This window comes from Cricetulus griseus (assembly GCF_003668045.3).
Source record: "Cricetulus griseus strain 17A/GY chromosome 1 unlocalized genomic scaffold, alternate assembly CriGri-PICRH-1.0 chr1_1, whole genome shotgun sequence".
Lineage (NCBI taxonomy): Eukaryota > Metazoa > Chordata > Mammalia > Rodentia > Cricetidae > Cricetulus > Cricetulus griseus.
In genome coordinates, this window is record NW_023276807.1 from 252250715 (window position 1) to 252322803 (window position 72089).

Genomic DNA, 72089 nt, shown 5'->3' on the forward strand with positions numbered 1-72089 from the left:
CTATAGCTGAGTACACCATTGCTCACTGTCTTCAGGGTCTGGTGAGAGGTTATCTGGATGGTACAAAACTGTGATTTTCATCTTCAACACCACCCCTACACTTAAAGCTCAGGGAATACCACAGAGGACCATGGCATCTTCTTTGAAATTGTGTCTTCTAGGTATGCCTGGGAAGCTGTAACTATGAAATCACAAATATATGTTATGCACAAGCAGGAACATCAGTTGACAGTCAGAGATGTATGGGGAACTTGCCCAAATTCCGCCCTTAGATAAGGGTTACTAATGACTACTGGGAGAGGTAGAGTCGGTCTTCTCTAGGGACAAACCTCCTCATAGGCTGTTCTAGCTCATGTGGCCAGTCCTAAACACATACACATACACATAGGAGTAAACTAAATGGATGCAGACTGAGTTCACACACACACACACACACACACACACACACACACACACACACACACACACACACACACACACACAGCAACAAAGAAAAAGCCATGCATTTGAGAAAGATTTGTGGGGGATCAGGGGAGGTGGTTGGTAGAAGGAGGGAGGAAGAAGGGAGGAAATGATATAAATACAGTTCTCATGTATGTTATCATTAATTTTTTATACCATAAATAAACTCAGGTATGAACATTACATATTTATTGAGTTCCTTACTCTGGCAAGAGTATGGAAAGTAATGAAACACTGAATTTTCTTCAGGACTTTTCTCATGAAGTTATGCTGGATTTCTTCAAACACCTTTCTTCATGTATTGTTGAAATGGTCATATAATTTCTGTCCTTAAATCTACTTATATAATGCATTACAATTATTCATTTGCATGTGTTAGGCCAACCTTGCATATCTGTGATGAAATTGACTTGGTCATGAGCATAATTTTCCTTTCTTCCTTCCTTCCTTCCTTCCTTCCTTCCTTCCTTCCTTCCTTCCTTCCTTCTTTCTTTCTTTCTTTCTTCCTTCCTTCCTTCCTTCCTTTCTTTTTTTTTGACATGATATCTACCTATGTAGCCATGTCTAGCATAGAACTAACTATTCACCTGCATCTTCTTCCCCAGTGTTGGCATGCCAGGTAAATATGATTTTCTTAATATGTTCTTGAACTCAGTCTGTACACATTTTGTTGAGAAACTTGCATTTATCAGAGAAATTTCTCTGTAAATTTGGGCGTGTTTTGATGTACACAATCTTTACTTTTTTCTTCATAGAATGTTTGGTAGCGTTCTTTTTTTTTTTTTTTTTTTTTTTTTCAGAGACAGGGTTTCTCTGTGTAGCTTTGGAGCTTATCCTGGCACTCGCTCTGGAGACCAGGTTGGCCTTGAACTCACAGAGATCCGCCTGCCTGTGCCTCCCGAGTGCTGGGATTAAAGGTGTGCGCCACTAAGGCCCAGCCATTCCTTTTTTACTTAATCAGTTAATTTGTGGAACAGTTTGAGAAGAATGAAATTAGTGCCCCCCCTTTTTATGAGACAATGGAATGAAATGGTAGCCACCAACTGGGTTTTTTTCTAGCCCTGTTACTTTCCTTTTCTTTCTTTCTTTCTTTCTTTCTTTCTTTCTTTCTTTCTTTCTTTCTTTCTTCCTTTTGAATTACAAACAAGGTTGAATTACATAACAATCCCAGTTCCCTTCTCCCTCCCTTCCTCTATCACCCCCTCAACTAAAACCCTACCTATCACATATCCTTTCTTCTAATCTACACCTGACTCAACCTTTCTGCTCCCTCATGACCTCTGCATCCTTCCTCTTCTCCCCTTCTCATTCTCGTAGCTCCCTCCCTCCTCTTCCCATGTTCTCAATTTGCTCAGTGGATGGTGACCCTTTCTCCTTCTCCAGGGGACAAAGTTTGTCTCTTTTAGGGTCCTCCTTGTTTACTAGTTTCTCAGGCAGTGTGGATTGTAGGCTGGTAATCCCTTACTCTATGTCTAAAATCTACATATGAGTGAGTACATACCATGTTTGTCTTTTTGTGATTGGGTTACCTCACTCAGAATGGTTTCTTCTAGTTCCATCCATTTTCCTGCAAATTTCAAGATTCCATTTTTTTTTTTCTGCTGAGTAGTACTCCATTGTGTAAATGTACCACATTTTCTCTATCCATTCTTCAGTTGAGGGGCATCTAGGCTGCTTCCAGTTTCTGGCTATTACAAATAGTGCTGCTATGAACATAGTTGAACAGATGTCTTTGTTGTATGAATGTGCTTCTTTTGGAAGCCTAGGAGTTGAATTGCTGGATCTTGAGGTAGACTCATTCCCATTTTCCTGAGAAACTGCCATACTGATTTCCAAAGTGGCTGTACAAGTTGGCACTCCCATCAGCAGTGGAGGAGTGTTCCTCTTTCTCCACATCCTCTTCAGCATAAACTGTCATTGGCGTTTTTGATTTTAGCCATTCTGACAGGAGTAAGATGCTATCTCAGAGTTGTTTTGATTTGCATTTCCCTGATTAATGCCCTCTTTTTATTCTCACAAAAATCAATTCATCAAACTCATGAATTTAAACCTGAAACAAGGGAGTTGGGTAAAGAAGGAATCGAGTACAAGGAGGCTGGAGGGAGAGAATGCAGGGAGAGACAGCTGGAACTGGGGGTCATTTCAGGGATAAGCTAGAAACCCAGTGCAAAGGAAACTCCCAGGAATCTACAAGGATGACTCCAGCTATGACACCTAGAAATGGGGGATATGGAGCCTGAACTGGCCATTTCTTGTAACTAGGCAAGACTTCCTATGGAGGGATTGGGGCAACAACCCAGCCACATAACCTTCAACATACAACTTGTCCTTCCTACAAGATGTGCTGGGGTAAAGGTGGTGTAGAAATTGTGAAACTAAATAATTAATGACTGGTTCAGTTGAGACTCAAAGACACAAGAAGAGGTCTATCCTGACACTCCCTGGAATGCCAGGGTCTAGAGGTTGGACAGTCCACAAACGTAGGATAGAACAAAACATCATGACTGGCAAACAGAGTCAATATAATGATTCCTAATGATTTTTGCTAGACTCATAGATTGGTGTCTAGCCCTGTTGTCATCAGAGGAGTTTTATCCAGCAACTAGTAGAGGCAGATGCTAACCCACTGCCAAATATTAGGTGGAGCTCCGGAAATCCTATGGAAGAATGGGAAGGAGTGTAGGAGCCAGAGGGGTCAAGGACATAAAAAAAACCCATACAATAAACTAACTTGGGCTCACAGGGGCTCACAGAGACTGAACCTACAACCAGGGAGCCTGCATGTGTCTGACCAAGGCCCTCGGCATATATCTGAAGTTGTGTAGCTTGGTCTTCTTGTAGGATTCTTAACATGGGAGCAGTGGCTGTCTCTGACTTCTTTGATGGCTTTAGGTACCCTACTCCTTGTACTGGGCTGTCTTGTCCAGCCTTAATATAATGGGAAATGCTTAGTCTTACTGCAACATGATACGCCATTTTTTTTTTTTTTAATCCAAGGGAGGCCTGCCCATTTCTGAAGACAAAGGAGTGAGGAGCAGAAAGAAGTTAGGCAGGTGACTAGGAAGAGATAAGGGAGGGGAAACTGGCTAAGGTATAAAATAATACAATATTAATAATAAATAAAGTCTGAAACATTAGAACTGGAGGAGGAAAACACCCCGCCCCACATAACCACAGGACATGTGATAGTATACCAAATAGCTCCAGGATTGATGAATGAGATTATAGGAAATTAAAAACCTCTGCACAGACTGTAGAGTGGGGAAAATCTTTGTCAGGTATATTTCAGACAAGGGGGTTAATATCTAGAACACATAAAGAACGGCAAAAATTACACACACACACACACACACACACACACACACACACACACACACAAACACCAATTAATAAATGAGCTAATGAACAAACTAGAGCATTCTCAAAAGAAGAAATAACTCTTTAAAAACATATTCGACATCTATAGTCACAGAGAAAATACTAATGATAACTACTCACCAACATGACTAAGGTAAACAAGACACAATTGACCACAAATGATGGTGAGGATATGGGTAAAGAGGAGCATTTACATACTGCTACTGAGATGATGATGATGCAGCCATTATGGAACCCAGTACGGTGATTCCTCAGAAAACTGGGAATAGAACTACCATGTGACCCAGCTCTTCCACTCTTAGGACATACCCAAAGGTCTCTACATCCCCCAGTAGACATATTTACAGCCATGCTTGTCACTGCTGTATTCACTGGAGCCAGAAAGCAGTTTTAACTCAGATTCCCAATCTAATTCTCTCAGTACTCTTCTATGTGAGTATTTTTTTTTTTATCATCTTCTGAGGAACTTGAAGCTCAGAGAGGTTCACTACCATGCCCAAGTTCACAGCTGCTAAATACTGTGAACCTGGACATTGTATACACATGGAATACACAGACATGTGACTTGTTTTAGTGAGAAACAAAAGTGAAATTATTAAACTTACAGAGAAATGGATGTATCTGGGTATTATTATAATAAGCAAGATAACTCAGATTCAGAAAGACAATTACTTCATGTTGTCTGCTTCTCATATTCAGGTACTAGCTTCTAATTTTTGCATATGTGTTTATCCAGGAATGATAGTACATGTCTTTAATCCCATAACTTTGGAACCAGAGGCAGGTAGATGGATCTCTATGAGGTTAAGGCCAGACTGGTCTATATTTCACGTTCCAAGTCAGCCAAGGCTACATAGAGATATCCCATCTCAAAAACCAAAGACCAACCAAACAACAACAAAAGGAATATAAATATGAATATATGAATATGTGTGGATATGACTTTGGATACAGCCCATGAAACTGGGGTGGGGAGAGGAATAGATTATGTGTGATATGAAGGTGGAGAAGAGGTGGGAGTGTACACATGAGGGGGTTAGAGGTGGGAGACATGGATGGGGAAAGCAGATCTAATCAAAACAAACTTCATAAGAAAATGCCTTGACAGCATCTATGCCCCTGCAGACTGCAAATAAACATGTAAAATGATTTTGAAAATTGTGAATTCTAACTTTTGGTAAAGAGTGGAGAATAAAATTCTGCCCTTCTGTTAAATTTAGAAGTCCCTGGAACGTCACAGTATTTTTGCCATCAATGTATGTGTACATTCTTATATGAGAGATTTACCTGCAGTAACAGCATGGAAGTGAATATGATAGCCTCGTCCGAGACAGATTTGCATTCATATCCCACGTCCAGCATTTAGCAGCTGTGAACTTGGCCATGGCAGTGAAACTCTCCGAGCTTCAAGTTTCTCAGAAGATGATCCTAATACTTACATGTAAGAGTACTGAGAGAATTAGATTGTGTAAATTTCATTTCTGTAGCACCTGTCTTGGTAAATAGAAGATTTATTTGTTGATTCTGGCCCCCACTGAGTGCAGAGGTAAGCTGCTTTGGCCCCTGCCCTGGACCAAACTTATGCCTGCCGACTCTGGGAACTCCTGCCCAGGGGTCTGCAGGCAAGTTGACTCGGCCCCTGAGGACCAAGCAACCCAGAGTGTGCTGACATCTCTGTGCCAGTCCTGCTGTCACCCATCTGGAGAGCGAGTGCCTCAGACCTGCCTGGACCCACCTTGAGATCCATCAGAGTATCAGAGCCAATTGTAGCGAACTGAAGAGAACCCTGGATCCATACACACCATGAAAGTAAATGACACTATCTGCACCCACTGGAAGAAGAGATGGGAAGACAAGAATATGAGAAAACATCCAACAACAGGAAAACCAATATGACACCATGAGTGTCTAGGGACTCTACACCAGCAAGACATGAACATACCAACACAGAAGAAGCAGAAAAGAGCAACCTTAAAAACAACTTCATGCAGATGATAGAGACCCTAAGAGAGGAAATCAGAAAATCCTTCACAAAAATGGAAGAAAAGATGAACCAAAAGATGCAAGACATCAAGTAAAGCCAAGAGAGCCAAGAAAATACAATTAAGCAGCTGAAGGTAAAAGTTCAGGACCTGAAAACTGAAATAGAGATAATAAAGAAAACACAAACTGAGGGAATGCTGGCAGTGGAAAAGCTGAGTAAACAATCAGGAACCACAGATGCAAGCATAACCAACAGAATACAAGAGATGGAATACAGAATCTCAGACGCTGAAGATAAACTAGAGGAAATAAATTCATCAAGCAAAGAAAATCTTAAGTCCAACAAATCTTTAACACAAAATATCCAGGAAATATGGGACACTGTGAAAAGACCAAACCTAAGGATAATAGGTATAGAAGAAGGTGAAGAAACCCAAATCAAAGGTGCAGAAAACATATTCAACAAAATCATAGAAGAAAACTTTCCCAACCTAAAGAAAGACATGCCAATGAAAGTACAAGAAGCCTACAGAATGCCAAGTAGAGTGGACCACAAAAGAAAGTCCTCTTGTCACATAATAATTAAAATACCAAATGTATAGAATAAAGAAAGAATATTAAGAGCAGCAAAGGAAAATGGCCAAGTAACAGATCAAGGTAAACCTATCAGAATTACACGGGACTTATCCATGGAAATGCTGAAAGCTAGGAGGACCTGGATAGATATTCTACCAACTCTGAGAGAACAGGGATGCCAGCCCAGACTACTATACCCAGCAAAGCTTTTAATCACCATAAATGGAGAAAACAAATATTCCATGACAAAACCAGATTTAAACAATATGTAACCACTAATCCAGCCCTACAGAAAGTACTTGAAGGAAAACTCCAACCTAAGGAAGTTAACTACACTTACAAAAGCATAGGCAATAGATAATTCCAAATGAAAAAGCAAGGTAAATCCACATACAATACTACTACCAACAGCAAATCAAAAACAAACAAGAATAAACACTCAATGGACCTTAATTTCCCTCAATATTGATGGTCTTAACTTGCCTATAAAAAGACACAGGCTAACAGATTGGATACAAAGACAAAAATCCATCCTTCTGCTACATACAAGAAACACACCTCAAATTCAAAGGCAGACATTACCTCAGAGTAAAGGGTTGGGATAAGATACTCCAATCAAATGGACCCAAGAAACCCGCTGGGGTAGCTATCCTAGTATCTAACAAGTTCAACTTCAAACTAAAATCAGTCAAAAGAGATGAAGAAGGTCATTTCATATTCATCACAGGAAAAATCCACCAGGAAGAAATCTCAATTCTAAACATCTATGCCCCAAATACAAAGGCACCAACATTCATAAAAGAAACTTTATTAAAACTCAAATCACAAATAAGACCTCACACAGTTATAGTGGGAGACTTCAACACCCTGCTGTCACCACTGGACAGGACCACCAGACAGAAACTTAACATGAGACAAAGGAACCAACAGAAGTTATGACCCAATTGGGATTAACAGACATCTATAGAAACTTTCCATCCAAACACAAAAGAATATGCCTTCTTTTTAGCATCACATGGAACTTTCTCAAAAATCGACCACATACTTGGCAACATAGCAAACCTCAACAGGTACAAAAAAATTGGAATAATCCCCTGTGTCTTATCAGACCACCATGCTTTAAAGTTAGAATTCAAAAACAAAACAAATTAAAAAAAAAACTACCAAATCATGGAAATAGAACAACAAGCAAATGCACCATTCCTGGGTCAAGGAAGAAATAAATTAAAGACCTCCTAGAATTCATTGAAAATGAAGACATAACATACCCAGACTTATGGGACACTTTGAAAGCAGAACTAAGAGGAAAGTTCATAGCTCTAAGTGCTCACATGAAGAAACTAGAGAATACTCACACCAGAGAGTTGACATCACATCTGAAAGCTCTAGAACAAATGGAAGCAAATTCAGCCTGGAGGAGTAGACGCCAGGAAATAATCAAACTTAGGGCAGAAATCACTAAAGTCTAAATAAAGAAAACAATTCAAAGAATCGATGTAACAAAGAGCTGGTTCTTCAAGAAAATCAACAAGATAGACAAACCTTTATCCAAACTAATGAAAAGGCAGAGAGAGAACATGCAAATTAACAAAATCAGAAATGAAAATGGGGACATAACAACGGACACTGAGGAAATCCAGAGAATCTTCAGGTCATACTTTGAAAACCTGTACTCCACAGAATTTGAAAATTTAAAAGAAATGGGCAATTTTCTGGACAGATATCACTTACCCAAATTGAATAAAGAACAGATACGCAACTTAAACAAACCTATAACCTCTAAGGAAATAGAAGCAGTCATTAAAAGTCTCCCAACCAAAAAAAGCCCAGGGCCAGATGGCTACAGAGCAGAATTCTACCAGAAATTCATAGAAGAGCTAATAACAATACTGCTCAAATTGTTCCACACAATAGAAGCAGAAGGTTCATTGCCAAACTCGTTTTACGAGGCTACAATTACCTTGGTACCCAAGACACACAAAGACACAACTAAGAAAGAGAACTATAGACCAATATCCCTCATAAACATAGATGCAAAAATACTCATTAAAATACTGGCACTCTCTCCTTATCTCTTCAATATTGTCCTTGAAGTTCTATCTAGAGCAATAAGACAAGAAAGGGAGATCAAGGGAATACAAATTGGAAAGGAAGAAGTCAAGCTTTCACTGTTTGCAGATGATATGATAGTCTACACAAGTGAACCAAAAAACTCTACAAGGGAACTCCTACAGCTGGTAAACACCTTCAGCAAAGTGGCAGGATACAAGATTAACTAAAAATAACAGTATCCCTAAATATATATGGATGATAAATGTGCTGAGAAAGATATCAGAGAAACATCACCCTTGACAATTGCCACAAACAACATAAAATACCTTGGGGTAATTAATGCTAACCAAAAAAGTGAAAAACCTGTATCATAGGAATTTTGAGTCTTTAAAGAAAGAAATTAAAGAAGATACCATAAAATGGAAGGATCTCCCATGTTCTTGGATAGGTAGGGTCAACTTAGTAAAAATGGCAATCTTGCCAAAAGCAAATTACAGATTCAAAGCAATCCCCAGCAAAATTCTTCACAGAACTTCAAAAAACAATTCTCAACTTTATATGGAAAAACAAAAGGCCCTGGTTAGCCAAAACAACCCTGTACAATAAAAGAACTTCAGGAGGCATCACCATCCCTGACTTCAAGCTCTATTACAGAGCTATAGTCCTGAAAACAGCTTGGTATTGGCACAAAAATATACAGGTAGACCAACAGAATCGAGTTGAAAACTCAGATATTAACCAGCACACCTATGAATGCCTGATTTTGATAAAGAAGCCAAAGCTATGCACAACACCTAAGTCAAAATGGATCAAAGATTTCAACATAAACCCAGTCACACTGAATGTATTAGAAGAGAAAGTGGGAAGTACCCTTGAATGAATTGGTACAGGAGACAGCTTCCTGAACATAACACCAGTAGCACAGACACTGAGATCCACAATTAATAAATGGGACCTCCTGAAACTGAGAAGCTTCTGTAAGGCAAAGGACACAGTCAACAAGACAAAATGACAGCCCACATATTGGGGAAAAGATATTCACCAACCCCACATCCAACAGAGGGCTGATGTCCAAAATTTACAAAGAACTCAAGAAGCTAATGTCCAAACACCAAATATTACAATTAAAAAGTGGGTTACAGAACTAAATAGACAATTCTCAATAGAGGAATCTAAAATGGCTGAAAGACACATAAGAAAGTGTTCAACATCCTTAGCCCTCAGGGAAATGCAAATCAAAACAACTCTGAGATACCATCTTACACCTGTCAGAATGGCTAAAATAAAAAACACCAATGACAGTTTATGCTGGAGAGGTTGTGGAGATAAAGGAACACTCTTCCACTGCTGGTGGGAGTGCAAACTTGTACAGCCACTTTGGAAATCTGTATGGCGTTTCCTCAGGAAAATGGGAATCAGTCTACCACAAGATCCAGCAATTCCACTCTTAGGTATATACCCAAAACAAGCACATTCCTACAGCAAGGACATATGTTCAACTATGTTCCTAGCAGCGATATTTGTAATAGCCAGAACCTGGAAACAACCTAGATGCCTCTCAACTGAAGAATGGATAGAAAAAATGTGGTACATTTACACAATGGAGTACTACTCAGCAGAAAAAAAGGCAATAGAATCTTGAACTTTGCAGGAAAATGGATGAAACTAGAAGAAACCATTCTAAGCAAGGTGACCCAGTGACAAAAAGACAGGATTTTTTGTACTCACTCATATGTGGATTTTAGACACATAGTTAAGGATTGCCAGCCTGCAGCCCAGGCTGCCTGAGAGGCTGGTAAACAAGGAGGACCCTAAGAAAGACATACATGGTCCCCTGGAGAAGAGGAAAGGGACAAGATCTCCTGAGAAAATTGGGAGCATCAGTGGAGGAGGGAGGGAACTAGGAGAATGAGAAGGGTAGAAGAGGTGGGTGAGGAGGACATGATGGGGCAGAGTGGTTGAGTTGGGGGAAGAACAGAAGAGTGCAAGATAAGAGATAATATAATAGAGGGGGACATTATAATTTTAAAGCGAAATGAGGCACTAGGGAAATGTCTGGAGAGCTACAAAGATGACACCAACTAACAATCTAAGCAACAGAGGAGAGGCTACTTTAAATGCCCTCTCCTGATAATGAGATTGATGACTAACTCATATGCCATCACATAGCCCTCATCCAGCAGCTGATGGAAGTAGAAGCAGAAACCCACAGCTAACCCTTGAACTGAACTGAAATCCAGATGCAGAGTAGGAGGACTGATGAGCAAAGGGGTCCAGACCCCCTGATTGTGGATGTCAGTGAAGAGACCTTAACATCTATGGGGCCTCTTGTAGTGGATCAGTACTTAACTTTACCCTAGGAATGGACTTTAGGAGCCCATCCCACATGGAGGGATATTCCCTGAGCCTAGACACAAGGGGCTTGGCCTAGGCCCTATCCCAGAGGATATGACAGACTTTGAAGAGCCACTATGCAAGGCCTCACCCTTTCTGGGAGCAGAAAGTGAATGGGATGGGTAGGGTGTTTGTTGGGGGGGGGCAGGGGAGGAGGAGAGGGAGAGAGACCTGGGATTGACATGTAAAATAATTTTCTTGCTAATAAAAAAGAAAAAAAGATTTATTACCTTAACATTATGACCCAGAGGATTTTTAAGGACTTTTGTGATTTGCCTTCAGCCCAGCCGTTTTCTCTGTATCCCTCTTATTCTTGCTTCCCAACTAGCCTTCTTGATCCTTCCCCAACATGTCTGTTGTCCTCATGCCCAAGAACTTGGTCTTGCCAGTTACTTTTGTCTGAAGTTCTTTGTCTACTAACAGTTCTTTCATTACTTCATTCACTTTTCATTTCAAATATCAATACTATGGACTAACCTGACTTAACACCTGTTGAAAATTTGCTCCTGGTGCTTTTCTTTCTCATAAATCTCTATTCTGCTTCTTTATTGCCACTCCTCACTACTTGACATTTCTTTATGGCTACATATTTTAATTTGTTTATTTTCTGTGGTAACACATGCATGTAATACAATGACTAACAAGGGGATCTCAATTCTCCTGCCTTGTTCTTAGAGGTCAACAATTTTTACATCTTGATATAAATCTTTGTCTTCAAAGATAAGGATCAAATTACAGGGCCATGCATCTATATAGTCCCAATATTCTTTCCACAAAGGGATCCAGTGTTCCTCAGAGTAGATGAGGAAGGGAAACTGGACCAGTGATCTACAAGGGGTTGTAGGGCCATTCCTGGGTGGAAACCATTATCTGGTATGGCCTTTCTGAGGCCTTCTTTTTTTTGTTTTTCCTCCCTTCTCTGCAAAACATAGTTCTCGGGAATGGAAGGGTTTTATCTAGGGACTCTAAGTCAATAGGAGGGAAAGAGAGTAAATCCAGGAAGTGATAGTAAGTTCAAGAATGATAGGCATTCTCAACACACCTACACATTCAAATTTGATAAATAGAAGAATACAAGTTCAAGAAGTTAAGATTCCGATTCTGCTCCTTTCTGAGTCAATTGTTAAGATAAAATGGACTCCCATATTTTTATTTCCCTAGTAAATGAGGGTCAACATGAGGTCTGTACAGCTCAAGCCTTATCTCTGTTGACATTCCAAATGGACAGTTCAAATGCTGAATCAGCTTGAACTTCTCTCTCTCTTCCTTAAAATACCAAATTTGAAGGAGCATCTTTCCTTTATCTCAGCTATGTTAGTACCTATGATTGCCCATTTTAGGATACCCCACTTCAGCGTCCAGCATTGGAGACTGAATCCAGGGCCTTGTGTCTGCCAGGCAAGTGTTCTATCACTGAGCTAAGTGTCCTGCCCTAGAAATTTCTTATTATATTAATAAAATCATGACCAATCTGTGAAAGCTTAGATATTTGTGGTTCAAAATTAATTAGTGATATTCTGAAACCCACCCCTGCATGATGCTCAATTTTAGTTTTATTGGGTAAGTTCTGGTTAAACTATATATGGAGTGTATATAATCATCCAGAAGTCAAAGGGAGTTTTTTTTTTTTTTTAAATGGATTGTTTTAGGATATCTGAAGTGGGAAGAGTGGAGTTTCCAACAGTGTTCAGTTAAAGCCATGCACTGGGCTGTCTGCCGTGGTCAGAACAGTAGGAATTTAGAATTTAGATGACATAACACCGTATTGGATCTGCTGTTTCAAATCTGCAGGAAGATTTTGAATATAGCTCTTATGATCTTCTCCACCCTTCTCATTGTATCTGGGATCAGAGATTCTACTCTAAGTGATGTTCATTTCTAATTGCCAAGCAAGCCTTTGAGAGTGCCTCTTAGACACACTCTCATTGTACGAGCTGACCCCTCTTTACAGGAGCTGCTTTAACTGAGAACTCACTGACCTTTCCCTGCAAAATTACAATGACCTTCACCTCATAACCCAAGCCGTGTCCGTGTCTCCCTGTACTTTATCATCTTATATCCTGTTGCCTTTTTTTTTTTTTAAGAAAATACTTTTGATGAGGTCATTCCTTTGATTAAAGCCCCCTGCTGGTTCCCTTGCTTAAAATAGAAGTTTGTTTGGCAGTTAGGCCGGGTGACCTGACACAGTTGGGCTGGAATCCAAACAGCTTCAATTTCTTGGTATGCGACCTTGGACAAGCTGCTTAGCTTGTGCAAGGCACACTTTCCTTATACATAAGACAGAGGTAGTGCTGCCACTCATTTGAGAGTGCTGCCATATATAGAGATGAAAAAATTAAAATACCTAGTGCTATTCCAGCCACAGCACATGTTTAAAACTTATCTACCTTGTCATGTATGGTAGGTTTTGCTTTTCTATATTATATGGCCCCTCTTGAAACTCTCCTTTCTTTTATAGGAATGGAGAACACTGCTACTTTGAATGTCTCATTTCTTGATTGATCTAATTCAAAGACCCTTCCTATCCTCAATCCAATCAATTTCCTTGAATCTGTCTCCTTCTACCACCATAAAAAGTGCACATTTGTACTGGGGAACATTTATCATTCTTGTTTTTCTTTCCTTAGTTAATAGTCCTCCCTGACCACTGTGATAATGGATCTCCATATTACACTTGTTGTGATGTGTTCTTATGGCATTGCATGATGTACACTCATAAGGCTTGGAGATATGAGTACAGAAGTAACAGGTAACTCAGAACTGTATGATTCTAAACTCTAGACACCCAGTAAATCCTTTCATTTTGACTCATTGTTTGTTTGCAAGACACTTCAAAGCAGCAATCATGCCTCTGAGGAAAACTGTTTTACAGGTGCGTTTTACTTCTAAATTTCCTTTTCACTTTCATTAGACAATCGTTTCATAGGAGATCCTGACACAGACAAGTTTCTGGACAAAACCATACAGAAGAGCTCATTCCTCTAGACTGAGAGAAAGAAATCAAGCTAAAGGCAGGACAAATCCTGTAAACGTCTCTGTGTTGTCACATTGTGGGAATTAACATGTTGCATAATTCCTTTCAATTGGGAACCTTGGTCTGCAAGTGCCTACAGCTACAGGGGATAATTTTGTACCCGACTGAATCTGTAGTTGACATATTTGCAGCTGGTTAAGAACCTGGCATTTAAAAAAATGTTTCATACCTCTTAGTAAGTTAACTCAAACTTTTAGAAAAAATTTTATGTGAGACTCTGGAAAAATATGATGGAATTAATTTATTCATTTTTTTCATCCATCCATTTTTGGTGGAGTTAAATTTTATTTTATGAGAACTTTGTACATGAGTAAACTGTAATCTATGTCACTCCCAATCCCTCCCCTAAACTCCTCCCATGCCCCTCTCCCTAAACCATGGTCTCTTCTTTAATTATTATATATACATATGTTATTTATATGCACATATGTATATATAGCCTACTGAGTACATTTAGCTTTGCTAATATGTATGCACATTTGTACAGGATTAATTACCTGGTGTTAAGCATCCTTTGTGGGAGCTTGTCCCTAGAGGAAACTAACTCTCCCTCTCTCAGTAGCCATTGGTTACTTGTAGCTCTTCACCCAGGGGTGGGATCATATGCAATTTCCCTGTCATGTTTGCATGTCAACTGGTGTCACCATTGTATTGATATTATTTAGGATATCATATTTCTAGATTTCATGGGTACATGTTCCCTGCCATACCTAGGACATATTATCTAGAAACAGATTTTCTGGTCTCTGGTTCTTACAGTATCCCCCATAGAAAAACTCAAATTATCTCCCTTTACTGATAATATAGTAGTATACAGCTCATAGATTGGAAGAATTAATATCGTAAAGATGACCATCCTACCTCAAGCAAATTATAGATTCAATTTAACAACCCCAAATCCCCATCACATTCTTTACATAAATAAAAAAGGTCATATATTTCTTACTAATATCTTGGAACCCTCTCAAACCCAAAAGTATCCAGCATTCCAATGGAGCTATAGGATTTACACAGATGATGATGAGATCTGGAATATGCTAGACTATTTGAAATTGGACATTATTTCCTAGGGATAGCTTAAGGTCCAGACAGGAGCACATACTCTTCAGATAAACACTGAGTTTAAAAAGCAATCAGTGTCTTTGCTACTAGAGTCTGGATCCTGTCTCTCCAGGGAGAGTGGGGTTGCTGTATTTTCAATTTGTTTTGTAAAAGAATCCTACAGTATCTGCAGGTACAAATGCAAATTTGTACAGATGTAAAACAGACATGTCTGTGCAGAAGCTGCATGGCTGTGGCTCATCCCTTGGGCTTCCCCTAGGTTGTGTCTAGGTGGAGGCTAATATCCTACTCACTGGTATAAACTATTGTAGCATCTATGTGCAGACTGGATATGCAGAGCAGTAAAGAAAGAATTCTATATCAAAATACAAAGAATCAAAGATAAATAAAACTTTGATATGACTCACTAAGCAGACAGACTCCTATAAACATAAAGAAAAAAATTAAAACTAAAACATTCTACATAGCATATTCTAAAATTTAAGCTGAGTGAATTTTCTTGAGTAAGTTTGACATTTTATATTTTATTCACAGTTAACATGGCTAATTTTCAGGTAATATAAAATTATCACAAGTAATAACAGTGATAGAATTGGGAAATTTAAATTTTATATACTCAGACATTTGTGGTATTTCAGCAATCAGGTTATCAAGGGTCCTGTGCCACTGTGTGGAAATCATGTATTTTAAGTACTTCTGCATTTGGTCAATTTGGGTTAAATTAACCATGGTCTATTACCGTAGCATCAGAAGCACTATGGAAGGCTGTATGCTAGCATGTTCTGGTTCTGTGGTATTTTTGACAAACCTGTCTCTTCTTCCTACACATCTAAGGCTTGGATGTCACACTATTTTTTTTGCAGTATCTGAATGCTTTCTGAGGAAATCTCACTAAACACACTGGGGGTAATAAATAACACAGGCACAGACGTGTCGATTGACGTAGATTACAAAATTGAGTAGATATTACTTGCTCTTTTGCATGTCTTTCTTCAGCTGAACTAGTGATGCTTCAAATGGGGTATGTGACAACTGGTTTCTGTATTTAACATGTCAGTCTGGGCCCATCTCTATCACCATGAAAAGTTCAATTAACGGCAGGGTTGATACATGAATTTCATACCGAGGAGTCTGGCCTTTGGAAGTAGATAAAAGAAGAGTTCAAGGTTTCATCAGTAAGTGGCTAGGTTGTGAACTTACTGAAGTTGATGAAGTATAATGCCCTGAATTCTCTGGAATTTTAGAGCTCTTGGTAAAAAGAATTTTATGCTTAAAAAGAACAAAGCATAAAAATGCAGAGATAGAGGGGAAATGATGTTAATCAGTTAACTTCTACTTCTGTATCGAGTGTAGTTTTGCTGCTAAGCTTAGCACTGTTAAGGAAGGAGACAGGCCTGCTTTTTTCTAAATGTATCATTTATAGAGCTAATAAAATAAAAAAACTTCTGTGTTCACATGGCTTCATAACAGTTCACTTTCAAGAGAGCCATCAGTTCATTGTGTTTGTCCAAAGATTAGAATTAAAGCAACCTGAAAGGAAAGAATTTCCTGCAGGGAAAGAAAAAGAAGTATAGTGGTTAAGGCTGGGATCAGGGCAGAGAGACATTAGAGCTATGGATTGAGAGTATTTAGTGTGTAGTGACAGTGGCTTTAGGGATACAAATGGACATTGAGAGAACATTAATTCCCATTAAAATGGAATTTAATTTAAAAATGAAATGATAGGAGTATGTTATTACTTTACAATTCCACTTCTGGGTGTACAACATGAAGAAGAGAAATCAGAGCAGGATGGGCAATAGTGCATGCCTCTAATTCCAGCATTTGTGAGTCAGAGTCTGGTGCATCTCTGATTTTGAGGTCACCCTTGCTTATAAAACAAGTTCCATAACAGCCAGAGTTGTTCCACAGAGAAAACGTGTCTCAAAAAAACAGAAGAAGAAGAAGAGGAGGAGGAGGAAGAAGCAGAAGCAGAAGAAGAAAAAGAAGAAGAGGAGGAGGAGGAGGAAGAAGAAGAAAGAAGAAGAAGAAGAAGAAGAAGAAGAAGAAGAAGAAGAAGAAGAAGAAGAAGAAGAAGAAGAAGAAGAAGAAGAAGAAGAAACAGGTGAGATCAGTATATTGAAAAGGCAATTGCAGAACTGGAGAAATGGCTTGGTGATGAAGGTCAATGTCTGCTCTTTCATATCACCTGGGTCCAATGCCCAGCACCTACCTGGCATTGTTCAACTGTCTGTAAAATCAGTTTCAGAGGACTAAATATCTTCTGGCCTCTGGGGGTATCAGGCATGCATGTTATACACAGACATGTGGAGGCAGACGCCAACACACATGTATAGTAATAAATAAAAATAAAACACAGAAAATGTAGCTGTTCTATGCTTGTTGAACAGTCAAAATAAAGAAACTACCTAAATGTCTATCAGTGAAATAAACCAGGCATGTCAAGTCACAGACTGCATGATTACACTCATTGGTGGAATCTAAATAAGTGTTCTTTTAAAGGTAGAGAGTAAAGGCTAGGGAGAGTGAAGAAGGAGGAATAATGATCAATGGTACTGTAAGATGGATATTGAATACGATGCTGGTGTCCTATTGCATAGTACAGTGATTGTGGTCAGCAATATTGCAGTGAATACTTCAAGATCGCAACAAGAAAACCATTTGAATCTTCTGAATACTTCTGGTTTTAATGCTAAATATTATTACTGGATAGTTATACAATGTGCACACATGTGAAAACGCCATGCTCTCATCCACAAATATGTTCAGATATATAAAAGGAATAAAGAGATCATAGGCTACAATATTTGGTGCTATAGCCAAAGAAAATTCAGAATGAAACTGATTAAAACAATGATTGGACCAGAGTTTGCCAGGAAGACATCTGATTACTACCTTTTTATTGTGTTGCTCTTAATCACAAAAATAAGTGAGAAGGACAGTATGTAAAATAACAAAGTATAATATCAGAGGATTTATGTTGAGAAAAGTATCACATTGGTATATAATTTTAAATATGAAAATGTTCACAGTCAACATTTTCGTGTTAAAAATATCTAATTACAACTTTGCTGATTTCAGATTTAGGAACAGTGTCAAGTGCAATTTTTTTATGAAAATTACAAAAATTAAGAGGTTTTAGAAATCTAAAATTACCTTAGTATTTAAAATTTGGAGGATAATTGTTCAACAAATATTTGCTGAGCCCTGTCTTTATGGTGAACATTGCTGTGGACACTGGGCAAAGAGCTATGATCTGTGCCAAACTTGTGGGCAGAGCTTGCTTGTGAGAAGACACACCATAAGCTAATCAGCAAATGAACAAATATATAGACTTTCAGATGTTTTTATGCATTCTGGAATGAATAACAAAGTTTAAAGATACCAAGAATATTGGGGACTAGCAAGGATTGATAATTGATCACGAAGACTGCTATGTTCTATGATGTTGAGAAGAACTTACTGAAAACATGATGTTTCACCACAGAGCTGAAGGAACCTGTCAGTATAGATGTCATCATCTGGAAAACTCTGTTCTAGGCATATAAGTTAGTTTATGCAAGGGTCCTCAGGTTGACACATGCTTTGATGGTCTGATAAATAAATTTTGTGTGGTGGATCTGAATGAATGGAAAAGGAAGGGATGATACTGAGATTTTATAAGAAGGAGAAGCAGAGAGCAAATGACAGTCTTACCTCAGTAAGGAGTTGGGGTTTTGTGAAAAGGATGGGAAGACACTTGCTAATTCTAAATGAAGAAAGAATGTAATATGACCCCAGCTTTGTAAGTGCCTTTCTTCCCTTGGAATCTATCCTTCCTTCTTCCTGAGAACCCTTTGATTTGTTTGCCTGGTAAATTATAATGGGCTATCCAACTTTATTGACTGTTATGGTATTCTTCCAGATGTTAAACACTTTCAATCAACTGGAGAATTTCTCCTGTATTCTCTTAGTAGCATTATATTTTCTGTCTCTGTGTTGCATGTGTGCAAACAGATGCTTATACTTGTGGATGTTGCATATATGTGGAGGCTAGAGGCTGGCACTGGGCATTTCCCTCAGTTGCCTGGATGTGATTTCTGTGACAAGGTCTATTACTGAACCTTGCTAAAAAAGCCCTGTGGATCCTTTAGCATGTTTCCAGTGCTGGGATTGCATGTGCTTGCTGACTTGTCTGTGTTTACAGGAGTTCTGGAGAGGGAACCTAGGTCTCCTGTTTGCATGGCAAGCACTTTACCCATGGATCCATCTACCCATCCCCCAAAATTTGTCTTTAATGATATTATTATCATCAAAACCAAAGGGTATAAGGGATTTTTTTTCCATTCCCCCCGGTACTTGTTCACTTTAAAATAAACTGACTGTTAACTGCTGGTAAAAGAAATAACAAGGGTGGCTTTGGTGTTAAAGTTTCACCATGTGTGCTGGAGGGAGCAGAGATGAGGGACTGTCCTTTTCCTTCCTCCCCCTCTCTCTTTAATTTTTAGGCTCAGGTGTGATTAGGCCAAAGGAGGGCCCCAGTAGCCAGGACATGCCATGTCCCTATCTCCAAGTCTTTGTTCACCAAAAGTGAAAGAAAAAGGAGGTGGGATTCCAGAGTCTGAAATAAATCAGCAGCTGCAGAAAATCTCTTGATTCTCCTTTTCCCAGGCATGGGAGTATAAAGCTCAGATCCAGAATGTAAAAAGAAAACCTTACTATAAAGAAATGTCTGTAAGAAAAGCCCACTGTGTAGCTCTCCAGAATAGAAACCATTACAGATAGCTGGATGAAGACAATGATGCAAGCATTTAAAACATCCGAATTTTAGAATGAAAGGACAAAATTGAAAAGGCTGGTAATGAACCAAATGCAATCATCTTCATAGCATTATAGCAAAGAAATAGTTATTTAACTGAAAAACCCACTGCCCTTCCAGACAAGTAGATCCACCTCTGCCTTAGGGATTGTTTCCATTTGCTGGCATACGACTTTCTTCAGGTCTACACTGTAGCCAGCATTTCATTCACAGTGGCATGTATACAACCAGGACTGTTAGCTACAGCCTCTAAGGTGAAGTGTGGTGGAATCCAGGACAAATAGGCGGAATTCCTGCGGTGGGGGGGCTGCAGACACAGCATCCTGTTCCTTGGTTTCTGCTTAAGACTCTGGCTGAGATGGTTTCCTTTAGAGATAAAGGCCACCATCCTTTCTAAACATAATACATCACATCGGAAAAGCAGGAGGCATCATGCCCTTAACTCATTTCCCATTGCTTGTTATATAAATTTCATCTTTGGTGACTTGAGATTCACCTTCTGTTTGCTATATGCAATTGATATGGAAAAATTAGATTGAAAAGATTTTTAATAATCATGTCCAATAAAGAAATGCAAATCTCAAACTTAGCTCTGGATAGAGGTTTATAAAGAAGCCCGTTAGTGGGTTCCTGTAGTGGGGCTGAAAATTCAAGCAAGCTTCCAGCCTTAGAGTCACTGTATTTCTACAGATAGATTCCAGCCAACAAACAGAGGGCTTCCTGGGCCACTTTAGGACAAGTATAAACCCAATGATGTCTTGAGAGGAAAATCTAAATCAGGTTTTGGAATGTTGAAGACTGACTGTCACATGCATTTCCAAGGGACAGTGAACTTTTTAATGCAGTTAACTCTGCTGTTTTAAAAATAAACATGTTAGCTAACCCTTTTACTTTTTGGTAGGGTTCTCCAGTGAGGAACACTTAAATACCTGGTTACTTTTGCAGTTAATAATGTGAACCCAGAAAACCCCCTAAAAGGAAATCTTAACCCTAAGAATTTCCAGTTCTGAGAGTCGTCTATAAAGGTTACTCAAAATAACCCGGTGTCACCCGTTTCAGTGATGATGGTCCCTATCCCACAGATTGTTACTGTCTCCTTACAGTCACCTGAATTCTTCCCACTCGCTGTCATGCCTCCAGATAACAGCCACAGGGGATGAAATGCGATTTTAAATGAATGTTTACACGTCTCTCTATTTTGTTCCTGGTTTTTGGTTTTTTGCTATGCTAGTGATAAAAGGTTATTTTCTGAAAGATTTAGCCAGTGAAAACGCATAGCATAAATTCCTGGACCCTGCAGTTAGACACAGAAAGAGCAAAGAAGGAAAATGGGAAAGTATCCCATTGGGCTGCAGCGTTTCAGTTTATGTAGGAATGATGTCATTTGTTTTCACAAAACCCGGTTTAAATTTGTTCCTGCCTTTCCAGAACTGCAGCGCGGAGCATCTGTGAAGACTTCTGCAGACTATATTTCAGGCGTTCGAGAGTGCGCGCTGCATCAAAATCCAACCAATAGCAGGGGGGAGCCTTGCCCTCCTTTGCCTCTGTTTGTTCCCCCTACCTGAAGCAAGGGTGTGCTGCAGCTGCAAGGTGACCGCCCAACGCCCTCCAGGCCCCGCCTGCCCTGCTCCAACTGCAAAAACATAAAGGCAAGCCTCAAATGGTTTAAAGGGGACCCTTGCCCAAATCAAGACTGACTTCTGGCTACCGTCCTATGTTCATTTCACTGGCAGGTAACCTCCAAGGGAAGGCGTATCTGTAAAGGTTGATTTGGTTTGGAGAGTTTTAAATTCTATCTTAGCCGTTTGTTTTGCAGCCCTCTGCAGCACAGGAAACATGCTACGAAGTAAGAACGACAGAAACTAGATCCCCTCTTGTTGGACCCTCAGTGGCAGAAAGAGAGCCCCTGAATGCTATAGCTGTAATTATCTTTCACAAAGTAAACCCATTTCTGTGTGTGTGTGTGTGTGTGTGTGTGTGTGTGTGTGTGTGTGTGTGTGTGTTTGTAGAGAAAGATTGGACAATTTGCACTGGAGAAAGATCACCAGTTCAATCACAAAAATCAATGGGTTAGGTACAAGTGGAAAAGAAAGTTCTAAGAGGCACACCACCAGTTCTTTCCCTCCAGAAAGAAAGACAGACTAACGTCAGTAGATTCGGTGTGGGTTCTTCGGCTAGAGCAGCAGAAACTGAACTCTGGCTAGTTCTTACTGAAAGCCTATTAGGGCATTTACAGAATAAAAGAAATCCTGAAGAACCCGACTCATGAATGATAGGCCAGCCAATGTTGGGGTCTCTTTAGTAGATCCAGCAGCTAGCACTGTCGGTTGCCATTGCTAGGTGGACAATGTACAGCTTCCAACTGTTTCTCTTCTCATCATACTCAACTGGCCTGAATCTCAGTAGCGTGTCCCTTTATCAATGGGCACATGCCTGTAAGGTTTTGAAAACCTGGAGTCCTCAATTAGCTGATTCACAGAGTCACCTGGCAGAGGGAGCAGGGGACACAATGCTCTCATGGGAGGTGATGGTATTGCTTCTAAAAGAACCGGGAGATCAGAAGGTCTTTCTCCTCCATTGACACATTTACTGCTGTGGATTGGACCACTATAATTTCCCTGCCTAGGCTGATGGTTATCTATTCCCTTTCAGCCATTTCATTTTCAGTACTATGGCTTGAACCCAGAGGCTCATGTATGCCAAGGACGCACTCTACCTCTGAGCTACACTCCAACCCTCATCTCCTTTCAAAATTCATCTTTGAGAGACATGCAGACAGGACTTGAGCTTATAAACTTATCGCCTCAGCCTCCTGAGTGGCTGGGATTGCAGGCATATGCCACCATACCAGACTAACTTGGATTGACAACCTTGTTTGTCATGGCTACTGGTTTGTGAACATCAAATGAACTTTTGAAGCAGAAGTGGTATTGAATTATACCAGGACAAGAGGTGTGGGTTTTGGCAATCATTGCCAACTAAGGTGTGTGTGGCTCTGCTTTCCTTTCTCATAATTGTGCTTGCTCAGACTTGGTCAATTTAAGGAAAGCCAAATGTGCTTTAAAGAATGAGAAAGACCACCTTCTTCTCTATGTCTCCAGCATCTCTTTTTTTTGTTCATGGCACAGTATGTAACTTATGGACCATTACAATGGAATTACCATTCAATGCAATAATTAAACTCCTATGATTCTCTCTCATCCCTATTTTTTAATGTATGTAGAAGTATGCTATCCCCAATACTCACAGTAGGGGACACAGATAACTCCCTTTTCTCTTTGCCTACTATTGTTTTCTTTTAAGGGTGTTGCCAGTATGATTTCCTTAGCATCATATAAATGGATAAAAACAAAATGACCCTGAATATTTCTGTTTATGGAAAATACTGTGCCTTAAGACATTTTGGTGAACAGAAAGATGGAATTTTTATGTATTTTAAAAGATTGGTATCTTTAAACAACACAAATTCAGCCTTTACAGAACACCTATTTATGAAATGTAGAAGGTCACTACAATATATCATTATTAGCTAGTAGCTCATCTCATGTGTTCTTGGGTTCTGTCAGTCTCCATGTCTCTAGCTGCTCTTCCAGAGAGATACAACCTTCAGATTTCAAGAACCACTGAGTTAGGCTGTCACCATCTTAGCCAGTGTTTCTCAGACTTTCTAAAGCTGAAATCCTTTAATATAGTTTCTCATGTTCTGGTGACCTCAGTCATAAAATTATTTTGTTGCTACTTCATAACTGTAATTTTGCTACTTTTACGATTAGTAATGTAAATATATGATATCCTGATACTTGACTCCTCTGGGATTTGCAGTCCACAGGTCAAGGACTGCTGCTAAAGCTAAATGCTAAAAGAGATCTGCTTTGGAATCCATTTTCTGGGTCCCACTCTGTCCTCAGGATTAGTCAGAGGGATTTGTAATGGATCCTGCTCAGTGTCAGGGTATGCTCTCAGACTTTCACTCTACCATTGTCTGATGCTTTCAAGAGTACTGTTTACTGGATTTTCTGAAGTTTCCTGCACAGTTGCATCGACTGAAGATCAAAGAGGCATCTTAGATCAAGCAAAGCCACAAGCACATGCCTCTCAGACATATTTGAAGAACAACTTAAGAGACTAGTGAGTTGTGCTTACTCCAGGCTCATCCCTGTTTTGTTTCCTGCTGGGCACTGTGGATATTGGGAGTCCAAATATAATGAACCACAGATGGATGCACTGCAGCTCTGTGATAAAGGCACAGATGCAGACCAAGGCCCCTAGGACAAAGAACACCTGCATCAGAAAAGCAGCCCATCCCATAACGCGTGATGCTGTAATGGTTCCCCACCTTTTCCGCACTATTTTCCATTGATGGAAATGCTTCTCCTATCAGCCATTCAAATGCACGGTCGGTCCTCTCATCCCCTTCATCCAAGGACATTGTGCCCCTCCTTGCAACGTGATGTTGTCCCATTCAAAACTCATGAAGTGGAAAGCCAAGCACAGGATGTTATGAAATGTGGTTTTATCATTTAAGGTTCTACAAGGACCAATCATTCCATTAAAGCAACGACATGGAAAATTGCAGTCATAAAAGGAAAATGAGTCATATTTACATTATGCTGACTAATATTTTTAATTTAAATAGGATTTATTTTAGAATAGAAACTATTTGGCATTGAGATTATTAATTTGATAGAAAAATGTGTTAACCACAGCATAATGACAGGAGACTAATTTCCTGTGAGGGAGAGAGTAGCTTGGAACAATCTAGAAAGCATGGGAGGGAAATGGCCAATTCTACTGTTACACAAAGTGAAAGAACAATTGTGAAGCAGACAGCAATGTATTCTTGATTAACTCAGCAGAGGATAGTAACTTTCAAGCCTGAAAGTTAAGTTTTTAGTGCAACAGTGTGTGTTAGTGCAACAGTGTGTGTTAGTGCCAAATGTCTATAGAACACACATTTTTCTTGTTAAAATTATCCAACATGTAGATATTTTGTGTTGTTTGTCATGTCAGCAGACATTTTCACATACTCTGAGTATAGATGCATTTCTCTGAGTCTGAGGGTCTAAGTTAAGGGGAAACCTGAGTATAATCCAGATATTTCCATGAGTAGAGCTGGGAATTCTTAGTTAAGTAGCCTTGTCTTGCCCATTGATCCTTTCCTTCATGCCAAGAGGCCACTAAGCATTGCTCTCTCAGTACTGTATTAATGGGGTGATTGTTTTCTGGTACCCATATTTCCAGGAGAGACACTGGCCTGATTGATATTAATAACAGCTTAAAATCCTCCCATCTACACAGTGTCATGGAATGAAAAGAAAAAGTTGCATTTCTGTTGGTTTTGTTTGTTATATAGTTCACATTTTTAAAATACTGTAAAAAATTTAAAAGTTGCTCTGGAATTTTATATATATATATATATATATATATATATATATATATATATATCCTGAATTAGAAATGGATTGCTTACTTATATTTAACTTTTTATAATTTCATTCATCTGCTAGGCCACCAAGGTTCACAAAAGACTTAGTTTATTTTCAAATTGTTTTTAACTTAACTAAAAACTGAAAAGAAATAGTCTCTCTTTCTCGGGCTTAAACTCTGTAAGGGTGAGATCTATGTATTGTCTATAATAAATATTGAAACTTTGCTCCATTGCTTACCGTGCAATGGGACTCACTCAATGATATCAGCCTCATTCAGTGTCAACCCTTCAAAAGGAATCTCTTCCATCTCCCTGGAAAGACCTCTGTAGTAAACTTGTTTGCTAAATGACTGAAGCTCCCTTAGCAAATAAAACAACACAGTTTCTATTGCTCTTCTTCTCTGAAGTAATGACAAATTGCTGAGGAGTAAAAGCCTTCAGACAAATAACAGAGGAAAATTGACTCTAAGATCCCATCATTTTGTTTACCAGCTGTCTTTACAATTCTATAATAACCCAGCCCACGTTTAAAAAATGTTCAGAAATAGTAAAATAGACCAGAAACAAACGATCTCTCTCCTGGAATTAGTTTACACCTGGGAACAGGCTGGAAAGAAAATATGATTCAGAAACTTACCTAGCTCTCAGGCATGAGACCCGGTGACCACATACTCGGGCTGAAGCACAACTCAGGAGCATTACATCATCGTGACAAACTTTCATTGGCTGCAGAAGCCCCAAGGATAACACAGGCTTGTAAGGTGCTGTGTGAAAGCCCCTTTTGGCTTTCTTTACCAAGGTTACAGCTAAAATACTGAGAGCAAGACTTTCCCTTCGTTAATCCTGCCCTGGCCAACCTGACAACAGATTGTTAACCATTTCTTAACATGTTTGTTTCCACTTTAGTCATTAGTTTTATATTTAACTCTAACCTGCGAGGAAATTGTTTTTCTTGTTAAAATTTTCCTTTAAAACATGTTTTTAACATTAGCTTGTTTTATCTAAAGTGTGTGGCATCATTCTGTATGAAGGGCAAAGGTCCCTGATTAGTCTCAAGGCTATCTTTATTATTTTGAATACCTTATTTGAATCAATGAATTCATTTCCTCTATATTACTTAGTTTTTCCTTATTTTTCTCTAAGAGGAGGGACAGGCACCCACACATACATTTATTTATTTATTTATTTATTTATTTCAATCTGAATGTAAGTAATAAACTCATCCCCTACTTCCCAATCATTCATTTTCATTACCAGAAATTTCCCTCTCCATTGAACTCTAGAAGTTATTTATTTCACACTGTTACCATAGTGATTTACAAACTGAAACCATGTGTGTAATTTGAGAGCTGGAGGGAGTGGATGGGGTGAGGGTGCCTATGGTACCCCTCCCCACTCTGCATCCATCCTCACAGCCTCTGAGGTAAGAATTTACTAAAGGAGAAACTACTCCATAATAGGTGGAACTATTGGACAGTCAGATCTATCATTTAGGAAGCAACAGGAATATGACATCACTAATTACTGTCAATTTCCCTGCCCTCTCCGATGGTCTCCCTGCTTCTGTTTGTTTTTCTGTTTCTGTGTCTGCCTCCATCTTATACTTAGGGGAGCTGAGAAAGGATGGGCTTCAGACAGGAGGAAATCAACTTACTTATTTTTGGAATTTTTAAAGAAAGAATCTTTTTGTGTCGTCCTGAAATTCTCTATGTAGACCAGGCTATTCATGAACTCACAGAGATTTGCTTACCTCTGATTCCTGAGTGCTGGGATTAAAGCCATGTGCCATCATGAGCTCAGCTCGATTTATTTTTAAAGTAAATGCTCACACCTTCTTCTTAATACTTGATTCTCTAGTCTCTTGAACACAAGCAGATAGTGCATACCTGCTAATACTCCATGAAATTCTCAGAGCTGATGACTAAGAAATACATTTCAGATTTTGTCTGGGTCTTAACATCTTTGTAGGTATCTTTGCCATCCCCACAGACTCCCATTCTCATCTATATCTTGAAGGAGCCCAGTCTGCCTTTGCAAGAGCCATGGTTACTGAGAATATGATTTCCAAGGCATCTTTCTGTCACTGGTTCTTAGACACTGGCTTGCACATACTAACTAGTTATCATTTTCTGGGTGAATATTAAGGGGTCAAAGGCCCCCATTTGAATTTTTATATACTTAAAAATGGGATAGAGGAGAGAGGAAGAAACAGAGGAAAAGGAAGAAAAAGAGAATTTAATTTTGAAGTCGAGGCAGGCAAGCGCTTCTCCCTGGTACTTGCCAAAGTTGGATAAATATCTAACAGTTGCATACACTCATGGGGTGGGGGTAGCAATCACAATGGGCTGGGAGCCCCACAACAAGGGATGGCAGAGCTTATATTTGAAGAAGCAAGTGTTGCTTAACCAAAGAGAAAAAAAAATATCATTCTTAGAGGAGAAAGAGAACAGAATGCAAAGCAAGGGATGGGGGTGTGGGTGGGACAAGCAGTGGGATATTTGTGTGAAAAACACAAGATAATTTTCTATATATGAAAGGGAAGAATGATGTAGAAGTGAAGGTCAGATCCATAGATTTGGAGGTCTTGTCAGCCAAAAGAAGTGATGGGAACTTTAATTACAAAGCTACTCTAGGTTGCCCCTGGTCCACAGTCAGATTTGTGACTGTTTTAGTCTAGCCTAGCCTGGAATGAAAGAGAGTGGGTGGGCCCAGGAACACGAGTTAGCTTATGTCTCAGTTCAGAGTCGTGGCAGGAAGCAGATGGCACTCTTTAAAAACTGAACTAAACAGAGGCATGTGAAAGGACCATGCCCATAGGCGGTGACAGGAGAAGAAACTGAACGAAGGATGTTAAAACAGACAGCAAGTCTCAAAAGGAAGAAGCTGTTATTGCCCTAGGCTTATGACCAGAAACTAACCTCAGAGTGAAGTCACAGAAGAGGAAATGTGGATGTTGCAGTAAATAACATAATTTGAGGCAAAGAGAATAATAGAGAAATGTAGAGAAAGTGAATGAAGGTAGATGAGGTAGACTCAGCAATACTGGTGTGTGTGTGTGTGTGTGTGTGTGAGAGAGAGAGAGAGAGAGAGAGAGAGAGAGAGAGAAGAGAGAGAGAGAGAGAGAGAGACAGACAGACAGACAGAGAGAGAGACACAGAGAGAGACAGAGAGAGAGACAGAGAGAGACAGAGACAGAGAGAGACAGAGACAGAGACAGAGAGAGGGACAGAGAGAGAGAGAGAGGACAAATTGTTGGAGTCAGTTCTTTCTTTCTACACAGGTTTTGAGGGTCAAACTCATGTCCTTCTCCTTTCTTAGCAAGCACCTTATCCACTGAGCCATCTTGTCAGCCCATGAGATTTTTTTTTTTAATCGGACAGCGAATACACCATTGTTCCTTCATTATTAAAACAGCTTTCTTCTCGTGTTCTGGATTCAGTATAACTAATGCTCCATTTGTAGCTTTTGGCATAAATAGAAAAGTTGGGTATGGCTGTATCTAGAGCACAGAAGAAAATCAGGATCAAAGATGGAAGACATTTCCTTCATTGTTGAGGCCATACACATGCAGGGTTGTGTGAGAGAGCAGTAAGAAGAAACAGTGTTAGAGAAGAGGTAGCTGGAGTTGAGGCCCTGTGAGCAAAAGAGAAATGACAATGGGCAGGAGGAAAAGGAAGCATAGTGAACAACAATATAGAATAAGGTGAACACACTTCAAAAGGGTGTGACCCAGTGCAACCACATTGGGCAAGGACAAGGAAGACGTTCCGATTAGCTTCTGCAGAATAGAAGTATTCGGTAGTAAAAGAACAGTTTGAATACGGGGATTAAACTACTGCCTGACCATTTTTATTTGTAACTAATATTTAGTTTTCATTATATTTTTAGATGGTTGAAAAAAAGAAACAAAGGTAAATTATAGCTTGCCATCTGTGAAAAATATGTTAAATGTCAATTCAATGACCATAGAAATGTATTTAAATATAGCCAATATGAGCTATATTTATGTTTGTCTTTGGGGGTCTAATGAGAAGCTCTGACTAATTGAAATAACTTAGAACTTAACGGAAGCATTTTGCTGCCCCCTTGTTGGTAAAATAGTACTGCAGATGCCAAGTTACAATGGGAGGGGTCACAGATGAATGATAATGAATTAAAGGAGCCAGCGGCATGTAGTTAGACATCTTTATCTTCTAGAAGACTGCTGCACACAGATTCAGGATGCTTTCTCCCTGGTATCTGTGTCCATTAGTAGAAAGAGAACAAGATTTGGAACTGGGTAAGGCCCAGCCCTATTCCATTTGTTTATTTTGTGTACATACATGTATATGCACATGACCATGCCAGAGCACATGAATGGGATGAGAGGATAACTCTTGAGAGTTGGTTCTCTACTTCTACTACAAGGGCCCTGGGATCTACTCAGATTGTCAGAATTGGCAGAAAGTGCCTTGACCCATGGAGTCATCTCATTGGCCCTCAAAGAGTGAGTGAAGGAGAGCATGGAATTCAATGGTAAGCAAATGGCAAAGCTACTGTTCAACACAGACCAAGTTGAACACATTTATGCAGTTTGAAACTGGAAGTGAAATGTTTGAAATTGAAGAAAATGAGAGAGGGAATTGAACAGAAATATAGGCAGTAGGAATCTGAAGTGATCACAAGTTAAACTTGCCTGATTTTCTCCAGTATCATTTGGTAGAAGACTCACTGGAGAGGAGAAATGAATCAGCAACATCAGCTAAGGTTTGGGGTTTTTGTAAAGCAATAGCAGCAAGGGTGAAAAACAAAGCAGGCTATGTTAAATCAGTGGTGAGGGCAGTCATCGGTTTTACCTTGCTTTTTCTTTGAAACACTCATACCCAGCACTCTTGCACGGGATGCCTATTTACCCAAGCAGTATCACCATCTTGGGAGGGAAGACTTTGCTGGTAGAAGTGGGTCACTTGGGACAGACCTTTGAGCATGACACCTCGTCTTGGGTTCTTTCCCACTCTCCCTCTCCTATAGTCCATCATGATGTGTTAAGACTAACAATGTTTAGCAACATATTTTAACAATGTGCTCAGCTGCGTACTGCACCATCATGGAGCCTCTGTACGTACATATATATGTTGGGGCCAGAGAACCTTAGTATCCTTCTTCAGATCTACCTTTTTAGAGATGGGGGCTTTCATTGGCCTGGAATTTGCCCAGTGTGCTATGTAGGGGAAGCTGTAGCCACACCTTCTTAGGCGCTGGCTACAGGTGTGCCTGACCACGCTTGTGAAGGCATGGTCAGAGTGACGTAATGTAACTGTGTTTGCTCTTTCTGTTTCACTTTGGTACTTGCTGTACAGACTGCTGCCACGCCGGCTGACTAGTTCGCTCTGTAAGTAAGGCTTTTCTCTATTAAATACCCTTATATTTCTACCTGACTCAGTATTGGTAATTTCCCAATATAGTGCTAGGCTGGCTGGTGTGAGTCAGGGATTTTTCTTTCTCCACTTCACCAACATTGGAACTGCAAACATGAGCCACCCTAACCAGCACACTGTTGTTATTATTATTGTTGGTTTGAATGAGTTCTAGGTATTCAACTCTGGTCTTCATGCTTATAAGGTGAACATTTTACCAACTGAAATTCCTAGGCCTCTTAAGTTTCTATTGCTGGGTATATTGTCTCAACAATGAGAAAGGAACTAATTCGAGAACCCAAACAATGTACTTGTCCTTTTATGCTTAGGGGTCAGGCCGCTCATTGGAAGATAAGTCAGTTGTTATAGATGAAGTGTTCTTACTCTAAATTCTTATGTGTTCATGACTTTTGCTTTTTAAGTGTCCTAAAAACATCCAAGGAGCTGTCCTTTGAGGAGGTGGAGTCTTTAAATGCAAAAAAAAAATGTTACCATGGCTGCATCATGGATGACATGAAACACAATAAATTCTCATTCTTTGATAGAAGTCCTAATACCATGCTCTGGTATATAAGTGTGACTGGCTATGCCAAAGGGCACAGTGATATTGAAAAATAAGATTTATTATACTTAATTTACTTATTTCATATCACAATTGAGAAAGCAATTATCTGCATGTTATTGTGTTGAAAGTTTTCACAGCACTATTACCTCTTTCTACCAAATTATCCATGACTTTAGTTGTTAGATGATTTGGAATAAGCCATGTAAGTTGGAGAGAAATAAGAACTTCTTTGCCAGAGGCTGGGTTTTGAACATCTCAGCAGTTGGTTTTGAGCAGTTTTCCATCTTCTTCCATTTCTCCAGCCATCTCTGTTCAATCTAGAATCAGACATCAATTCTTTTTAGAATCACGGTACATAGACAGGTATTAATTCCACACCAGGCATTATTCAGAATGAAGTTTCAAACCTTGCCGTTGAAATTTGTTCTTTGAATCTGGCTCACTAATCATATTCTGGAGAGGGAGTCTGACTATTTCTGATTTTTAGGCTGAATATATCAAAGCAGGTATTCTTTATGGACCAGATCTTTAGTTTTCACCAAAAAAGGATTACCTGCCTCTCCAATAGGGACACAATGTTCCCATTGTGCCTGTCAGAAATAGCTAACTATATATGCATCCTATTTTTCAGCTGCAGATATAGACTACATGAGAAAAGCAAGTGTCCTCAGAGGTTCATATGTCAACACAGCAAGGGGGCACATAAAACTGAAATTAGTTTTCTCCTGGGGATTATCTCTCCTTGATGACTCATGGACACATTTTGGTCATTTAGAATCTAAGGTATTAAGTGCACAGATGGGATCTGTTTATCTGTTGCAAGTACAGTAAGAGTTCATTTCCACCCCAATGCTTGCTTCTTTTGTCAGGAAGGGATTTCTGACATTTATTTGAAAATGAAGTACTTTTTCTACTCATGACACATCAAACAAACACCACATCCTCCCTCACACAGCATCCATCAAATAACAGTAGTCAAGAAAAGAGAAGAGGGGAGGGGAAGAGAGATACCTCCCACATACTCAGAAGTTTCCTTAAACAAGGCTCACATTGCCTTGGACAGAATGGGATATTCTATAAGGCTGATGCTTGCCCAATTTCTACCAATAACTGAGGCTAATTTATTTCTTTAAACTTTGTGGTTTAATAGAATATGTCCTGGTTTATTTATTGAGCATAATAAATGGAGTCCTTGCCATACATATTATGAATAATTGCATTAAAAATGCCTGACCTGGAAGAAAACACAGCATACAAATGATTTCAGAAATTACCTGGAGGCAGCATGCTTCAGTTTCTAATAACTCCTTATTTATTTATACCAAAACATCAATGAAAAAGTAGTCCATAATATGACGACTAATTAGGTGACTACAAATTAGACTTTTGACATCTAGAAACTTGCATAGCTATGATACTGTAATTACCGACTGTGGGTAGTATACTAGGTCCTATGAAAGCTGAAGCAACGGCACACAGATATGTCCTTTCCTGTCAGAACCCTTTCTGATGCTGCTCATTTGGGTTAATTTCAGTTACTTGTTGACTTTAAGAGTTTTGACAACATTCATTTATATGATACTATGACTAATTGTAGACTTATTTCCAGGCATGGTATCCAAGTGTGGTTGCCCAGTGAGCCTCCGTCAGACATTCCCACTCTAGCCCATGTGATGCCCGACATGGCATGAGCTGTTTCTCTTGTTGTTTTAGTTCTAAGGCTCTGGAGTAGTTTCTTTGGTGCATGAAGCAAGATTATTGACTTCCTAGAATGAGCAAATGTGTACTAGACTGTATGAGACTCCAAGAATCTAAGATGATAGATATTGAAGAAAGATCATATGTTGTACAAATACTTTTTTTTGTTTTTTCGAGACAGGGTTTCTCTGTGTAGCTTTGGAGCCTATCCTGGCACTCGCTCTGGAGACCAGGCTGGCCTCAAACTCACAGAGATCAGTCTGCCTCTGCCTCCCGAGTGCTGAGATTAAAGGCATGTGCCACCAATGCCCGGCTTATATAAATACTTTTTATTAGAACTCAATGATCATAGAAAATCTATTATTATTGGAGACAATACTAGTTTCTTAGTAGAGTCAGAGTTATGTAAAAAGCATGTTATGTAGGTACAAAAAATGTCTTCCACTCTCTGTCACAGTTGCTGATGCTTAACTTGGTTGGAAATAGATGAAAGAATGACATGAAATCCTTCTTTGACATGAGGTTGTGGTACACATCAGCCCCGGGAACGCTTTCAGCACAGGTGGGCAGAGAGGTGATGCAGATTGCTGAGTGGAGGCATAGGAATTCCTCATGCCCGCTCTACAGAAGCTCTATGAATGACTCTCCTTTGAAACATACCTCCAAACAACAGAAGAGATTATGAAGCTGTGTAGATGCTCTAAGAGAACAAATGCTGCCCTCTTCACTTTAGAATAGTCCCAGCAGTGGTGATTAGAAGAGAAGCACAGCTAACTGTAGTGGGATGTACAAAATTTGCTGCTTCTTATGGACCATGTTTCATCTCATGACTTTACAAGATAATTATATTAGGAAATTTATCTACTACTTTCATAAAAAGCAAGTAGAGTCATGGTGAGCATATATACATGCCAAGCTGCTTGGCTCTGAAGGGGGCCAGCCTGAAATACACACTACTTCTATATTCTTTATATCCTATATTCAATATTCACTATAACCCTATTGTTCACTATAACCCCACTTCCAATGCAGAGTTATTCTGGCCCTTATTCTTTGGACTTATATGAAGTTCTGTAGATGCTTCAGACACCTGAGAGCCTTCTGTCTCCTGTGTTCCTCAGTACCTTGCTTCACTTCAAAAAATATTCCTCACTTCCAATCATCTCCTTTTCCTTTTGTAATCTCACAGTTATGAGATAGAACATTTTTATTGCATTTGGCTTTATTACTGATGGTCTAAACTACAAAAATCTATTTATTAATGCATGATATTATTTTTGTTACCTCAACTCTATGTTATCAATATGTCTCTACTTAAAATTTTTAATCACATTTATTTATTTATTTATTTACTTGCAAATGTGCCTCTTGCACATGTTGGAGGTCAGAGAACAAGCTGTGGAAGCTGGTTCTGTCCCTAGATAGGAAAAATCTGAGGAATCAAATCAAGCTGTCAGGCCATCTTGCCTGCCCACTGTCTTTCCTTAAAATCTGTCTCTCTTAACTGATGACTTATTTGCTCGACACAGCTATTGATTGTTAATTGCTTATAAGACTCTAATGTGGATGTTATAGAAGCAAGATAACTGCTCATTGATGCATGAGTCTAATAAAGCTTACTTACTGACCAAGTTAATCATAAGGAGAATACACAATAATTTAAGTCATAATTAGATTAAGCCACATGTTATGACAGGAATGACTGATAAAATCTTCTTTAAATGAGCAAATTATTAAAAGTATTAAGTAAAAAATCTCCAGTGGTTTTTCACTTTCCTTAGCTACCCAAGATGTATATCCAACATTCACCCAGTCAATGACAGTTCAAGCTTAAACATTCCATGTCTCATACCTGTTAGCTTCTGGTCCTCACCATCCCTCAAATTTCCTCATAATCTTATGAAACCACATCCTCCAGAAAGTATTCATTACCCAGATCCCAGCTACACTGCTTACTTCCAGGTCTCAATCCCAAGTGTTAAGTTAGAATAACTGGTTAATACATTAGATTGATTTTTTCTAATCAACTGTAGGTATGGGATTTGTTTCTCCATTAAACTCACCATTTCCCAGGAAGGGACGTAGTCTACATTTCTTTGAATTCTCTGTAGTATTTTAGGTAGGCTAATCTTCCAGTAACTATTTGTTGGTTAATTTATGCAGTATAAGAGAATGAATAACAGATAAGGCTTGAACAACCACCATAGAGATGACTGAATATAAAATTATCATCAATAAAAAATAGAAAACCCAAAACATTCCCACTATGCTCAACCACCATATAGTTTTCAAAAGAATGTTTTCCTGTTCTTCCATATTCCCACTATTACTGGTTTTCTAGATCTTTGTTTTTGCTAATGTATATATTAGTATAATTCTAACCTTTCTCTTCTGGACCATTTTCATTCTTGTATCAATATTACATTGTTTAAATTACCATAGCTTCATTGGGAAACTCATAAATTCTATGCATTTGCTTTTCTTCTTCAAGAACATTTGAGATAATCTTCATAATTTAGGGACTGTTTTAAAAATTTTATGATATGTTTCTGATTTTTTGGAGGGAAGTTTACAGTGAAATTTTAAATCAATTTGGAGATAATTGTTAGTGAGTCTTATGAAACAATAACATGGTGTACCCTCCTATCTGGGCATAATTTAATTTCTCTTAAATATTTTATGGTGTTTTGTAAACATATTACTCTTAAAATTAGATTTATTACTGTGTTTTATGCTTTATGTTGCTATTATAAATGCATCATTTAAGTTTATTCTCTACATATTTGTTGATGTTATTTTACAAATATTTTATTTATAGTCTCATCTATATTTAAAATAACTTTAAAATTTGATACTATAATAGTCTTCATGTTATCCAGGAGAAAACTAAGGCAGAAAGGATTGAACTAACTTGCACATCACCACATAGTCAGAGACAGCACCATGATAACTCAACAAATCTTCACACAGTATCTATTATCCTATAGTGGAGCTATAGAATTGGACGTACACCTTGAAGAAGTTGATCCTGAATATATCTCTCCTATACTCATATCTATTACTCTCCATTATACTAGACTGATCTTGGTAAGGAAACGTAGACCCAGGAAGAATGAGAAATCCTATAAATCCCCAGATGTTATAAATGTCAGGATAGTAGCTGGAACTCAAGATTTTATGAGTTCAGCATGATATGGTACACATGAAAACACTAGTGTTCAAAAAATGGTAAAAAATTATAATATGCTGCAACAGAGTATGCAATATGCCCAGTATATACAGCTTCCTGTTTATAGCATGCTCCCCTGAGTAGTAATACATAAGAAATTACAAGATAAAGATTTGGATTTATATATATATATATATATATATATATATATATATATATATATAAATCCAAGACACATTCAAGAACACACATACAAGCACACACCAAACATACACACATATACACATACTCACCAATGTAATCTTTATTGAATCTTTATGAGGATAAGAAAACAGTACTTTGATTTATAAAGGGGTGTCTCTCTTTAGTTTTGAAAGCGAATTATATCTTTAAAATATGTGTTCTCTTTTTCATGGCCTGTCCTTATGGTCGTTGTATTCTCTTGATCTTTCTACTGTGCATTATTCATTCAGTCAGTTTCAGTCTGGGCAATTATTTACTCTCTATTTTCCAGTGTAAGACTTCTCTTTTCAGCAGTGTCTACTTATGTAAAATACATCCATTAATTTTATTTTTTATTCAAGTGTGTGAAGGCTGAAATTGGAGACTGGTTTATTGGAATTTCAAAATTGGAATATTGGTCTTTGACAGCACCAGTATTCTACTAGAGGGTAAATCATTTTAATTAGTTTTTACATAAATTATTCATTTTTTAGTCAAAGTAGGTTCAGTGCCAAACTTCCCTTTTGGCTCTGATTTCATTAGGCTTCAGTTAGACAATTATATATTATCTAAGTTCATTTTGATTTTCTTGAAGTAAAACAAATGCTTTTCTACTATTTTTGTTATCCTCAGTCAAATAAAAAATACCAACAAGTAATCTCCCGTTGAAAAAGAAATCTCATATTTATCTTTTCTTAATCGTTGTCTTATTTGAGTAATAGATTACATTAGTGAATGAATGAGTGAATGAATGAAATGAGTTCTTCAGGAAAAATATGGAAACGTTATTCATATTCTTAATTGCTGTAGAATATTCCTTTACACTCTGTGAATATATGTAGCTTTAATAGGTTTAATAAAGAAGCTGACTGGTCCATAGCTTAACAGAATAAAGTTAGGCGGGAGAGCCAAACTGAGAATGCTGGGAGGAATAAGGGCAGAGTCTGGAATTACCAGCTAAATGTAGTAGGAGCAAGATAAATATGCTACACTTATAAATATGCTACACTTATTTATGTGGCAGAGCATAAATAAGGAATATGGGTTAACTTAAAATGTAAGAACTTGTTAGTAATAAGCCTGAGCTATTGGCCAAACATTAACATTAAGCCTCTGAGTGATTATTAGAGAGTGGCTGCAGGACAAGAAAACACAGCCTACCTTTAGTACATGATAATATAGAGCCCAGAAACTGTGACTCTATGTGCCACCTTTATGTACTGAGGGCCCATCTTTGAAGACAGCCTTGGGGTTGTTTTCAGATACTCAGTGAAGATTATGATAAGTGAAGGCTGTACTGTGCAAGCCTTTCTTCCACTGAACTTCCAAGGCTTCACTAACTTGGAACTATGGTGAAAACAGACATTGATAATAAACACCAAGGTTTATTAATTCCATAAGAACATATAAAAGAATGGAGTACTGCTTATATCTCTCTTGAGATAGTGGTTCTCTTGGATTGTAGCCTGTAACTGAATCTTTTAATTCATGGGGATTTGGGTGTCTTCAACATAATTTTACCACTATAATTATCATTTCTTGATAAAGATCCTGGTGGGTGTAGATGGTCTACAATGCGCTGTTAAGTTTTCTATGTGCTACAATGGAGGGCACATAAATAGCAGTTAATTCGTTTCAGAGTCTTCCTTAAGTCTTCACATTCATTAAGTGATTTTATCTGTATGGGAACACAGGAGAGTATGAAAAAAAGATGTTTCTTAAAATTGTACATCTAGACACAAAAAATAAATAAGAGATTCCCAAAAATTCTGAATACAGTTTAATATCCTATAATAATATAATAATGGCCCTCACTCAGACATTTTGATAGGTAACCCCATTCTTGAGAGAAATGAAGACTTTTTTTATATTAGATCTTTAGTTTTAAAGAAGGATTTTGGGAAACTAGTAAAGAGAACCCTGTTGGAAGTGAATGGTGAGATCAGCAATGAGCTAATTTCCCAATGGTTTAAAGCAAGTATCACAGCTGTTTTTGTTCTTGCGTTCTTACATCTATAGAAGAATGATGTCAAATAGAAGCTATAGAATCACTTTTTTTTTAACAAGGTGATTTGCCATTGTGTGTAATCACTTCTGTTGGGTCTATGATTTACACATGTTTCAATCTGGTATAAATTCTCAGAAGCTCTTGGGAAAGCCAAGAACTGTCTACTGACATTCCCTGTCAGAATACACCCAGCCTCCTGCTCTGCCTGCTGTCCACACTGCTGCCTGACCATTGAGAATATGAAAGCTTTCTGTCCTTTTGCTTTTCCTACTGGACAATTCAATAGATTATGTAGAGTGCCATTGCACATACAGACAATTTGCAAATGGACATCATGCCATGCCACAAAATTTGGGGATTATAAAAAGAAGCAGATTCCTACAGTGTAGGGTGGCTAGCTCCATAGTGTAAATGGAGATTGCTTTTAAAAACTGAGGACCAATGTAATGACCAAACACCAATTCTATTTGTCTTTATCGATGAAATATGTTAAATGAGAAGGATTTCAAAATAACCAATCTCCAGGTAATGTTCAAGTACTTCACCAAATGAACACCTCATTTATAGTGCTGACCATGGAGGGTATTGCAATTCCCCAGAGAATATGTGCATGTCTCTTACATCTATATGCTTTCACATAACAAATGAAGACCCCATTTGTTATATGAGTAAAGATTGAATTTTCTTTCTAGTCAATGAGAATGATTATGGTTACACTTATCTCTTTCAAACATCATCTAAATTAGTCAATATTTTTAAGGTGCATCTAGGGAAACTTTATCTGGCTATATTCTTAATTTACCCCGACAGAAATATGATTCAATATGACCAACTCCATTTTTGCTTGTAAACACAGCAAAACTCTTCTTTTTAAACAAAATATTTATTATTTATTATTTTAATTTTATGTGTCTGAGTGTTTTGCCTTTGAGTGTAAGTGTTTGATTTCTGTGGTGCCTGTGGAGGTGAGAAGACGGTATAATCTCGCCCTAGAACTGCCTTTACAGATGATTGTGCTGCCCTGTGAGTGCTGGGATCCTAATCCAGATCCTGCGTAAGAGTAGTAAATGCTGCTAACCACTGAGCCAATCTCTCTAGCTCATTCCACTTATTAATTTGGGTAGAAAAATAACCTGGGATTCCTGAAAAATGTTAACAATACACTGGTTCCATGATTTAGAAAGAGAACAAAAAGCCCCACTTTTTCTTTTTCAAATTACATAGAAGCCAATGCAATTTTCACTTAAAATTATCATTTACAAGGAAGTTATATTCATTTGGGTTAGTAAATACAATACATATAAAACATGCTATACCTTTGGGATATAATAGTTACATTTGCACTTTCATTCATTTTAATTAATGTATTAATTAATTAATTAATGAAAAATGTAGTATTCACTTCATTTGGGGTAACTCAAATATGGATTAGGTATTTAAACTATCGTATTTCTCTACAGGTTGTTAAAAATAAAGACAAAATAAGATATATTTTCTTTAAGTGAAGTTGGTATAACTTATGCATTTGTAGCAAACACTCCTAGGGTATTATTGGCTTTCAGTCACAAATGTTTGTTTCTTATTTCCATGACAGGCAGAACACAGGTGTACTGGAGACACTGATTCATGTGTTACCATTCCTTGGCAGCAGACACTATTTTGGAGTTTGTTGTTGGCCAATATAGGTGGAACCAATATGTAAATGCTGTAACACACACACACACACACACACACACACACACACACACACACACACACACACACACACACAGAGAGAGAGAGAGAGAGAGAGAGAGAGAGAGAGAGAGAGAGAGAGAGAGAGATTTTTCTTTTGACCAAGGCTGGTCTCACACTCTATACAGCCAAGGATGACCTTGAATTTCTGACCATCCTTTTGTTTCCATCTCACAAGGGCTTCAATTACTACAATCCAGGTCCTAATGGATACCAGGCAAGTACTCTGCCAATTGACCTGTGTCTTCAGCTCTCTGCAGTAATTTTACAGCCTTTACCGGCAGGTGAAATATATCACCCCCACCAGACAAGAAATGAACAGGTCTTATGCACTATGATAGAGAACCAGAAATGTTTGGTGAACAGTGTTAATGAATATCATAAGAGGGACCAGGAATGACTCACTAGGTAAAGTGTGCGCAAGTATGCAAACCCAGCAAGCTGTTCTATCCCTGGAATCCACTAAAAAGGCTATTGTGTATCAGCAAGCCCAATACTCCTTCAGTGTGATTGGAGACCATGAAAGAAGAGCTAGCCTGAAGCTTGTGGGCCCAGCTAGCCTGGGGTATGTAGCATAGCAGAAGTTAAAAGAGAGATACTGCCTCAACAAGATGGGTAGTGGATCAGGACTTGTGAATGCTGTGATCTGCCCTTAGCATACATACTGTGACATGAATGTTCATGTACTTATGCACAATACAACAAATAAAATTTTAAAGTAAATGCCATAATAATTAGTTCGCCTCAATTAGAAAACAAAACTGGTCTATAAGTACGCCAGAATTGCCAGAATGTCATATTCATCCTGTGACTTCTTCACAATCCCCATTCCAGTTTTTTTTTCTCTTGTGGTTGCACATATAAACTCACAGCAACTGTAGGGCTCGATACTCTAGACTTACACTAGATTGAGTCTGTCAGCACTCTATCATGTATTGGGGAGGGGCCTGGGAGCATCTCTAGGCAGTTAGTGCTTTCTCAGAGACAAGAAGCCATTTTTCTTCAACAATGCAGCACTGATATGTTGGCCATATCCTACTCAATAATTCTACACTCATGTTTATGCAAGATACCCATTGAACTCAGTGGGCCAGTAAAGAAAAAAACATCAAGAATGTAAGAGGCTTGTTGAGAAAGAGGGGTTCACAGAGGGTGGGAGAAAGGTAAGAGAAGGCAATGGAGGGAAATGTACGAACTTGTCAAAGAATAAAAAGAAAAAAAATAAGATTGAGGTCACAATGAGCTAAAATCACATTGTTGACAAAGCTGTTTCCATTTTGGGGGACTTGTGAGGAAAAGCTACTTTCTTGCTTTTCCAGGAAAGAGACTACCTACTCTACCTTTCTGTTATTTCTTTAATATTTTTTTTTCTGTACACATCTGCCATTGACCAGAGACTGGAAAGTCCTTCACCTTTAAGAGTCATGTAATTCATATACACTCACATTATCTGTGACAGTATGCACAAGACATATGCAAGCCCAAACAAGACCAAATCCCATTGAAGAGTAGGTGGAGAGAATATGAACATGATCAAAACTTTTTATAAAATTATCAAGAATTAACAAAAGTGATTAATGATTTCAACCTCTTACCAATACACCATACCCTTAGCCATGTGATCAAGCTCCTACTTACACTCTAGGTCTTGGATTTGGGAAATATTGGGACCATCCCTGCCTATAACATCAACAGCATGCTTTGTACCCAGTTTTAGATACACTGGACATATAAATGAAATAATCTTCCTATTTACAGAGTGTTTGTTACTAGAAGGTGAGTAACAGGTCACAATCTTGGTGGTTCCAGACATAACATTGCTCAAACAATTGCTACCATATTAGCTCTTTCCATTAATGGGACAAGCTAAATTAAACAGCATGAATGGTTGGGAGATAGGCACACCTAGGGTCCAATTTTGAGTTTATTACTTACTTGAGAGAATATTGGTGCCTACCTACTCTTGCTTGAAGCTCAGGTTCTTAACCTGTAAATTAAAGGACAAGAGTATCATCACCCATATAGTCTGCTATTAGGAAATGAACTAAATGGGACCAGAGAGCTCACAGTGAAGTGGCACATAGTGCCCAAGAAATGTCATCTGTCTTCACAAAACAAGGTGTATCATCACATGATACACCTGGAAATACACCTGGAAAAGTTGGAAATACAACTTCAAGGGCAAACAATAGGACTGTTTCATGTTCTTGGAAATAAGGAAAATTTCCCTGTCTTCAATTCATTATCATGACATTCTTGAAAGTACAGAGCTAGAAATACATTCTTTTGGCATAGTCTTTGCTTTCGAAGTGTCCTCATTAAGGATATGGCTGTTGTCAAGAAGGAGAAAGTGTGAGGCTGTTATAAGTAATTGCCAGTGTAATGTGACTTTGTTTTTCAGAGTCAAGCTGATTGAGTAAAAGCCAGAGGGTCACTTTTCTGTTTCCTTGTTTTGCATTAAATGAAGAAAGGAAAATCTATGTATGCTGTAGCACAAGCCACAACTAGGGTAGCAAAGCCAGGAGTGTTTGTAATTATTCATTTACATGCAGTCAAGATAATGAAGGAATAAAATGATGAATTGGGAAAGTACAAGAGTAGAACTTCACATTTCATCACGACTCATTCGAATTTAAGAGTGGCTTAACCTTCCCAGCTTCATTCTCTAGGCCTCATCTGTGTGAGGAACACCAAAGGATGCTGAAAAAGACATTATTTATATTACAGTTTAAAACCCACACTCATTGTATTTTAAAAGAATACTTATGCTTTGGGAATACTGAGTTTAAAAGTGTAATTCATTGGGACTCAGAGATGGCTGTTTTTGAAAGGTAATTTCTTAGTGGGGAAAGAAGCCATGCCCTCCACAGGCCCATGATTCCTGGTCTATGAAAATGGAACCTGGGTAGATGGAGGAACATATTACTGTGGCTGAGTCCTGGGAGAGGGGACAGCAGAAGCTGAGGAATTCCACAAATGTCCTTTGTGAGAGACTAACCTAGGGATAGGAATTTAGATTAGGTTAGAACCAAGACCTTAATCCCGAGGATGCTCTGAGAAAGCTCTTTTATATGAAGGGACAAAGGGGTTCAAAGGACATTACAGCATCACTTTAATTAGAGGAGAGTATGTTGACCTAAAGCCCTAGAGTCAAATTTCATGGTAGCGTCTGAAGATAAAAAAATCAGTAGGAAAGGCAGCAAGTGAAGGCAACTCAAAAGTTTTGGTTATAGGCAAGTGATTTGAACCATATAGTCAGATACAGAATCGACTTCTGAAAAGTTGGCCACTGTAGTTTGACATACATTATAGAATAAATGTTGGAGTGGCATTCCATAGAAAAACTTGCTTTGAACAGAGATGCTTAAACCACCAGACATTGGGAAAGAAAGTGCTGTGTAAGAAAGTACAGCTCTAGGGTTCTAAGCATGAGCTTTTCAATTACAGTGTGGACAGGAAGCTTCTGCTTTAGAGTTTTGCAATGACATCTCAATGAGACAATTTGTGTGGCAAACTTTGTGACATTAACAGCTTTGTAATATGCATTCAATACAATTTACACAATGCTACATATTGTAATGATTCTGAACCGCAGAGTGATTTGTCTCCTTCCTCTAGAAGCTCAGACCTAGGGTCCCATTGGTTTTCAGGTCCTCTACAGGCGAGGATAGCATGAGAGAGAAACTTACAGCACTCCCTTACACTACAAATGTTTTATTAGAGCTTAAAATTTAAGGTTAGGTGTGATCAATTTCTTTGTAGCATTTCCTCCCAAGTATTAAGGTAGAGAACACCTATTTCTTGATTATTCATGAAATTAGCATCAATTAGCAGTGTATTATATGCAAAGACTAGCATATGAAACATGTAAGGAGAACATGCATATTAGGTACTGCTTATACCTAGAGGATATAAAGCTACACATACAAAATAGAAATGTTCCAGTGCATTTGCAATCTGGGAAAAGACAATCACAGAAAGTTGTCAACACCTACCCTAGCTACTTTAATAAGTAGAGTCAAGAAAGCCAGTTTCTTCTCTCCCTAATATTATCACAGGGTAAATTTTAATAACAAGATTTCATAGTTGCATATTGTTTCTGTCTAGAATAACAATGACTGAAATTCCAAATCACTTTCATTCACATGTTTGCCATTATGTATCATCACTATTAAAATCAAACTTGAGTGGAAAATGAAAAAAATATGAATGGCAAATCATACATAGAAATCAAATTGGTTCAGCATATAAAAATATTCCATTTTCAAATGCCTTGCATTATAAGTGAAGTAGATTGAGTAGTGCTATTTTAGGGGTTATCTTCTCAGCATTTATGATGAGCCTTCCAAAAACCAGAGGGAACACTCAGTTTTTATTCCTATGCTCCTGTAACATGTACTGAGAGGACTTTCAGAGGATTCTTAAAAATTAATACTAAAGAAATGCATGTCAGAATTCCTATTGGGAATGGCAGGATATTAGTAAGTTCATTTTGAGGAGAAGTAAGCAATTTGGACATTAAGTGAATGCATTACATGAGATGTAACTTATTCAATCAACTATTAGGTAAACCCAGGATATTATTTTCAGTCTCAGACAAATATTCGACATTACTAAATTGGTTAATAAGGAGCAGAAGAGATGACTCGGTGGTTAAGAGCACTTGTTGCTCTTACAGAGGATCTAGGTTCTATTGCAAGAACACATATGGTGGTTACAGCCATTTGTAACTAGGGTTTCAGGGGACCTGATGTCCCCTTCTGACCTTTGCAGGCATCAACCATGCATGTGGCACACATGCATACATGGGAGCAAAAACACTCACACATAAAGTAAAATCAGTATATCTAGTACTTAATGAATTAGTAAGTGAACTAATATAATTGTTGAGCATTTGTTACATAGTTTTGCACCAGGTGCTATAAAATGCAGTATATAAACTTATAATAATACTCAACAAATGGAAGTCTTTTTTCTATTTGGGAAACCAAATTTAATAAAAATCTTTTGTGTTGAAGGTCAAGTTTTAAAATCTATAGTATGTGAGGTTGGGCAGCACACTGAAATACTCAGGGCTCCTGGAGGCTATGCTTGATCTAAGTCTCAATATGGTGTTGTTTAGCCGGGTAGTGGTGGCATACATTTTTAATCCCAGCATTTGGGAGGAAGAGTCAGGAGGATCTCTATGAGTTTGAGGCCTGCCTGGTCGACAAAGTGAGTTCCATGATGACCAGGACTGTTACACAGAGAAATACTGTCTTGAACCCTACCCCTCCAAAAGGGGGGTGTGATTTGAAAGGAGGGGGAGGGAGACAGGATATGATAGAACTAGGCATTGTGATAGCATGGAAAGGAGTGAAGGAGAACTGTCTTTTCTTTATATAGTCATCCACTTAATAACATCATTATAAAAGCATATTTTCATTGTAATAATGATAAGTTGCATATTTGTATCTAACAATACAGTGCAGTGTAGTTAACAACGAGATGATAACTATAATTGCTGAAAGAACTTATGAATGATGTGCTAAATTCAAATGCTTTTGAACAAATAGATTTGGTTGGAATGAGCATCCTAACTCTTCCTCTTATGCGTACTTGTGGCAAATTATTTAACCTGTTTGAACTTCAGTTTCATCTGTATGAAACTGTATATGATCCCAAACAACTTCCCTTCCAGAATAATCTAGAAGACTAGACTATTAGACTTGCCAAATTTGAACATATTTAGAATAGCCTGATACAGTATTATGTGTGTATAGATATACACAGGTATCTCTGATAGGTTTTCAATGTCCTTTTAGTCATCCCCTTTTTTTCATATTGACTCATTCTCTAAGTCTTACCTATAGTCCTGAACTTAGTAGACTTTCATGTTTCTATTGTTGAAACCCCTCTATTGATAGTCTCGGGACTGTTTAGAGTACACAATTGCTGCATGAGAAAACAATCTATCACAATTACTGTAATTATCTAGGACATGTGGAAGATGATTCAAGTTGAAGAAGACACAAATTTGCTGTGTCAGGGAGAAAAACAAACTCTTCCTGCTTGGCTCTTTTAGAAACTTGTGTTATAAAGGATATAATTTGTTCAAAACAACGTTTTGCATCTAGAGATAGAATTTTGCTATACTGCCTATAACAAGCCAAATGAGACTTGTAAGACAAGACATAATCCGATGGTAAATCACAATTAGGCACAATTTGGGAAATTAAGAATTTGAAAATTAAAAGCCATGAATATTCAAAAAGAGAATTTTATACACTTATATTAAAAAAGAAGAGTACTAACATTATTTTATAGAGAGAAATAGACTCATATTTTTCCAGGAAGGAAAATACTTAAATAGTGACTTCATGCAGTGAATGTTAGGGACCACATATTGATGCCTAAGAGAGCAGTAGTGAAAAAACGATATCCTCTGATTATTCATCACAGAGATCTAGGAAGACTTATATGGCAAACTCATAATAATTCTGCTTTGTAAGTGATCAAATGTATATGTTTCAAGGGGGATTTGCACTTACTCCCCAGCTGTGAAGCAATAGCTGAGATTGCCAAGATAGTGCAATGATCCAGGACATAAGAGGGCAGAATCACCTGAAGTTGATTTCATTGTATCAGCCTGGAACTCTGATAAGTTTCACCCTCACTGCAGGATTCTTGTATCCTCTAGTGTATCTTTACCCTTATCCTGGCCTTATAAATGTACAGCTACATTTCATTGCTTCTTTGTGGCTTAGAGTGACTTTGTGGGTATTTTAAGTGAACTGAAATTTAGCAGTTATCATTGCCTCACTCCTAGATACTTCCATGGCCTTGCTTGGTTCAAGCAGATTAGGGTACCGTGACACAGTTAGAGTCTGTAAATGAGTCAGTAGAGCCATGCTTCCCTGCAGTTTGCATTGGCCTACATGTAGGGTGGAAAATAAATTTATGCCATACATATCCATGAATTACTTATTCCTTTGTGCAGTCCATTTAGGTTTTACCCTAATTATTAAAAGTTTTTATTTGTGGTTATTAGAAATTCTACACAGGAAAATTTAATGGACACTGATTATTATTGGTATTTTTAAAATATGTAAATAATAAATTATAAACTTGTATTTTTGTAATTTGTTGTTAGTTAATTTTATTTATTTACTTACTTACTTATGTTATATGTGTGAATGCTTTGCCTGCATGCATGTATGTGCATGTGCATGCTTGGTGCCAGCAAAAGTTCAGAGGGTATTTGATTCCCTGAAACTGGAGTTATAGAGGTTTTTGAGCTACCACGTGGGTGCTGGAAAACCAATGCTCTTAATCACTGAGCTCTCCCTTCAGCCTTTGTTAAGTCATTGGTAACTTACAAAAAGTATGTTGCTAGACTTTGTTCACAAGAAATGATGGTTCACTAATTTTTTATGTATGATTTTAAACCCAAGCAACACTATAGTACAGAGAGAAGGCACTAAAGGTTAAACTAATAAATGGGTAATGTAGTTTCTGATTTTGAAAGACATACTTTAAGCACACCTTTAATGAGGCATGTGAGCCCATAACACACCCCAACTTTGAATAGGGGAAGACTTGTGTGAAGACACTGGCTGCAGGACAATGTGGACTTGTGCAGATCTTGGCTGCTGGACCTGGGATCCAAGGCTCTGAAATAATGGGAAGGAGTAAAGTCTAATGCTGAAGACAACCTTATCTCAGTTTCAGTGCACTTTTGTATGCGACTGAAAACAAGAAAGCAATGATGTAAGGAAGGCTGTTTGCATTCCCGAAAAACACAACCAGAAGAAACACGTAGATAAATGTCAGTAAGAACTTACTACTAACACAGCAGCCCTTTCCCAGAACTTTCTCAGGGCAGATCAGTTTAAACACAGTTGCCTGGCTTGTACTAGAGATTATATCTGGGAAAGCATGAAAGCAAGGCAGAAGGTCATGTCCAGGCTCAGGGTACAGTGACCGGATTGGATTCTATAGCTATGTTGTGACATCCAACAGGAATAATAATTTATAAGACTTACAATCTTATAAACTGAATGTAACTGTCACAGGAGGCATGAATGCATGACCATGAACAATCCAGGGAACAAATACATTTGAGATTAAAACCACCTTCGTCTTGCTTTCCTTGAGTTTCTCTCAAAGTTCTCCAAGGCATTGTTGACCAGGCATCATTCTTTTCACCATGTCCTGGCAGGCAGATTGTTAAGGCATCATGAGTGAAACTTTCCCATCATTTTTAGGAAACACAATCTCATAGCAGACTTCATGGTCTTTTGGTTCTTACAGTCTTTCCATTCGTCTCTCGAGATGCTTCCTGAGCCTTAGGCACAGGAGTTCTGTTATACTGAAATAATATACACCCAAGGCACATTGAAGGGACTCTGCAGGTTGTCTGGATGGATATATTTACACAAGTATATCTAACAATAATGACAAAAATGGACCATCAGTTTGAGAGGGAATGGGTGGGACATGGGAGCAGTTGGAAAAAAGAAAGGGAAAAAGAAGTGATGGGATCACATTTTAATTTTAAAAACTTCCTTTAAAAAATTAGAAAGAAGCCAGGCGTTTGTGGCACATGTCTTTAATCCCAGTACTCAGGAGGCAGAGGCAGGCGGATCTCTGTGAGTTCGAGGCCAGCCTGGTCTACAGAGCGAGTGCCAGGATAGGCTCCAAAGCTACACAGAGAAACCCTGTCTCAAAAAAACAAAAACAAAGCAAAACAAAACTCTAGAAAGAAAATGAATTCTCACAACAACCTGGATGGGTGTGCCTTTAACTCTTCCCTAGCCAAGTTTTCTAATGAAGTACCTCCAGTCATTGCCTTTATAGCACCCTTTTGGAAAGCTAAGTTAAGCTGAGCCTGACTCATGAACCACATACACTACCAGGCAGTAAATAGATGTGAGTGACTTGACATATTGTCAGGATTGTAGTAACATTTTATACAGCACTGAAAAACAATGTACCCATGGTGATGTATTTTATGAGCGCAATGACAAAAGAAAAAAATAAAACAAAACATTGCACCAATTCGAACTGATGCCTAACAAATTCAATTTAGGATCTAGATAATTTGGATCTAGATACTCATGCCCTTGCAGTTATTGTCCTAAAGTGTCAGGGTAAAAACAATGAAAACATCCACTAAAGTAACTGAATTATACAGCAGAGATAATAACTAACAGCTCATCTCATGTTATCTCTCCAACTGGATACCTAATTTTAATGATGAGATTTCTTCTAATTTACTCCCTAAAAACAGTCATCTGTGCAACAAAATTATTTTGACCTGTTTTTGCTTGCTCTTTTAAATTAGCTATTGCCCTTTGATGTAGCTAATTGTAATAATAGATAGGTACAAAAAATTTGGCCTGAGAGAAACTCTTTTCACAATTTTTAGAAGTTACTTTTTAATACTTAGAAGAGGCATTTATCTTAAGAAACTGTGGACATAAAGTATTTATAATTAGATATATTTAAACTTTAAAAATATCTCACTAAATTAACAACCTGTAGCTTTGAGGGTTAGAACATTTCTAATTTGGCAACATTAAGAAAAAAATTTCCCTTGGTAAATTTCAAATCTCAATATTCTCTAAGGATATATCTAATAATAGCAAAATTTTGTTCTGAAGACATGTAAATGGGAATATACATGAGTGTAAATTCTTTAACAAGAAGGCTATTAACTCCGTTGGTAGATTTTATTCTCCAGTTCTTAAATTCAATCTCTGTCACCAGAGATCTGATTTAGTGGGTCCCCATGGCTTCAGAAATGAGGGCAGAGAAAGATGAAATGACTATGCCTCTGAGGTTTTATTAAGCCTCCCTGCAGATTCTGAGAGACTCTCCAGTCTGAGAGCAACTGTCTTATTTAATCTCAGCTCAGTAGGTCTGCTGTAAAATCCAAAGATTTCTCTTGCCTCTGGAGTGACAAGAACCTGTTTCCTCCCGTCTTGCAAAGGAAATTTTGCTGCTGCACATTTCTGGAACTCTCAATAATCAATATAAATCATGTCTCTGATTAGTAGGCTGTCTCTCCTATCAATAATTGAAGCTCCTTGAAGTAGAAGAGGTGGAAAAGGGGCAGTTAAATGCTTGAATATGTGAGTGCTTGTGTGTGCTTGGATAAGCACTGATGAACAGGTCCTTGGCTACAGGGGAAACAACAGTTAGATGCTGTAACTCAAATGTCCTTGCTTGCTGTCTAGCATGCACTCAGCCTTCCAGGTTCAGGTTTGCAATCACAATCCCTGGGAAACATTCCCCTTTCTTGGGAAAGCTGTGCTACATACACTCCGTCTGCACTCCTATCCTGGTCTGTCAATACCACTTCAATGGGTATCTTTACCATTTAGACTTGATTTTTCCTTCCAATAGGCTGAGACATGGGGAGGTAGAGATTTCACTCATGGTATCTTGGTGCTACAGACTGTGACATGGACCCATTTTCAATTCACTTCAGAAAACAGGAATGTGTTAGCTATGGAGAGAATTGAAGGTGAAAAATATGTGAGAGCAAAGAAAGGGACTTTGGGTCATATAAACTTAAATGACACGGGATTTGAGATGGAGAAAGCAGATGCCCCACAGAATTAAAACTCATGTAAAACTGAATCCTAGGTTATTTCTTATGGATATGTATGTATGCTGGCAATGTTTCTTAGAATATTTATGTAGGTTCCTTCTGGTTTCAGAGATTTTGGGGGTCAGCAGGGGGCCTTGTTCATGTTTAGCTCCATGCTGTGGGAAAATCTTTTGTACACTGTGAAGTTGTGTCTCTGCATAAGGCACTTTCTGATTGTTTAACAAAGATCAGAATGACTAATAGTTAGGCAGAAGAGAATAGGCAGGACTTCCTGGCAGAGAGAGGATCATGGGAAGAATTGGAGGTATGTAAGATTAAGCGAGGCATACACAGAGGGTGTCAGACATACAGGAGAGGTAATGAGGCCAAGAGGTAATGAACCACATGGTACAACATAGATTAATATAAACAGGTTAATTTAAGTTATAAGAGCTACTTGGGAACATGCCTAAGCTAAGCTTTCCTAATTAATAATAAGTCTCTGTGTTGTTATTTGGGGGCTGGCAGTTCAAAGAAAGCCTGGCTACAGGTTCACCCTCATTTCCAAATGCTTCCTCCTTGCTTTGATCACAGCTTCCAAACAGGCTAGCCATCTTCCTATTGAGGCCTTTATTGTTTCCCTTACTCAAAAAACATGTCCTCCAAAGTACTTCTTACAGTTTGTACTTTTAGTGTATCAAGACAGTCCTCTACGAGAGTAGGAACTCTGGTGTGTTGCTCACTTGCATTCTCTTGGTGTTTCCAATTGTGTCTGCCATATGAAGGAAGGAATCCAACAAATTCTGACTGAATAAATGCATGTTACCAAGTCCTAAGATGTGATTGTCTATTAAGACTTGCCAAGGGAGAGCCTAGCTCCTTAAGAGTTGATATGTTTTGGTATTGTCCTAGGAATCTCAGAGGACTGAATCTGCTTTGAAGGGCTGATTGATGGCCAGATACACTCTTGAACAATCAAGATCCCTAGAGACAGGAGAAATGAAGGGGAGGTGCATGCTGCCTATTTTCTGTTACTGACTCAACTTTAGTCTTGCTATTGCTACGTCATAAATCCCTTGAAATTGTTTCATCCCACATCATAATAGAAAGCAGCCCAAAGTTATTCATTTATAGATATTCAATGACATTTATCAACAACAAATGGGTGATTTGATATTGGAAAGACACAGCATATATTTGAGAAAAAATTTAAATATGTTTGCCTATACTGATATCTTGTTGTGGGAATTCAAGTCAGATACTTATATTAATAGTTTTTGTTAGTTATGATAAAAGATAAATTAGATATGAAACTTTGGACTCACAAAGATAAAATAGATGACAGATTATTTTCTTTAATTTTGCCAAATAGAAATAGACTAAATATTGTAACTGTAATTCTTGCTTGATAACTGTTTTGTTTTATCTAATTTTACTATGTTAATGTTAAAACCTTCCTTTTTAATGAGACAGAAAGAGGGAGATGATTCGGGACGTCCTTCTCTATGCAGTGAATATATGCTGTTTTTATAAAGCTGTTTTGGCCAATGGCCAGGCAGAATGGAGCCAGGTGAGAAATCCAAACAGAGATGCAGAAAGAATAAAGGCAGAGTCAGGGGAATGCCATGTAGCCACCAGAGAAGCAGGATGTGAGGTAACAAGCTATGAACCCCATGGTAAAATACAGAATAATAGAAATAGGTTAATTTAATTGTGAGATCTAGTTAGTAATATGCCTGAGCCATTGGCCAAACAATTATCATTAATATTAGGCCTCAGAATGTTTATTTGGGAATTGATTACTGGGAGAGAAGCCTCCATTTACACAATTTAAGATTTTTTTTTTTCTGAGACAGGGTTTCTCTGTGGCTTTGGAGGCTGTCCTGGAACTAGCCTTTGTAGACCAGGTAGGTCTCGATCTCACAGAGATCCTCCTGCCTTTGCCTCCCAAGTGCTGGGATTAAAGGCGTGCGCCACCACCGCCTCCAAGTTCTTATTAATTATATATTGAAGTATAATACCATTTCTGAAATTACAAAATCTTTGCATTAATCTGAAACACAAACCACCAGGAATTTCATTCAGAATCCATACCTGTGTAGTATGAAGTATAAAAATTTAATAAATGTAGCATATGCATATACATTTTCCTTTATAATATGGTTCTTAGAATTAAGAACATTGGCTATAAAAGAGGGTAGGCCATTTAACATTTCTTCTTTATTTATCTGGATCACCATGCTTTGATTTAGGATTCACAAAAGCCTGTCTCACATTATTATGAAGCATTTGATGGGTTTGGCTTGTAACCCACAAAGTAGATTAGGCATTAGGTGGGAGACTGTCCTTGGCCATATTAAGTTCTAGCTTTGTCAATGACTCTACTTTGGGCATCCTTGTTCTTTAAAAGCATAGCTGAACAGCAGGTTGCAGAGTCAGTATGCAGTTCTCCATCTACCCATCTCCATTTGCAGTGGAATAACAGGGAGGTCTGTGGGCCATCTGTGGAGCAATTTCTTTCTGCATAAAATAAACACAATAATCTAAGTGCTCTTGAAGGCATGTTGTGAAATGAAAATGGGGTAATGTATGTATAAGTGATTTGTAAGCTGTCAAATGCTGTACAATTATGAGGTGATACATGAGTCATAAATCAGCAACGATTTATTGATTAAAGCTAAAGTGAGTGACTAATTTCATCACTACCTGAGGCATTTAGCAAGTTATATTTGGATAGTATTTTAACAATTGACAGTACCTGACTTAGAATACTTTTATGAATAATTACTTCAGGAAAACAATCTCTATGATCCCTTATGTTCATTTATCTCAAGTCTTACATTTAGTTTCTTTTTTCTTAATTTTTTGTTTTATTTGTGATCTTTGGAATTGCTGTTTATGTCACAGTAACACTGAGGACAAATACCAGCCTGTGGTTTAGTTCTCTTCTATCCCTGACTTGAGAGATCTGATGGAGTACTTATTACTCAGGTCAGTGAGGAATGCAGAAAATGTACATTTTGATCCTTTTTGAGAGCTCTTAAAAGTCAAGGTTAAGCAAGTGATCTGTGGCAACCACTTCAGCTGCAGTCACTTCGGAGACACTGGACTCTCACCACAGGTGAGAGGCTCAGGAGGCAGAGGACTCAGAAGTAATGGAATGATTTTGTTACCAACAAATTCTAAAACTGTCATGTGGGGAAGGAAAAGATGACCCAACCCTGCTAAGACAAAACAGGAATAAAGACAACAATGATTTGGTAAATGGAGGAGTTTACCAAATGAAAATTTAGGGCCCATTACTCCTTCCTTACTCCCCTGTCCTCCTTTCTTCCTCCTACTCCATTTTCCCCCTTTTGTTTCTGAGGCAGGTGGTCTTGAATACCATTCTTCCTTCCACACCCTCCTGAGTGCTGGATAACACATCTGCACCACCATGCCCTGCTTTGGCATTCAGGTATTTTATGTCCTCTGCCTTAGTTTATTTATAAAGTTTCCTCTATAACTCTTTTTTACTTAACAGTTAATATATACTAAATTCTATACTGGGTCAACATGAATGAGATTTCTTAAAACACAATTTCACTGTAAAGAATCACATACTAGTGGGAAAAACTATGATCCATGAAAATATAAAGTAGTTACCTTTCTAAATATAAGAATCAGGTAATCAAGCAAAATGCTTTTAATGAATTCAGGAATACACAAAATATAGAATTACAAAATGAATTTCAATGTGACTATTACACAGGTCCAAGACTACTAGGATATTTTAATTCAGATGAATTCTGCCTTTCTTTTCCTATACTGGTTTACAGTTAAAATTCCAATAATACAGAGAAAAGAAAGAATACTAAAAGCTGAAAAGAGACATTCTGAGTAACTTAGGAAGTTAAACTATTCAGAAACATGGCATATCTGTTGATGGAAACCCTATAGAAAAGGAAAGCATAGTTGTATGTGTTTGATGATTTGAAACAAATGGATTGTCAAGGATGCTTACTTTAGCCAGAAAAGTTACCCTTTAAAAGAAAAAGTAAAGCCTTCTTGGTAAGCATAAACCAACCAGTAACCTAGCATCCCAGAAGATACTCAAAGGCATATACAAAACAGGAATAAATTATATACTATCAGGAGTGCTTTAAAAATCAATCAAATTACTGGGATAGCTAAATAAATGAGAATTTCAAAGAATTAACATTAATTAAAATATATTTGTATTAATTATTTGAAAATTTCATAAATGAACATAATGGTTGAGTTTCCAGCTCTTCCCCTAGGTGCTCCCGGATTCATCACGCACTCATATTCTTTCCCAACTTCATAACATTTTTTGTTTCTATAATCCAGTGTATACAATTTGTGTTCCCCACATATTCATGGGTAAGAGCCCATCAACAGGAGTATCATAACAATCCTCTAACAGGAAGAAAGGGGAAATTAGTAAATACTCTTCAATAATAACACTAATCTCAAAAGAGCTTCACTTTCCAATAAAAATGTGCATTGACTTAATTGATTAAAAAAATCAAGAACCAAATCATTGTTCTTTGCAAGAAGCTTATCTTATTGGAAAAGACATGCACATTGAAACCAAAAGAGAGAAAATTATATTCTAAATGAATGGAATCCCAAAACAAGCAGGAACAGCCATGCTTACATTTGACAAAGCAAACTTCAAGACAAAAGGTATAAAGCAGGCTACTGAACACTGATATGGCAACAACCCATCATAAGCACATAGCAATTATTAATACATATCCATCTGCATTATAGAATTTTTATAAAACTAATACTTTTGGGCAAATATCTATAAGTAAGCATACAATATTAGAGCATCACTTCAATATTCTCAATAACAACTCTCTAAGACAAAAAACCCAACACATGTTTCTGAGTAAAATTACTACATAGGGGGAATATACTTAATAGACATCTATAGAATAGACATCAATAGAACTTTCTATTCATCAGGTAGGTAAATACATATTCTTTTGAATAGCATATGATTTGTTTTCAATTCAGGTCACTATTTAGGGAGTAAAGAAATCATAATCCAAGTAGGAAAATAATTTATTGTTTCTTATAACAGAATAAAATTAGAAATCACCAGCAAGAGAAAATACAGAAACTATACAAGCACATACTAAATTAATAATAATCATAATCATAATAATAAACAGTATAAAAGCCGTAAAGAAATGAAGACTGGAAAGTATATTCCACAGTGTAAAACAAAAATATAACCAACATTATACTAGATGCAGAAGGTTTGGGAGTATTTACTGTAAAATAAGGAATAAGAGAGACAAAAGCATTGCCCATGATATGTTTTCATATTCAATGCAGTGCTTAAACTGTGAGCCTAAAACAATAAGGGAAGAAAAATAATTAAAAGTGATACAAATAGGAAATGAGGGAATAAAACTATTTCTGTTTTCATGGAATAAGAGCCAAAAAGACTCTAAAGACTATCCAGTTGTTTATACCTGGTCAACACTTTCAGCAAAGCAACAGAATACAATCCAACACAAAAAAATGTATGTTTGCTGTATGACCCTATTGAACCTTCTGAGGAAAAAATCAGGTGAGTGATCAAACCCACAATAGCCTAAAACAAAGGTAGAAATTTAGGAACAAATCTAAGGAGGCTGAAGACTTATACACTGAAATCTCCAAAACCAAAGTTGAAGAAGACAATAGAATGATGAAAAGATCTCCCATGTACATGGATCAGCAGAATCCATACTGTATTGCTGTCTTATATATGAGAGGACAGTAGTGTTAATATTGAATATTACTGAAAGTTATATAAATGCAACTCCCATTAAAATTTTTGAGGATATTCTTATAGGAAAGAAAGTTGTTCAAGAAGAAGGCACAAAAACTCTCCAAAAGCTACAGTGATTTTAAGCATGAGTGTGGTGATGCTACAATCCTTGGTTTCACATTGCACCACAGAGCCACAGTGACAAAAAGAGCACGGTACTCTGATGGGGCAAGTCCTTTTGTATATGTTTATTTTATTGGTTGTTGAATAAGGTACTGTTGGCCAATGAAGAAGCAAGTTAGGATGGACTAGGAGTCAAGAAGGATTCTGGGAAATGTAGTAAAGATAAGTCTTATGATACAGGCAGGAAGTGACATAGCATGCAGACTCAGACTATAAGCAGGGACAACCAGGAAATCACACTCATTCTCTTCCTCGTCCTCCTGCTGTCTGCTCTGGAGCCACCATGTGATTCCAGCAAGAAAAGACACCTGCTGCTGGTGTCCAATAAGATAAGTCTTTATGGTTGATACTTAAGGCAGAGCAAGCATGTAAGAAATCCTCGTCATTGACCAGCAGCGTTGTACTTAATATAAGTCTCTGTGTTATTTGGGGCCCTAATGCGGTGGGCAGAACTCAGGCGGCTGGTGTAAAGACATATTGTTTCAGTACTCCAACACAGTCAATGCAACAATTAAAATAAGAGAGCTAATAATAAATGTACGCTGCATCAACAGTTTGATTTTCAAAAAGCATTTGAGAAAACAGTCTCTTCTACAAATATAATTGGAAAGCAAGGTATCCTTATGTAGAAGATTAAGAGGGAGATCTTTAACTCTTGCCCTGAACAAAAATTATCTCCAAGTTAATCAAATTCCTTAACATAAGACCTGATACCCTGAAAATATTAGAGGAAAATGCAGGGAAAACACCTGAAGATTTTGCATAGGTGATGAGACTTTCTGAGCAGGACTCCAAAAGCATGGATAGCATAGCAAGAAGACAAACAGGACTGAATGAAATTGGAAAGTTTCTGAACTACACGGAAGTAGTGAACTGAGTGAAAGGTAGCTGACAGGAAAGGAGAAATCTTTGCCAGGTCTTTGTTAAATGGGGTATTGATATCCCAAAAGAATTCAAAACATGTGAACACACAAATCTAAAAAGAGCAAAGGATCTACTCAGCAAGTGAGCAAATGAACTGTACAGATACTTCCCAAAAGAAGTAAATGTCCACTAAATATATGGGAAGCACATTGACCATCTTGATCTATCAATGGAATTGTAAAACGGAATTACTTTGAGATTATGTGTCACCCAATCTAATTGGCTTTCATAAAGGAAACAAAAACAAATACTGAAAGGAAGATGAGAGGAAGAAGCTTGTCATTCCATTGAGACTTTTCATTTGTGGAGTCAATATGGAATAAAGAAAAAATGCAACCAAACAACCAAATGAAACTACCACAGGATTCTGCTGAATGACTTCCAAAGTAGACGGTCAGAAAAATCAATATCAGAACACAACAGAGATGCCTGCACACCCTACGTATTGTTGCAATGTTCAAAACAGTCTAAGGTTGGAATCAGTCCCGCCTTCCATCAAATGAGTGTGCCTTAGACATATAGGATATGCACATAGTGAAGTTATAGTCAGACTGACAGAAGAAGGGAATTAAGTAGTTTAAGGAAATGGAAAGAACTGGAGATGACAGTGTTAAGCCAAATAAGACAGACCCAGAAAGAGAAACATTATATTTGTTTTTTTGTTTTTTTTTTTTGTTTTTTTTTTTTTCGTATGTGGTGTCTAGATTTAAAAAAAAAAAGAAGAAGAAAGTTGAAGGAGTGATGGGGGAAGTACTTTTGTGTATGTGTATATTTTTCATTGTTAAATAAAATACTGTTTGGCCAATGAGAGAGCAAGCTTGATGGGACTAGAAGTCAAAGAAGATTCTGGGAAATGTAGTAGCGAAGTGCTGATCCAGGCAGGAAGTGATATAGCAAGGAGACTCATATTTAAGCGAAGGAGAAACAGGAAGGGCACTCTTTTCCCCTCTGCTCCTGCTCCAGGGGCACGATGTGATCCACAGCAAGGAGGGACACCAATAAGGCGTCAGATAAGATAAGTCTTATATAGATTTATGATAGTTAAGACTGAGCTAGCAGATAAGAATCCTAGTTATTGGCCAAGCAGCTTTGTACCTAATACAAGTTTCTATGTATTCATTTGGGCCCTAACTTGGGTAGGCAGCTGGCATAAAGTGTACATGTGGCGGTGGGGCTCAGCGGCTTTTGGTGTAAAGATTTATTGTAACAAAGGAGGGACTATTTATGAAGAAAACTTGGATTAGAAGTGGGGAGGACTGTGAACAAAAGAGGGTAATGTGGGAGTGAAGAATCTTAAGATACCTTGTATCCTGTATATATTTACCTTTGGATCATTAGGGATGTCTTTTCAATTTAAGAATCTCATTTGATCTTTTTTCTTTTCAATGTTTTCTCCAGCAAATTTTAGATACCTTGCTTTAAAAACTCAGAGATAACTCCATATACCCAGAGACAGAGCTTGCTTATTCCTTTGATATAATGAAAAGTATTTTCTTGTACTTGGGCCATAATCTGTTCAACCAATCCCCTCCCTGGATATCTGGACTGTATACATTTCTCACTGTATTTTTTGCTAGTATATTTTTCTTCCCTTTTGTAAAAATAAGAATAATAAAAGTATCTCATAGATTTGTTGGAAGTAGAAGATGTGAGAAGGTACCTGATATATTTGGTGCTATATCGGGTTCATTGTCATTGTGGCCAAGAATAATTAGTAACGTCAATGTGAGACACTTTATATGAAAACACCATGCAGTGTGTGTGTGTGTGTGTGTGTGTGTGTGTGTGTGTGTGTGTGTGTGTGTGTGTATGTGTGTGTGTGTGTTCAGGTGTGCTGACTACAATAACTGAGTGGGAAAGAAGTTAGGAACGGTGATATTTCACTTGATGCTATTTGGATTACAAAAAGATGTTTTAGGTAATGAAAGCCTTTCTAAAAATGAAACTTTGAAAGAACAGAATGCCCCTAAGTCCACTAAGTAGAACTCTGGGCATGAAGGAGAACAGTCACAATGAAGACCTGATGGGAAGGGTTAAGCAGGTGGCAGAGCCTGGAGAAATTTTTCTGTTATTTTGATGCCCAATCTTGGAGACTAGATGAAGGACTTATGGCAAGGAGGGATTTACAAATGAACAAACAACTCTTACTATGGCTCCCTCTGGTATGAAGGAAATTCATGCAAAAAATATGAGGAATCAGGTATAACTATGATGAAGCATTTTAAACACTAGTGACATATGTTATGTTGACATCTCCATTTGGTAAAAAAGAAATAAGACTTAAAAGAGTCACTTAATTTACCCAAAGCATAAGCCAGTAAAAGGAAAAGCCACAACTGTTAGAAGCAGTTAAAAATCTACTCCTTTATTGTTTTATGATTTTCAAGACTCAAATTTATTAGGGCAACTTGAAGAAGTCAGTGCATGTTGATTAAGTCAGTATGGTTTGGTGAGATTTGGGGCATGTTACTCTCAAATGAGGCCTTGTGGAATTAAGCAAGCAGTAGAGACTAGAAGGCCATGCCCACCTTTCCCTTTCATCCTCCCCTGAAACAGGACATAAGCCTGTCATTCCAGAACTGTCCTCAAAATACCTGAAAAATTCAGGGGCTAAAGAGCAGGCAGGGATGCTAAAATGATCTAATCAAATAAGTCTCTGTAGGTTGTCTCTGGTTAGGTTATCTTTAGGTCATATTTCTCTATGGTGGTCCTCTTCTTCATTAGGCCTACCACAATATACATGCTTATTTCCCTCTGTTTTAGGGCCTCATGTATCTGATCTGTCTAGTATCTTGTAAAATGTACACTCATTTGCTAGGTTCTCTCTTGTGAATCTGTCTTTCAATCTAGGGCTCTTCTGACAGATTCAGTGACTCGGTGATATGCTGGCAGTACCAGAGATTTTCTGATTTTATCTTTTTAGATAAGACTTTCTAAGATTAAAGCTCTGAAAGAATGGGAGGTCATAGTTTCCAGAGAGAAACTATGCAGCCTTTAAAATTTGATGTATTTTTCCAGTAAATTTATTAACTCCCCCCTTTTTTGTTTTTGTTACATGTCAAGATAAAAGTGGTTTCACATGTCTACATTCTGATCATAATCTAATAGAGAGGCCAGGAAATACAAGCAGAGTTGACAAAAGCTGGTGGTAACCTTATCCTGCTACAGAAAGTCTTGAGCTCCTTATGAGAGTTGTATGAAAATCTGTGGAGAAAGAAAACAACACTTATCACCAGCCAGCTACTGGTGGCAAATTCATGGAAATACTGTTTCCTAGGATCAGATGCATGTTTTTTGTTTGTTTGTTGAATTTATTTGAATTAGAAACAAGATTGTTTTACATGTCAATTCCAATTCCCTCTCCCTCCTCTCTCCCCTCCCCTCCCCCAACTAACACCCTACCTATGCCATACCCTTTCTGCTCCCCAGGGAGGGTGAGGCCTTCCATAGGGGCATCTTCCTAGTCTGTCATATACTGCCCATCCCATGTATGTAGGCTCAGGGAATATCCCTCTGTGTGGGATGGGCTCCCAAATTCCATTCCTCTGCTAGGGATAAGTACTGAACTACTACACGGGGTCCCATAGATTTCTGAGGTCTCCTCACTGACACCCAAGTTCAGGGGTCTGGAGCAGTCCCATGCTGGTTTCCCAGCTATCCGTCTGGGGACAAAGAGCTCTCCCTTGTTCAGGTCAGCTGTTTCTGTGGGTTTCACCAGCCTGGTTTGGACCCCTTTGCTCATCACTCTTCCTTCTCTGCAACTGGATTACAGATCAGTTCAGTGTTTATCTGTAGGTGTCTGCTTCTACTTACAACAGCTGCTTGATGAAGGCGATAGGATGGGATATAAGTTAGTCTTCAATCTCATTATCAGGGGAGGGCATTTAAAGTAGCCTCTCCTCTGTTGCTTAGATTGTTAGTTGGCAGATGCATGTTTATAATAATTACTTTTAAGTCTCCTAAAAAAAAAAAAAAAACTCTGTTGGAACTTAAGGCTCAGTCAAATAATCAATATGCCTAGTTTGGTTGGAATAGTATGCGAAAGTCATACACTTTTAAATTTCTGCTATTTCAATAAAATTGCAGTTGATGTGTTCCGTCACTTGTCTGCAAAATGACCATTTTAATTTGCTTGAATTTGCTCTGATTTTCAGGTGGTCTCTGAGGTAACATAACTACTGTTCGGATTTGCAGGTGCTCCCCAAAGTAGTGTTGCTACTACTGGGATTTGCAGGTCCTCCTTGAGGTAATGTGACTACTGCTCTTATTTTTCAGGTGCTCTCTGAGGTAGTGTGGCTACTGCCTGCGTTTCCTGAAAAACCCGAACTGAGATGCTGGCTGGAGAACAAGGCTGCGTTTTACTCTGCCAAGAACTGGCTGTTCTCGAGCTGTGCCACAGATCGCTCAATTTCTTATTTAAATTGAAGCGCTAAATTATCTGTAAAGGCTGCTCAGTTCACTAAATTATTTGGATTTAATATCATTTATGTGAAGCCCTTGTTAGTGGAGAGGACAGTGGTGGCATCTGCACTGCACATCCATAGAAAGCTTTATTGGCTGGAAAAGAAAAAAGAAATTTTCCCATATTAAAAGCCAGGTCATAGTTTTTTGATGCTAAATTGGGCATCAATTTTTGAAAAGTGGAGGAAGAGTGTGTGTGAGGGGAAGGGTTGGAAAAAGGGAGGAAAGAGGTGTGGTGATAGGGGACAGAATGAGAATAAATTAGTCCCCAGGAAAGAATAGTCAGGAGCCTTGAGATTCTTCAAAGGACTTGATACTCGACATTTGAATCCTGAATGTGGGGGAACTGCTATTGACTTCTCCAGAGACAGCAGGTAGGGTAGTCCCCATCTAATGGAAAAGAGAATGAGGGTTGTCTCAAACAGTGTTTCTCAACACGTGGGTTGCCACCCCTTGGGTCAAACGACCCTTTCATAAGAGTCACCTAAGACCATAGGAAACAGATATATTTGTAGTACAATTCACAACAGTATAGCAAAATTATACTTATGAGGTAGCAACGAAATAATTTGTGGTGGTGGGGGGGGGGTTCACCATAACATGAGGAACTGTATTAAAGGTTTGTAGCATTAGGAAGGTTGCAAACCACTCTTCTAGATTGCCTGAAGCTAAAGTCTTGATAAAGAAAGTGTGTTTTTTGTGCAGCCAGTGGCTACATGTGAAAGTGATTCAGCACGCTAGTTGGAAAAACAGGACTGCACAAAGAGTGTGGGGGCCAAACCATTTGCTGCCCACTGCTGAGAACAGGGAACCCACAGTCAGCAGGACTGATGTAAAAGACTTAGAGAGCTATAGGCAGAAATTTACATCTCTATCCTCTTGTGAACAGCGTCCAACAGCCACCTATGCCATGGAAGGAGTAGGACATACAGAGTAGGGGAGAGGTAAGTAGCCATGTGGCAGAATATAGATTCACAAAACAGGTTAATTTAAGTTATAAGAGCTAACTAGGATCAAGCCTGAGCGTAAGGTCAAGCTTTCATAACTAATATCAAATCGCCATGTCACTAATTGGGAGGCTGGTGGTCCCAAAAGAAAGTCTGACAAGAAAGTCCTACAACACACAAGGGTGGGAAGTACGGTTATGTCTGGGCCATTGACAATATTGTAATGAGCATAGGGAAGCATGTATTTTCAAGACACAGAAAGATAGCTGTAGGGGACAGTGTAAGCCATGCCTGCTAGAAGCTGGCTACAGGTGTGCCTGACCAGGGCGTGCTCAAGGTGAGGTCAAGGTGATTCAAGATAGGGTTAATAGGGACAGACAGGCAGATGGGAGCCCCTGCTCTGGGCCTCCCTGCCTTGCTGCCCTTGGCACGCTGTGGCTTGCGTTTGGCTGGCATTTATCTAATAAAAGATATCTTAACCTCACAGGTTACAAATCTCTCTTATTAGATAGCAGTCTCAACACTTTATCTTCCTGAAGTTCTCTATTCCTCCAGGTGACATATTGGTACCCTTTACTCTCTCATCTCTTTCTCCTGACACCCCTTCTTCCTCTGACAATTTGGGGATCTTCCCTCCACTCTCTCGTCTTACAGTTCACTGTGTACAGAGCTCTCTGATTCACTGTATATATAAATTCTTAGAGATTCAACTAACATCCATGTACTAGTGGTTCACAAATGGGTACCTTTAGTCAGCCTTTTTTTGGAATCTGAAACTACATAGAAGTCCTTTTTCTTTGGATGCATCTGGTACAAAAGTAACAGTCTCTTTGAATTTGAGATGCCTGAGATGAGACTATTTACTTTCTCTAACTGTAATATTAAATGACATTTAGCTTCTCTATTAACTACTGAGTAACACTCCAGATAATGACATCTGGGCAACAACCTTTCTCTTCACTCATTAAAAACTCAACCTCTAAATAGTAATTTAAAAATATTTCACAAATTTAATATTTCATACATTTTCAATAATCTTATCTTACTTTATGAAAATAACATTGGTTACCTACTACATTCTGTTCTTATAACTGAAAAGCAGATAATTATACTTTGATGGTTCATTGCAGATGAAAACCTGGCTCAATTATCTAGATACCTGGTGCTATTGTTTCCTGCCTGTTACTATGACAGAACACTCTGAAGAAAGCAACTTGGGGAAGAAAGAGTTTAGTTTACACTTCCAGTTGACAGTCCATCAATGAGGGAAGTTAGGCAGGAACCTGGAGGCAGGAACCATGGTGGAATGCTCTTTGATGGCTCACTCTAACTTGGTCACTAGCTTTCTTGTATTTGCCAGGACCATCGGCCTAAAGAATGCTAACATCCACATTGGATTGAGGCTCTCAGACATTAATTAACCATGGGGATGATTCTTCACAGACATGCCCACAGACCAATCTGATACAGATTGTTCAATGGAGAATCTTTTCAGGTGACTTCCAGTTTGAGTTTTGTTGATAGATAATATTGACTTGGACATGGTAAAGCAATATTATTGTGTACATATGAATGCTGCTGGAGGATATTTATATAAAGTCAGAGGACTGGATGAGTAAGATACATACTCATATGAAGTAAAATTTGTTATTCCAATGTGAGTGGGAAACATCCAATGGCAAGAAAGGAGGACCCTGGGAGAGTGGGAGGGCAGAGGAAAGGTGAGTGCTCTTTCTCATATATTCTTTCCTTCTCCTCTGCCACAGAATTAAAATTCCCCTTTCTTTCCATGGGCATGAGAACTTTGGAGTCTTTGCATTCTGGACTCTGGGACTCCAAGAACCAGGATCAGTGTCTCCTGGAGGCTTCATGTCTTTATTCTTGAACATAATTATACTACTGTCTTTATTCCTAGTTCTAAAGCTTTGGGATTTTGATTGAGCCATGCTACTGTCTTCACTGGTTTTCCAGCATAGAGGACCTTCAGTGAGACTTCTAATCCTCTGCAATCATGTCTTTTTTTTATCCCTGTTAAGTTTCTTCTGGTAGTATATACACTTTCACACAGTCACACACCCTTCCTAATGTCCTATCATTCAGTGTCTGACCACACAGGCAAGAACCTCTAAGATTCCAGTGTACTTAAGGAATTCTGGCCTCTAGTGGGACAGTGGCCTGCTTGTAATGCTGTGGATGATGCATTTTCACATGTTTGGTATGAGCAAACCTACTGTCCCACCACTTGGAAATATAGAGCAAACACTGTGTTTAATACATAATACTTACCAGTGTTAACAAATAGTTACATCACTTACATGATTATTATCCTGTAAATTTTTGTACATTATTTTAAAGGATCATACATACTTGCCAAAAGATTTCTGTAAAATAATGTGCATTTTTATACTGTGTTATAGGCAGATTTACTTTTAAAATTTATTTGTTGCATAAATTGACCATTTATTAAAGAAAGGAAATGTGTGTACTGATGAGTGTTCATGTGTACGAGGAACTGTGTCTAAAATTATTTGAGTATTTTGTACAGATACTGAATGAGTGCCAGTCAATCTTTATCCTTTAGTACTGGATCCTGTGCTGGGAGAAGTCACATCCATGTGATGCTTGATTGCATCAATATATCACATTGAGGGGCTGACCTGTGCCATTTAGAATTGTATGAATATACTTGGTGCTGTTTGCACAATGATTGAACGGAATAATGACTCATTTCCAGGATTTCCCATTACTAATAATACACAATTATATGGTTCATTGTTTTTGTCTCTTCAACTGCTCCAGAGTATATGTGTGAAACATAGTTTAAAGCAATCCTGTTTCTAATTCAAATAAAAAAAGTTGAAAAAAATAAATTGACTAGAGTTCAAAAATGAAAGATTAGTTAAATGAGAAACACATATTGATGTATGTAATATAAATTAATTGATATGGTTACATAGGCTGAGTACTTTCATCATTGTCATTCAGCAAGTAGAGACTTGAGTTGATACTGAAGGCAAGAACAAAAGAGAAGAGCTATGGACAGCAATCTAGAAAAAACAAATTTTCCATTTTCCTCAATTTTTGTTCTAGTCATTCCTTCAACAGATTGGTGAAACCCACTTATGTTGGGAAGGACAATCTGTTTTATTCAATCTACAGATTTAAATATTAATCTTCTCTAAAAGCATCCTCACAAATGCATCCAGAATGCTTGACCAGATAGCTGAGCACTCTTTGGCCCTGTAAAGTTGACATGAAATTAGCAATCACTTAGTACAAACAAGAACATTTATTATATGATACATTCTGTTGCTTACATATCCTCAAATCTTATTGTTATATTACTGTTTACTTGCATTATTCTTCAACATGAAATTATGAATATTTTCTAGTATAAGCAATACTATAATGAACATTTGAATAAATAACTGTGGTTACCTTTCATAAATATATGTAGAAGAATGTCTACATATGCAAATAGAGTTGGCTTCTTGTTCATCTTTACCTCCTTTCACAACCTCCTTCTTTTTGCATTGTCTAATGTGATGATGTAGTGTAATGCACCCTTGACTTCAATTCCCTTCCCCTGGAATGGCAACTACATCAAGCTGGTCAGTCAGATGAACTCATCTCATGCATGGTTTGTAAATAGTCCTTGGTCCCATGAGCAGTGACCCAGAGGGTGGCCTGAGACTTTGTTGCTGGTCCTTCCAGGGGAACATACTTTTTATGTTGAGATTGCTTAACTGTGGGGATGTGATAAAGCTTTGTAATGAATATCATCTAAACCATGTGGATGGAGTATCTCCACACAATGAGGTCAGCATAGAGGGAGAAAAGGTTAGCATTGCACAGAAGGATAGATGTCTCAGAACTTCATTCATTCCTTAAGCACTCTTGTCCACTGTAAAATTAGTCCTCAAATTGCACTGACATTAATAAGACTACTTCCTATGCATAAATTATTTCAAATCATAGATCCCTTCTTTACAGACTGTAAGAAATTAAACAACTGTCAATAATATCATGCCAATTTTTAAAATTGTATTCATTTATACTTTTTATAGAAAATCACTGTAAATAATATAACTAAAATGAAAACTAAAAATACTTAAAATAGCATTAGCAATAAATATTTAACTGAATAGGTTAAAGTGTCAGGTACCAAGCCTAGAATTATTCTTGCCAGAGTTAATGGTACATATATTTATTTTCCATCCCTACATATGCTCACTGTCTATCTAAGAGTATTGATGTAGGCATTGGGGAATGGGTATAGCTTACAAATACAAAAGAAAACATGTATGAGGTTCTGTGCCTAGTCTTATTGCAACCTGTTATGCTATGCTTGTTTGATATCACTCAAATTCTGAGTGAATCTGAGGAGGAGTGAGTCTGGGGAGAGAGGAAAGGTGGTGGGTGGGACTAGGAGGAGTAGGGGGAGTCTCACTGCAGTTGGGATGTAACTTATGAGAAAAGAAAAATTAAAAATGAATCATAGACTGCAAGTTATTTTGTATGTCTTTACTTTTTTGCTTAAACTTACAACATGAACACAAGCTGCGTACCTATCATCCAGTAAAGAAATGAACAGCCTGTTTCTTCGTTGCGGATCATTGCATTTGGTTCCAATAATTATTGGATGAGGGCTTTAAGATGATAGTTGAGACATTCATCAATCTGATTATAAGTGGAGGCCAGGCATCCCCTCTACTATTACTAGGAGTCTTAGACCAAGCTCTGGAATCCAGTTGAAGAGAAGAGGGAAGGAATATATGAGCAAGAGAGGTCAAGATCATGATGAAGAAATCTACAGAGATACCTGATCCAAGCTCACGGAAACTCATGAACTCTAGACCTACAACTGTGGAAACTTTAGGGCATTGAACTAGGCCTTCCATATGTGGGAGTCAGTTGTGAAGCTTGGACTATCAGAGGGGTCCCTGACAGTAGAACTATGATACAAACCCGGTACATGAGCTAGCTTGTTGGAGCCCATTCCCTAGGGTGGGATGCCATGCTCAGCCCTTATAGCATGGGAGAGGGGCCTGACTCTGCCCCAACCTATTGTGCCAGACTATGTTGACTCCTCATGTCCTCATGTGAGTCCTTACCTGTGAGAAGGAGTGGACTGAGGGTGGTCTATGGAGGAGGCGACAAGGGTGGGAGGAGGTGGGGAGATGAGAGGAGGGTGGAAGGGAGAACTGTGGTTGGAATATAAAATGAAATAAAAAAATAAGAAAAATGCAAAAAAGAAAATAAACAGCTTGAAATGAATCAAATACAATGTATTAGTTCAATTATCTTATTTGTCTTCATATATGTATCTCCTAATACTGCAGAGACAATATTTGTTATTCACACAAGAGCAATGCAATGATGCAGAGAACTCTTCCTGAAACAGTGGTATGACAGGACTGTTCACTGTGTAGCCAGACATTCAGTCATCTCAACTCCTACAACACTTGTTTGTTTCTTATGGGAGATGCTGTTGCATCTACACACATTTTGAACCTTGGCCCACACCATTATTTGTGAATTCAGACTCACAGAGTCTCTTTATCTTCACCACTTGGCTCCAATGGGCTTGGGTGTAGCCATCTTGAAAATTTGTGGACCGTGCCTGGAAATGAGGCAATCATATTCACCCACATTCCACTGGCAAGAGCTCAGTGACTTGGCCACATCTAAATACAATGGTGGCTTTAAATTGTAGCCCAGTAAGTTTTCAGGAAGAATGGGAAAATGATCCAGCAGCAGGCAGCCAGTTGTATTCCATAGCTAAAAGCCAAAATGTGTAGAATATCATTTATATATAAACATGTACAAATATTGACTGAAGAGAAATAAAACTACAGATTGCTATTGTGTTTTGTTGTTTGATCAACACAATATTGTGGTACTTCTAATTAAAGAGAATCAAATCTGTTAAATGAAATTTATTATTATGCAGGAATTTAAAGTTATTTCTAGAAATTTCCATCACATTGTTTTTCTCAGGACCTTCGTGCCTGACCTCACTTCATTTGACAGCCTTCTATGATAACAATAAGAAAACAGGATTTAGGGGTAAAACACCTGATTCACAATACCGATTTACATTTATGTGGTGTCAGATGTGGAAAAATTATCAAAACTTTCAGAGCCTCTGTTTCCTGGCCTGTAAGAAGAGAGGCGGAAGCCTATCTTTCTGGCTTGTCATGAGAAGTAATTAAGTTGAGTGCATAACATGCTGACTTGAACAGTTCAGGCCTGGCTATGCAAAATAACATGCATGTCTTTCTTATACAGTGGGATATACTTCAATAATTGCTACTGCAGGCAAATGACCTCTCACTCTAATTAATAAAACATGCCAGCTAGAAATAAATCATATCATCTGGATGTGTACAAAGTGTGGGGTTGCTAAAGTGTTTGTAAAAATCATTACTTTCCAAGGGCAGCTAAAAAAAATTAATTCAACAAACAACATCACACAAGGAGTTCGGTGTTCAAATATTTCTGAGATTAGTGCAAGTTTGGAAATGCAAATACTAACTCTCACTGCAAGCCGGATTTAGTTTTTAATGAGAGGAATTGTTATGCCTTAAAAGGTAGATGAGAGTGAGAAATGATACAGAAATAGGTGGACACTTCCATAGGTATGCACATTTGAGTGAGCATGTGTGTGTTTGCATATTGATGTCCATAATTGAGTGTGTATTTGTATGCATAAGAACATGTTTTGTATGTTCACTCATATGTGTGTTCGTGTGAGTGTGTGTAGGTACATGCATGTGTACAAGTGGTTAATTAATCTTTCTATGTAAGTATGACCACATGCATGTGTTGGTATTTGCACTATTTCATTCATGCGTGTGTATTCATGCTAGTACATGTATTTGCTTTCATTTAGTGTGTGTATATGTCTACATGTATCTGTGTGGGCATTTATGAATGTGTGCATATGCATTTGTGTATGCAAGGTTTTGGTTATGCATGTCTGCCAGTATGACCACTTCTGTGACTGCCTATGTGCATGTCGTGTGAGAGGACACTTGTATAAGGATGTTCAGATGTATATGCATTTATGTATACATTTGTGCATGTGCATATGTAGTTATGTAGCTGTGGGCCAATGTGTACATGTACATGTGTGGGTTGACTGATTGATGTTAGTACTGCAAGTGTGCTAGTATGTTCAAGTATGTGTATGTGTGTGCCTGTGTGCTTGGAAGTGCATGCCTCTGTGTATTTATATGTGTTTTGTGCGCATGCACCTTTAAACATGCAATTACATGACTGCGTGTGTGTGCTATCTAAGCTTGTTTGTGTGCTCACATGTTTGCATATGCCTGTTGAGGTCAAAGATTAAGTCATGTGTCATTGCTCTCATATATATATAATACTAAATTTGATTAACCCTCTGTTCCTCATTCTTGTTTGGACAAGTACCTTCCTAACTACATCCCCCAGCTCCACTTGTGAATTTTAAAGGCACTTAAAATTCTTTTAAATAAAGTCTTGGTATGTAGCCTGGCTGTCCTCTCCCTGCCTTGGAATCCTGAATTCTGGGATAGCATATATGCACTACCATGTTTGCCCGGGAAGTGGCATTTTAGCAGTGCCGCCTCCAAAGCATCTGAAATTTAGAGAAATCTTGATAAACTGCTAAAATCAGAGAATGCTGTCACAAAGGTCAGGTTTCTCTCCCCAAGGCTAAGAATGTGTTCATTTGCTAGAACCTGGAATGAGATCTTATGAAGGCAAATCTGAGTGATTTTCATAGTGCAGTCACCAGTGATTTTCGCTTTTAAAAGCACAAAGAGCCCTTGCTTTTTGTCTACACATGTCACCACATCTTAGCATCTCTCACAGTTTAAGATAATATTAAGCAAATGGTTAGGAAAGAATTTTCTTGGACTTAAGAAACCATGGGGCATCTCTTCAGATTCCTGTCTCCTTTTCCATGTTCAGCAAGCACCATGTCACAGTGTCAGGTAGACCTGTAGATGCATCATGCACAGTGTTGCTTTTCTTATGAACCTCCTATGCATCAGTAACTTCATATTTCTGCATCTCATGTATTCAGGTTCAAGATTCAAAACCCACGTTCTGACAAAAAAAAAAAAAAAAAGAATCCAGGCCAATATATTAAGAGTGAAGATTAGAGAGGTGACTTTGGGTGGGGAATGCATCTTAACTGAGACATTAAGATCAACTTACAATCACATGGCTGACAATTTTCATTTGCATAGGAACTATGATTTTAATTGTGTGCAGATTTTTCTTCCTGGTGGTTGTTCCCTATATATAGCCCTTTTCCTTCGGGTGGATCAAACTTGTGTTCCTTTGTGGCAAGGGGAAATTGTTGAAATTCTTTGATCAGTCTAGTGGTTCTATACTCATAATTTTGGAAAAAATTACAGTAAAAATAATTGTGGTGTGGTACCATGTGCCTACAGGGACATCTATCCCATTTTTAGTGCCCTTTAAATTCAAAGTGATATTTAAATAAATTATAGGACAGTTGAAAAGTCTCGCCAAGGTTTCATAGCCAAAATTCATTTTCTTGATCAAACAATTATGGAATAAAGATCTAAGAATTTAAACGAGTCATTTTCTAGAGAGGAGCAGTTCTTGTGGCTAGACTAAAATATCTGCTAACATTCCTTAAGGTCACTGGAAGTTCTCATAAAGACAAATGATTTGGAGCAGGGATAGTCCAAAGAAACATTGACTTTACCAAGTTCACACATTCTTTTCTTTGCAGCAAATGCAGGCCTATTTTTCACATCTTAGCACAGGACATCTCCAGTAAGGTTAAGGGAGAGCTTGGAATGTCAAGGCAAAATGAATTTTAGTTAAATGTTTGTGTTGCTTGTGCAGTTAGGTATGCTGAAAACATTACAGAGATCACAGGAAATACTTTTGCATCATGACTAAGTTTTCTCCATGTAATGTCATACGTGACTTAATCCAGTCTATGGCTTGTACTTTTTTAAAGTAAAAATTATATTGGTTCCATCAGTGAAATGGAATCCATGATGTATATGATGGCTACTTTTGTCAGGTTGACTAACTGGAATTAACTAGAATGAATTCATTCCAGTGTTTTGAAAAAAATGAAAGCTACAAATGCTTTTATTTTTTGAAGCAAAATGAACTATTATGGGAAGAACACTGTGATATAGGAGATTCCATAAGCAGATGGATGGCCTTATGTAGACAAATAGACCAGCTGAAAAAATTTTGTGCTTGGGTGTAAGGCAGACACAGTGGGCACACAT